The 72,089-nt window shown below is 39.5% G+C and overlaps 3 protein-coding genes across 11 annotated transcripts in view; 1 reads left to right on the forward strand and 2 right to left on the reverse strand.

Moving 5' to 3' along the window:
• The first annotated feature begins 318 nt into the window (after nt 1-318).
• Pex14 (peroxisomal biogenesis factor 14) lies at nt 319-18,240 on the forward strand. Of its 7 annotated transcripts, XM_076173650.1 has the most exons (10): nt 319-410; nt 1,201-1,228; nt 1,331-1,439; nt 6,567-6,635; nt 6,768-6,914; nt 8,825-8,989; nt 9,496-9,651; nt 10,331-10,428; nt 13,354-13,492; nt 15,223-18,240. In XM_076173650.1, exons 4-10 carry the CDS (start codon nt 6,576-6,578, stop codon nt 15,235-15,237), a joined length of 780 nt encoding a protein of 259 aa, XP_076029765.1. In that variant the 5' UTR covers nt 319-410; nt 1,201-1,228; nt 1,331-1,439; nt 6,567-6,575; the 3' UTR covers nt 15,238-18,240. The 7 variants fall into 7 exon arrangements, with proteins under 7 accessions (XP_076029765.1, XP_076029759.1, XP_076029761.1 ...); XM_076173646.1 differs by lacking the exons at nt 319-410; nt 1,331-1,439 and adding an exon at nt 767-984; XM_076173644.1 differs by lacking the exons at nt 1,201-1,228; nt 1,331-1,439 and having other exon boundaries at nt 364-410.
• Nucleotides 18,241-27,071: 8,831 nt separating this feature from the next.
• Nucleotides 27,072-41,156, reverse strand: LOC143018297 (27 kDa glycoprotein-like). 2 transcript variants are annotated; one of them, XM_076173643.1, is made up of 7 exons: nt 40,665-41,151; nt 38,409-38,471; nt 36,792-36,961; nt 30,219-30,340; nt 29,966-30,120; nt 29,590-29,743; nt 27,072-29,495 (listed from the first exon to the last, which is right to left on the reverse strand). In XM_076173643.1, the coding sequence occupies exons 3-7, from the start codon at nt 36,954-36,956 to the stop codon at nt 29,279-29,281; spliced, it is 813 nt and encodes a 270-aa protein (XP_076029758.1). In that variant the 5' UTR covers nt 36,957-36,961; nt 38,409-38,471; nt 40,665-41,151; the 3' UTR covers nt 27,072-29,278. The 2 variants fall into 2 exon arrangements, with proteins under 2 accessions (XP_076029758.1, XP_076029757.1); XM_076173642.1 differs by lacking the exon at nt 38,409-38,471 and having other exon boundaries at nt 40,665-41,156.
• A 20,451-nt stretch (nt 41,157-61,607) lies between these two features.
• The window catches only part of Sdc (Syndecan), a 388,092-nt gene continuing 377,610 nt past the window's right edge, over nt 61,608-72,089 (reverse strand). For both annotated transcript variants that reach the window (XM_076173651.1, XM_076173652.1), the window contains exons 2-4: nt 69,178-69,272; nt 67,815-67,983; nt 61,608-66,764 (exon numbers count right to left, since the gene is read on the reverse strand). In XM_076173651.1, coding sequence (XP_076029766.1) covers nt 66,598-66,764; nt 67,815-67,947 — 300 coding nt within the window. In that variant the 5' untranslated portion in view covers nt 67,948-67,983; nt 69,178-69,272 and the 3' untranslated portion in view covers nt 61,608-66,597. The remainder of the gene's footprint in view (nt 66,765-67,814; nt 67,984-69,177; nt 69,273-72,089) is intronic.

The raw sequence follows: 72,089 nt of genomic DNA on the forward strand, positions 1-72,089 counted from the left end.
CTTGGCTTTGGGGCAATAGGTCTCTTACTGAGGGACATTCGAGGCAGTACTGGTGGAGACTGTTGGCGTTGGGGCTGTGGCATAGCTTGCAGGTGGAGTAGTGTGATACGTCCCCCGCCTCAGACTTACCCAGGCGAAGCCGTGCAGTCACAAAGTTGTGTCTGTGAACGAGAGTCCGTGCTTGCGATACCTTGGGAGGGAAAGATGGAAGTGGTCGTAGTGTTGTATTGATACACTTTGTGCGCGCTCTGGATTCATGCGGTGGAGAGTGGTTAGAAGATCGGCAGTGTGTATGATCTTCTTGTAGCAGAGGGTGTGGGGGTGGCATCGTCGGGCAGTGGCAGTTTACAGGTATCTTCTGCCGAGGAGATCTGCCTTTTCATTGGCAGCGAATCCACAGAAAGCTCATGGTGAGAGTGTGTTCAGATGGACCAAGATTTGGTCCGATTACAGGGTTGTTTTGGTGTAGGGCATGGTTAGGTGGTCGTTAGCGAAGAGGAGGATTTGTCAGTGTCGTCTTTTCCTAATATTTCCTATTCTACTAGATGAAATGGAGTGATCAAGAGGTGGCGGTTTGGGTGTGAAAGTATCGGGGGAGTGTCTTGAATTTATTTGATGTGTAAAGTGAGGGTAGTATATGTAGGGAAATGGAGAAGCTATAATTGGAAGCATCACAGTCCCACCAGACCCACGTAAGGCTTACCAAGTATTTTTTTTTAATCCATCGTACCGTGAAGCACCGAACACAATTGATATGATACCAGACACGGTGCACGGAAACTTCACAACAGCGATCAGCGATCAGACTGGATGACCTTCTGGCCTCACTTCACTGCACGTTTGCAAAATTGACTTGGGTTCCATGGAACTCCGGGGTTAATCAAAGATCCGGTGTCACCACACATCATGAACTGCGTAAATAGAAAAAAAAATAGTTCAAGGTCCCGGGACTCCAACTAGGTTCCCCAGGAAGAAGGTGTACCTGTATGTATTTTTCAAGCATTAGTGATTGTGACGCGATGTGTTTAGTCATTGTGTAGTGTATACAAATGACATCAACATATGTAATGTTGTGTACAAATGACATTATCAACAAATGCAGTGTAGCTTACAAATGTCATTATTTCACATGTAGTGTATAAATGACGTTATCTGCACGTTGTGTGGTGTACAAATGATAACAATTGTAATGTTTTCCAGAATTTGAAACGGCACAGTGCACAGTGAGGTGAGTGTCATTTCAGTATTACCTTAGAGTCAAGTAATGCTATTGCAATTGGTTTGTGGTGATTTCCCTACAAAATCAAATCCCAAGCAAATATGAAATTAGTTTGATAGAAGTCAAGACACCGCATCGCTACTGCAATGTAAACAAAACGCCACGATCGGCTATTGTTGTGGCCGTTTCTGGCGGAGAATCCGCCACAACCTCAAATAAGGTACGGTTCATTCCACTAAATTATATCTCTTGACATGCTCTCCCGGTGGAATATAATTGCATTGATAGTGTAAGAAATAATTTTCTGATGTATTATGATGTGCTGGTTACTTTTTAAGCCTTGAATTTGGTTGATGAAATGCCACCAAATCGGGAAATTGTTATCTTCATGATTTACTAAATCGAGTATGTGGAATAGTAAATGTTTACATCAGGCAAATATTTGTTTGCCCCTCCTTTATTGAAATATACTAAAAGTATATTACAGAAAAAGTATTGTATGCTGGAAAGTTATATGATAACGCTAATTTACTCAGGTAATGCAGTATAATTAATATTGCCTTCCTTAATTCCCAGTTCTGAGCTTACCTTAGGCTTAGTGAATGCTTATCTTAGTGAAAGTAAAAGTGGCAAGAGAGCTTAAAGTTGATAAGGGGTGCCTCTTCTCAACTGCCTTACAGTTTCAAATGGGTCATATTTGATTTTAGATATATTTACACTTGTGCTAGTAATCACATTTTCAATTAGGCTATTCCACTTATTCACTGCCCTTGAATTAAAAAAGTATTTCTATTTACTGTTTGGTGGTGAAATATCATTAAGTGGATCACGTGAAGAATCAACACTCCAGACTTTGACAGGATGACAATTCTTCCGGTCTCACTAAACGCCGACCAAAACCACACAATGACGGGTTTTGCTCAAATGCATAATTTATATATATAAAATAGCATATGGTTGCATTATTTGACCTATTTTCTTTAAAATGTGTGATTTCCATGTAAAATGATCAAAGAGAATTTACGTTTTTATCCTCTGCAAAATTACCAACTGGCAACCAATGCCGACCAAACCCAAACAATGACGGCTTTTGCTCAAATGTATAATTTTGAATAAAAATTAGCATATGGTTGCATTATTTGACCTATTTTCTTTAAAATGTGTGATTTCCATGTAAAATCATGAAAGAGAAGTTACGTTTTTATCCTCTGGATAATTACCCCCGTGGACCAAATCCGAACAAAACCACACAATGACGGTTTTTGCCCAAATGCATAATTTATATATAAAAAATAGCATATGGTTGCATTATTTGACCTATTTTCTTTAAAATGTGTGACTTCCATGTAAAATCATCAAAGAGAAGTTACGTTTTTGTCATTTGAGCAAAAGCCGTCATTGGGTTTGGTCGGCGTTGGTTGCCGGTTGGTAATTTTGCAGAGGATAAAAACGTAACTTCTCTGATGATTTTACATGGAAATCACACATTTTAAAGAAAATAGGTCAAATAATGCAACCATATGCTACTTTTTATATATAAATTATGCATTTGATCAAAAACCATCATTGTGTGGCTTTGGTCGGCATTGGTCGACTTTGGTCAGCGTTTAGTGAGACCCCAATTCTTCATGTGGGCTATCCTAGGGTGACAATTCTTCATGTTGGCCATCCCCAATTTACGATTCTTCGGTAGTATAAGTTGATGACTAACCCTCATTCAACCTAACCTAACCTAACCTAATCTTTATTCCACTGTTGATATTCAGCATACTGGGGTAACAGTTTTTCAGGTGGGATCTCATGGGATGACGATTCTTCATGTGGGTGTTCCGGGGTGACAATTCTTCATGTGATCCCAATAACTCGCGGCTATGACCTCTTGTTTCTGAGAAGAAGTCTCTGGTAACCATACATACATACATATACCAAGGCTTTTTCCCCCTTACTAGGGAGGTAGCAAAAAAGGAAAAGGCATAAAATCATTCCCACCCATTCCATCCCTGAAAACACTCCACACCCCTCCACCCTCCCTCCCATCTTAGCACCTCTGGTAACCAAATGTAAATATTCCTCACCCTTAACCTTGTCCATACCTTTCAACATTTTGAAAGTCTGTCATATCTTCTCGAGTCTTTCAATCTTCAAGTATGGTGAATCTCAGTCTAGCTACTCTCTCCTCGTATGAACAGTTTTTCAGTTCCGGGACTAGTTTAGTAGCCCTTCGTTGTACTTGTTCCAGCTTGAAGTGTGTAAGACAGAATGAGTGGAAGGGTGGTGAGGGAAACACCAGGAACCGTTGGGGTTTTATTGCTAAAGTTTTGTTCTGAAAGGACTTCCTCAGGAAGTCCTTCTTCCAGGATGAAACATTAGCAATAAAACTCCAGCGGTTCCTGGTGTTTACCTCACCACCCTTCCACTTGTTCCAGATTCTTTATCACTTCTCAGTACTCAAGACACAACCTTACCATTCCCTTATATAAGGATATCATCATGTGCACATCAAGACATGTTATAGTCTTTTTCAGGACAAAATTTTAGCAATAAAACTCCAGCGGTTCCTGGTGTTTACCTCACCACCCTTCCACTTGTTCCAGCTTCTTTATCACTTCTCAGTACTCAAGACACAACCTTACCATTCCCTTATATAAGGATATCATCATGTGCACATCAAGACATGTTATAGTCTTTTTTTTATAAGCCCCAGTATTGAATTAGCCTTTGCTGCAGCCCTAGCTACCTGTCCCAAGGGCTTGAGGTCACTAGTAATGATGACTCCAAGATCTTTTTCCTCTTGCATTTCCTTTAGTACTTTCTGTCCCAAATAGTACTCACAACCTGGGTTCTTTCTTCCAATATGCATAACTTTACATTTCTCTTCATTAAACTGGAGCAACCACTTTTGGCTCCATTCCTTCAATACATTCAGATCTTGGTGTAGGGTCATGTCATCTTCTGGAGTTCTTATCCAAAAATAAATTTTTGCATCATCAGCAAAGAGTTTTCCATTTGACTGGACATTATCTAACATGTCATTTAAGAATACTAGAAACAGTACAGGACCCAATACACTCCCCTCTGGAATGCCACTCCATACCTGCAGCCATTCTGAGGAGGTTCCCCTGACACAAGTCCTCTGCTGTGTATTTCTAAGAAAACCCTGTATCCACCTATATATTTCTCCTCTCACTCATAAAGCTTCCAATTTAGCTAAAAGTATGCTGTGAGGGAACAATATCAAATACCTTTTGGCAGTCAAGATAAATAACATCTGCTGTATCCCCATCATCCACCATATTTTCTAACTCTTCTAGATATTGTAACAGCTGAGTCAGGCAAGATCTCCTTGCTCTAAACCCATGTTGGTAATTCTTTAGCAGATGATTTTTTTTCCAGATGCTCCTCTTAACATTTTTCCCATTACTTTACATGGAACAGAGGTGAGACTCGCAGGTCAATTTAGGGAGCTAGTCCTATCCCCTTTCTTGAAAATAGGGCATGCATTGGCTTTGGTCCAGTCTTCTGGCAAATTCCTTGAACACACCTGGATGTACAGGCCTGATAAAGGCCTTTTCCAGGACATCTACTGTGAGTTAATCTATGATGCTGACTTCACCTTGCTTCAGGATGCTACACGAAATAAATCTATACCTTATTAATGGTGAATATTTTTATGAAATTGAGGTGGCATCGGCATAGGGAAGGGATAGGTGACATATTAGGCGAAATGTTATTAGTAAAACCTTTTTTGTTTTAGCATGAAATATGGTAGAATCAAGGTTTTTGGTAGGGAGGGTGTAAAAAAAAAAAAAAGTACTTTTTTTTTTGTAATTTTTCTTAGTGCAAATATTAATTATTTTCTAGGCACAAAATATCAGGTTTATTTATCGTGTCATCCTTGACTTCCAACCTGGACAATAGTAAATTATCCACAATAGCAGAAGCCACTTTTAATTTCCTTGCACTACCTCCTGTGCCATCTTGCCCCATCTTTCTTTTAGTACCATTTCCGTGGTCTCTAATTTAGAACTCTAGAAAAAAGAATTGCCTTTGTTGTTCCATCCTCTTTTCATTCTTATCCTTGGCTCATTTACAAGGTCTTTCTTTGCCTGTCAACATCCAAAATCTTGATTACTTCAGTCGTGGGAGCTCATGAATATAACATGATTTTCTATCCTATATTGATATAACCCAAACACATCCTCAATTTGGTCAGTTACATTCATGTAATTTCCAATTATTTTCCACCTCTTGTTCCCATTGTTCTATACATGAAATAATATGGGCCTGTTTCTAGCCAGCAGCGATACATTTGTTCAAATCCACTATTTCTGATAAGAGGTTCCTCTCCCACTTTTTATGTTTACAATAACATTTCTGTTTTCCTCCTGCCCTTCTTCACATAGTTTAGAAAGACTACTTTATGTTATAGAATAACTCCAGTACTTAACTACTCCTTTCCCTACAAAAACATTAAGAAATTGCATTTCATGAAAGCAAATAATCTGATTTGTTCCACTACATGCATAGGGTACATTGGAGATTAGGATATTGACAGATTTCAGAGCAGGGAGGCGATTTTCTCATATGTCCATTTTGCAGGTACAATTGTTGATTCCTTTTATTTTAAATAGAAGAATGAATTTATTCTGTCATATTGGCTGAGTACAAAAACCAAAGGAAAGACCTTTTAAAAAAAAATCAAATGAAGCCTAATGGTTATGTAGTCACATTTCTATTGTGATTTGATTTACAGGTAATTCTCAGATTGCACAAGGGATATGGTCCTGAAATAATTGTACATTTCAAAGTCATGCAAAGTAAGATATAGGTCACCAGGTCAGGTGTGAGCAGCCAGGTGTAAATTTTGAATGGTACTTAGTTGTGCTATTTTGAATAAAATGTGGCAGCTAAGATGAGAGGGTAACAAGGGTGGTGGATGGGAGTGGATATGTGCCTTAACTGGCAACCTCCGATATAAGAAAGAAAAAGCCCTTGGTATATAGATAGAATATAGATGAATAGAATATGGAAATTAGAAAAAGATACTGGATTTTCTTAATCATGCCATTTCAGAAATGCACTTCAAACTTGTGCAATTTAAGAAATAGTATTTATTTATTAATTCATATTGATTGGTTGATTTCTTTATTCATAGTAGCCAAATAAGCATAGATTGGAAATACAATATGCACTGAATAAACAGGTTCAGTATTTAGGAGTCTATTTATATACACAAGAGCTTTTTTCCTGTTATAAAGGAAGTAGCCATATTTGTGAGTGACAACAGTTAATCTTTTATGAGGAGAAATATATGAAACAGTTTTTTTTATATCAAATTTATTTTCAGAAATTCACAATGAGTGAGACAATGAGTGAGAGTGATACCTCAGAGCCTCCTGCAGTTAGGCAAGAATTGGTGAGCCAGATTTCTTTTCCTTACATTAAGCTATTCTGTCTGTTTTTCTCTGAAAGGCTTTCTTGCTGTTGTATCATCACATGTGATGAAAAGCAGTTATTACGAGATTTTACTTATTTTTTCAACTAACAGGTTGAAACTGCAGTGAAGTTCCTGATAAACCCCAAAGTAGTTAATAGCTCTTCAGAACAGAAGGAGTCATTTCTCAGAAAGAAAGGCCTTAACGATTCTGAAGTTAAAATGGCGCTTTCACAAGCTAGTTCCCTTATATCAACAAAGGTAAGGTCTGAGCATTTGATTGGAAAACATGAAAGAATTGATAGTCTTAATTACCTCTTGTTTACATATAGTATCTTTCTGCATTCGTTTTAATCCAGGTAGTGGGTGGGGGGCAGGGATGACCTTTCATACACAAGGAACTAAGATAAAAAGGGAAAACAAATAGGTGAAGATTGGGTACATGCCTTGGCTGACTACCTCCCTTATAAAGGAGGGAAGAGGCATTTTTTTATATTTGGTTTGGTTTTATTGGCAAATATGTATACACAGATATAAAAATACAATGTATAAAATTTGTGAGGATAACAAAATAGCAAATATAACTTATTTTCATTGTGGTCCTCTTAAAAAAAATTGAATTAATTGAAATAAATGAATAAGTAAAAAATAAGTAAATAAATCCTGGTATATTTGAAGACATAGTAATATAGCTAAAAAACAGAACATGTTGATCAAAACAAGTGTGTGAAATAAAAATCATTGACATAACTCGTTATGTAAAGAAAGAAAAAACTAATGGCACTTGAAGTATTAAGCAAATAGTATATAGTAATAATAGCTATAATAGAATGATAACAATGATAATATAATGCAATAATAATACTGATCTTGAAGATGTAATGTAAGAAAAAAGTTAGTACAAAAAAATTGACGATCTATAATAACTGCATTCACATAGAATTTTTACTTTAAGTAATTGAAAGAAAAAGCAAAAAACAAAATTAAGCATTGGAAGTAGCACCATAAGTAAGAAACCTAATATGAAATAAACGACTCCTGACTTCTGGCTATCAATATATTCATAGATATATATATAGTGGTCAAGTTTGATTAACTATCTTGGAAATGTCATGTGTTATTTGTACAATATATTAATAGTTAAGCTCAAATAAGATGCCATAATGCTTAGATAGTTATACATGCATACATACATATACCAAGGGTTTTTTCCCCTTTCAGGGGAGGTAGCTAAAGTCAAGAGGCATAATTCCACTCCCACCCACTTCATCCCCAGCCACTCCGTTCCCATTCACCATCCCTTCCTCCCACTTTTCTTGGCTCCTCTTGAATGACAGGTCCTCCCTGCATCTTGCCCATTGCCCTGGCTCACAAGCAGTGCAGCAAGACAAAGCACATCCATAGCAAGGCCACTTCATTTAATCACCGACCCCCCCACTTCTCTGTCCCCTCATGCAGAAAAAGAGAAGACAGGGAGAAATTCCTTGTGGCTGCATCAAAATATCATTCACACAAAACCACTCCCTAACCCCCATCCCTCCAACCACTCACAGCATCATCCATATACAACCATTCTCCACTCACCTCTATCTTTTGTCTTCTCCCTTCCTTCCTCTGTCTTAGTGCCCCTTTTACCCCATCCATCCATCTCATCCATGGTAACCTCCTCATGTTCACTCCATTTACCTCTGCCTTCTACACTTCTTTTACTAATCTTTCTTTAGTCATTCTTTCCATATGTCCAAACCATCCCTATCTCCCAACTCCATTTCCACCCCCACTCTCCTCTTCACCTCCTCATTTCTCACTCTATCCAGCCTCTATCATACTTCTCAGACATTTCATCTCAAACATATTTAATCTCTTCCTCTCTTATGTTCCATGTTTCTGCATCATACAGTGCTGTTGGCACAATCACCCCTTCATACAATCATCTAAGCATCCATTCCCAAATGTGTATTTCTCATTACACTTTTTAATCCCCCAAGGCATTTACTTGCTTTTCTCAATCTACATTCCACCTCCAACCTCTCTCCTTTAATACTCACTTCCAATTTTGCTGCCATCCTCTCCCTTTGTACATCTCATCACCTTACTTTTACCCACATTTACCTTCAATTTCCTCATAGATAGTTATAACTACAAAATTATCTTTATTATTATTCTTGCAGGTTAAAGAAACGAGTGAAACATCACATTACGCTGCTACAGGGCCATCTTATCTTCATCACACCTATATTCCTCCTGAACCATCCATGTGGATTAAAGTGCGAGATATCTGCAATGCTCTTCTTTTGATTACTGGTGCTTCATATGGATTATACCATCTGTACAAGGTGTTTAAAATGTTATTATTCTTTATGAGATTGGAGAGTATATTTCCTGTACTTTATAGTGGGGCCAGAAGAAAATAAGATATAGAAGGGACGAGGAAAAGAAAGAATAAAAAAGATGAAAAACTATGCTAGAATTTATTTACTAATTTATGTTTTATTGTTTATTGATTTATTCATTATTCCATTAATTAGATTATGGCTATGAAACTTGAGTTGATTAAATTCAGCGTCATGTGTGGTGTTGGACAGGGATGACCCTTCAGATGGGAGGGACGTAAAATGAGTTTGGGTGTGCATGTTGTGAATGTGTACTTTGACTGGGCTGTCTCAGTAAAAAAGGAAAGGGCCTTTGGTATATATGCAAATGTATTTGTATCCATTGCTTTTCTTTTTATTCAGTTGATCTGGTTATGGAACAGATACTTGTGCGGTAGATTGCTGTATTTTTTTTTCTTTCTTTCTTTCTTCTTATTTAAAAAGTGAAATATATTTTCTCCCTTTAACAGAATTACATTTGCAAATGGTTGACAGGGAAAAAACCTCGCACGTTGGAAGATAGTATAGTAGAACTACAGCAATCTGTGGTAGAAGTTCTGAAGGATGTCCAAAAAACTCTACAATCTGTAGAACAATCTCTCAATGCACATAATCATCATATACAGGTAAAGTAGGCAGAACATACCCATAAAATTTTCTTAACATTTTATTTTATAATAGGAATAAGAGAAGAATTTATGCTTCAGGTATGTTGTTACACTAAAACTAGAACAAAAAGAAAAAGTCAGATAGGTGTGCTAAAGAAGCATTGTATTTTCAGTTGTCTGGTATATAAACATAATATAACCGTTCCTTCTCTTTTCAAAGACATCTATTACCATGGACCAAATTTGTGTGAGTTTAATTGGCTCAACAAAATTAAGAGTGCAAATATAGGGTTATTTTACTTGCCTTCAAAAGTTTGTGTATTTGTATAATGGGTCCATTGTTCTTCTTTCACGTATCTTTCTTTTCCTACTTTCAAAATAACTTGACCATTCCAAAACATTTTTTTTCTTTTCTTTTATCAGTAAATGCCTTGGCTCCAAATGGTGTTTATTTGGGTATGTACAAGTTTGGTATTATGCGGAAATACTAGGTCTCACTGCATTGCTCTGAACTTGAGTAGTGTGGCAGGGGACATGAATGACTCCTTATCCAGAAAATACCGATATGGAAGGGATATTAAATAAATTTAATGTTTATGTAGTGGTTGTGTTATTTGACTCAGCCATCCTCCTTCAAAGGAGAGAGGGGTTGTGGTATGTATTATACATTAATCTGTACATTTTCATCACCTTTCAGAGTATTGTTAATGACAGTAACAAGATGTCAAATAGTGCTCAAAACATAATTGAATTGAAGAGTGAGATTTCATCATTAAAAGGACTGCTTCTAAATAGGTAAGACATTGTATAATCAATTACTGTTGTTGTTGTTGTTGTTGTCGTTCCCTAGACTGTCTGTCCGAGCAGTCCCGTCTCCCCAAGGAAGGCCACAGCCGAAACTGGGTTTTCCCACAAATCCTTTATAGAGTGTATGTTGTGTTGTTTGTGTGCATGATTGTGTATAATGCAGTCTTCCATTATGTGTTGTATGGTATGGGGTGAAGTGTTACATCCTGGACAGCTGTTCACAACACGGTCGTCCAGCCTCTTCTGGTAGCTTAGAAGTGCTGGGTGGTGACCGCATCGCAGTCTGGCCAAGTGGACTCTGTCCTTTCGTGGGAGAATTGTGTACTCAACTGAACCCTTTTGGACCAGAGAGAAGCTGGATTCAGATTCCCCCACCCCCCCTCCCATGATTTGCGGGTCAAGTACCCACTGTGTCTTGCTGCATTGCTTCTGACCAGGGCAATGGGCAAAGTGCAGGGATGACCCATCATCCAGGAGGAGCCAAGAAAAGAGGGAGGGAGGGGGTGGTGGTGAATGGGAGTGGAGTGGGTGGGGATGAAACAGGTGGGTGTGGATTTATGCCTTTGACCTTGGCTACCTCCCTTATAAGGGGGAAAAAGCCATTGGTATATGTATGTACGTAGTACCCGCTTGGACCTCAACATTGTAGGTGGTCCAGAACAGTTCTTGTACATGGTCCGTTGTCCATGCAATACCATTCTAATTGGTGGCACCCTTATCTCAGGGGAAGGGGACAATGTGTAGTAGGAGTGTTACTACCACATGATGTGTGAAATCATCCATGAGTTATGGATCAGAGAAATTCAGATTCTCTTAAGAATTGTAATTTAGTTAGAGGGCAGGATAGATAAGATGGGTGAGAGGGAGGGAGGGGGGGATTTGGGGATTTAGTGGAAGGAAAGAATGGGATGGAAGGAAGGTAGAGTTATGATAGGTGTGGGGCAGACCCACTTGCTCAATTATTTTCATAGTCTCGTAAGGTGCCCGTCCACCGTGACATATATAATACACGATGAATATATTAACGCTTTGTAAAGCGTATGCAAATAAAACTACATATAAATACATTTAACAAAATGATGGTCAACCATGTACGTGATGCAATATTTACAACATACTGTATTGATTATAATAGATATATAACAATGATTTTACAATGATTAACAATTTTATTTACAATAAAGCTATGTGCAATAAGGGGACACTGCAGAAGTGGCGGCGTGTTGCCACAAGTACCCCTCAGTCGGTGCTGGCACCAGGGGGTTGGGGTTATCCCTCAGTCTGGGTCAGAAGAAATATAGAGAGACAGCACATCCACAGTAAGGCTGCTTCATTTAACCACTTCACTCTGGGACTTAAATCTCGCGGGCAGCAGCCAATGCCAGCTGTACGACGTGTAATAATACTCGCATCATAAAATATAGTCACGGCTTATATCGATCGTTCTTTCTTTCACCCGTGAATTTTGAAAACCACAGAGAATGGGATTAAGGGCATATTAGGGAGAATGTAAAAACGCAGGGGCGACTACAATGAATATAATCAAGACGCCGATATGGCAGCGTCGCGAATCCACTTGCTCCTCATGACGCCTACGTGTGCGGCACCGTATGGTAGGGGTTAATCGGGGAACCTCCTCTCTGTCCCCTTAGCAGAATTATTGAAGATGGGGAGAAATCCCTTCAGGCTGCATCAAAACATCATTCGCACACAACCACTCCCTAACACCCTCCCCCCCCAGCCCATCACCCACCCACTTCCATCCATTCATCGAAGTATCATCCATGTACAGCTATTCTCCATTCACCCCTATCTTCTGCCTTCTCCCTTCCTTCCTCAACAGACATCCCCGTCTTACTCAGCACCCCTTTCACCCCATCCATCCATCCATTCATCTGTCTCATCCTCAGTCACCCCCTCATGTTCACTCCACCCACCTCTGCCTTCCACACCTCTTTTACTAATCTTTCTTCACTCATTCTTTCCATGTGTCCAAACCATCCCAATACTCTTTCATCAACCCTATCTCCCATCTCCTTTTCCATCCCCACTCTCCTCCTCACCTCATTTCTCACTCTATCCAACCTTGTAACCCTTACCATACTTTTTAGACATTTCATCTCAAACATATTTAAACTCTTCCTCTCTTTCTAGTTTAAGTTCCATGTATCTGCCCCATACAGTGCTGTCGACACAATCACTCCTTCATACAATCTCCTCTTAGTGTCCATTCCCAAATATCTATTACTCATTACATAGTGTCATTATTCTACCATAATGTAAGTGGTTATTTATATTAGATAAAGGGTCATCCCTGTCCTCTGCCCATTGTCTGAATTGGAAGCAATGCAGCAAGGCACAGCACTTCCACAGCATGACTCCACCACTTCATTTATAGGTAAGAGGGGAAACAAACAGGAGTGGGATGGGCGGAGATGGATACCTTGGCTGGCCACCTTCCTTAGAAAGGAGAAGAGTCCTTATGGTATATAAATAGGAAGATTTATGTTAGAGGTGGAATGGGTGAGGGATGGGGGATGAGGGAGTATGTGTGAGAAATAATTTGACGCAGCGCAAAGGGATTTCTCCCCATGTTCTCCTTTTCTGCATGAGGGGACGGAGAGGGGGGTCGCCCATTTAATGAAGCGGCCTTGCTGTGGATATGCTGTCTTGCGACACTGCCTCTGACCCAGGGCAGTGGACAAGATGCAGGGATGACCAGTCATCCAGAAAGTCCCAAGATAAGAGGGAGGGTAGAGGGTGGAGAGGAATGGAGTGTATTAGGGATGGAATGGGTAGGAATGGTTTTTATGTCTTTCTTTTTGGCTACCTCCCTTGTAAGGGGGAAAAAGCCTTTGGTATATGTATGTGTGTATGTATGTGTATATATGTTAGACTTTTGATTCTTTTCAGAAAATCATTTCCTACTGCCCCTGTTATGTTGCCATCCATCCCAAAGTGGCAGATGACTGGCAGTGGAGGAACCTCTCCCACAGCTGCAGCTGACACACCAACCACAACCGAAGAAGATTCGAAAGATGTTAATGGGCAGGTATGAATCTTTTGTGTAAACAAGTTAAGGTGAAAACAGAGCATAATTAGAAAGATTTCCATGTGGTCCATGAAATAAGTATATCAATAGATAGTTCCAGGTCATTGAGGCAAAATTGAGGGTGTTCGGTTATTGTTTTGTAGTTGTAATGTTGGGCTCAGAAGCTCGCTGCCTGAGCGGGTTAGGGCGTCGTTACTTGTGGCAAAGGTCAAGGTGAGGGTGGTTCAAATCCTGCCACCAGCAAAGTTGAACCAAGGGCATGGTTCATTAAATTGCACGCTACAAAGCCCTCTGTGAGGGGCACCATCCTAGCCTCCCGAAAGGGAGGAGTGTGTGACGTTAAACCATATCATCAATGTCGGGCTGTTATAGTTAGGTCATCTGCACACATTATGAGAAATAGGTGTTTGGGGTCGAGATTCAAAGCATAATTGTGAATTCATCACTTTGGATTTATTGCAAAATTTAGGACCAATAATAGGTCCTGCATGTGGTGGTCTTGCAAGATGGATGTCAGAATAATTTTCTTGCTACTTGTCTTCAAAATCAATCAATATTCTCACTTAGTCTCCATACAAAGCCCAAGATCTCTGTTATCATCTTTGACCATTGATTATTTATAATTTATATACTTATTTATTTGTTATTATTTTTATTTCTTTATATAAATAGAACATGCAGCTGTCTCCCACCCACCTACTACCTAAGCCAATGACATACAAACAGTCCTACACTAATACAATGTAAACAGCAGTCTAATATTTCTTCATAGAGGTCAATGGCCTAAGGTTTCTAGTCACTGAAACTCAAGTTGTTATTCCTGTTGCAATATGTCAGAGATCATAGTATATTTATCTAAGATTGAACTACAGTGAGACCTCTCATTAACGGACGTTAATTAGCGGCGTTTGTGGTGTTTTCAGTGTTTTTGGTGCTGTTGTTTAGTATGTACAATCACTATGCCACCCAAAAACCACTCCAAAACACCGAAAACACAGCGAAAACATCGCGAATACAGCTAATTAATGTCCGTTGATGAGAGGCCTCACTGTATCTCATCTGAAGGAGACAAAAAGCTAAATAAGTGGTTATGTACTCTACTGATTTTATTCTGGCTAATATAATACAATTTTATTTAGTATAGAGGACATTGTCATAGCACTGTGCTTAAGGTTGTCTTGAACCCATTGTTATGGTGATGTACTTTGTGAATTTTAGTGTGGCTTTAGCGAGATGAATTTATTTAGCCCAAGTTCATGTAAAGTACATTTATCATAGTACCTCAGTTAATGAAATATGACCATCATCCTCAACAGCTTGATAAATTTCTATCTATATGCCAAGGGCCACATTCCCCCTGCAAGGGAGGTAGCCAAATCATCCGTACCATAATGGGCTTGATTTACCATTTGTTTATTCCTTTTTAGACAAGAATAATGATGAAAAAATAGCCATTTAACCCATTCAACTCTGATGACAAGATGTCTTGTCATTTGGACAAATAAAACAAAAAATCATAAAACACCAAAATGTTTGATCAAACACCAGAAAAATATGACGTCAGTCCTCGCTGCGAGCGAAGCGAGGACTGACGTCATATTTTTCTGGTGTTTGATCAAACATTTTGGTGTTTTATGATTTTTTGTTTTATTTGACCAAATGACAAGACATCTTGTCATCGGAGTTGAATGGGTTAAGAAATAATGACTTTATTTTATTTGACTCTCCAGCAGGAACAGGTGTGAATGCTGAACAGGAAGTATTAGCAAGAAAAAGAAAGCCCTCTTCCAAGTTTCCTGATTAAGCATCCATCTGAGCAACATTGTACGAAATTAGTATTTCATCAGCAATAACCAACACTTCTGTCGTGGAAAACAATATTACACCAAAGATTGTGGTAAAGGTGAGATTTAAGGAGGGTTGCAGAACAGGATAGGCTGTCTCTCTATGTATATACCAAAGGCAGCACCCACTCCCATCCTCACCCTTATTTCCTTCGTATCTTAGCTCCTCATGGATGAAGAGTCATCCCTGTTTCTTGCCACTGCCTAGATTAAAGGCAATACAGCAAGACACAGTACATTCACAGCAGCACATGCTTTCAGTTCCCTCATGCAGAAACTAGAGAGGACAGGGAGAAATTCTGTGGACTGCATCAAAATATCACCTATACACAACCATCTTCCACTCACACCTATCCCCTACCTTCTCCCTTCCTTGCTCAACAGACACTCCCTTCTTACTCAAAGCTCCTTTCACCCCATCCATCCATCTCATCCTTGGTCATCCCCATAAGTTCACTCCATCCACCTCTGCCTTCCACACCTCTTTTGCTAATCTATTTTAATTCATTCTTTCCATGTATCCAAACCATCCCAATAATCTTTCATTAGCCCTGTCTGCCAGCTCCCTTTCCATCCCCACTCCTCTTCAACTTGTTTCTCACTCTATCCAACCTTGTAACCCTCTACCACACTTCTCAGGAACTTTGTCTCAAGTATATTTAAACTTCTTCTTTCTGCTTCTCGTACAACCCAAGTCTGTGTCCCATGGCGTTGTCACTTCCTCCTTGAAACACACCCATTCATCCTCCACTCCCACCTCCGTCCTTCACCACCACACTTATCACAGCTTCTTCTGGTACTCATGCCCCTTTTCCTTCTCATTCAAAATGTTTACTCTAAGTGCCCCTTTACTTTTTGCGCTTTTCATCTACCCATCCTCCACTTTCAACATCCCTCCCACCAAAAAGTTATCTGACATTCCCCCATATTCTCCCTAAAAAACATGATGATAATATGGTTTAACGTCACACATTCCCCCCTATCGGGAGACTAGGACGGTGCCCCTCACAGAGGGCTTTGTAGCGTGGAATTTAATGAACCATGCCCTTGGTTCAACTTCATTGGTGGCAGGATTCGAACCGCCCTCACCTCGACCTTCGCAGCAAGTAACGACGCCCTAACCTGCTCAGCCAGCAAGCTTCCCGATAAACATTCATAAGTCTTCTTATCCTTCCTTTGCATACCACTACATAGTCCATTAATGCCTTATCTACCACCTTTCTATCCACCACCCTTATCCATGTGTACTTATGCTTGACTTTTTCCTTAAACACTGTGTTGACTATCATCAACTCTCTAAACACATGTCCACCATCAATTGTCCACTATGGTTTTTATGTGGCACTCCGAACTTCCCAACCACAACATCTGTTGGTTTGTCCCCTACTCTAGCATTGAGATTTCCCAACTTTACACTGACAATCCTCCCAAAACTCTAAGCACTTATTTAGATCTATCCAAAAAAAAAACTTTCCTCTACACTCTTCTCACTACCAGGTCACTATGCACTTACTAAAATCCATGTCTCTCATTACAGTTTCACCTTAAAGATATTTCCTTCCACTCATGTACTTTTCTATCTCATCACTTACCAGCTGTCACCCCTTCCTCCCCATGCCCCCCCCCCCTCACTCCCAACACCCTCCCCACCAAGTTCCCAGGAGGAGTGTGGTGGGGATAGAGAACAAAATACTAGAATTTAGAATTTATCTGAATTCCCTTTTTGAGTGGAGATTAGTAATTGTAAAAGAATGCTTCATGATACTACAAAAGGATGAGAAACAATGCATGAATCACCTAAGTATATTAAAATATGAGAACAAAATTTGTATAAGAAATTAGTCCATATATTGTTATTCTGTATGAAGAAAGAAGTACAGTACACAATATAAATGTATGTTACAACTTTAGCATAACCAAAGTGGAGCAAGAAGGAAACTTAGAAAAGAAATTTTCATAGTTATTGTAACTATGTACAAAACAGAAAGACAGAAAGAAATATCAAATGTTAATTTATGTGGGTGGTTTGGACACATGGAAAGAATGAGTGAAGAAAGATTAGTAAAAGAAGAGTGGAAGGCCTCTGTGGATGGAGTGAAGAGGAGGGGATGACCAAGGATAAGATGGATGGATAGGGTAAAATGGGTGTTGAGAAAGAAGGAGACGTCTAGAGGAAGGAAAGGAAAAGACAGGATAAGTGGAGAATGGATGTGTATGGGTGATCCTGTGGTGCATGGAAGTGAGTGTGTGGGGGATAGGGGGTTAGGGAATGGCTATGTGTGAATGATATTTTGATGCAGCCTGAAGGGATTTCTCCCTGTCTTCTCTTTTTCTAATTGAAGGGACAGAGAGAGGGGGTCATCAATTAAATGAAGCAGCCTTGCTGTGGATGTGCTGTGTTTTGCTATATTGCTTCTGACCCAGGGCAGTGGGCAAGATGCAGGGATGATTCATCATCCAAGAGTAGTCAAGAAAAGAGGGAGGGAGGGGTGGTGAATGAGAGTAGAGTATGTGGGGATGAAATGGGTGGGAGTGGATTTATGCCTTTGACTTTGGCTACCTCCCTTGTAAGGGGGAAAAAGCACTTGGTATATATATATATATATATCGGGAGTTGGATGGGACTTGACGCTGGTATTGACGATGGTTAGAAAGGCCAGGAAGGGTCACTGCCTTAGGTCAATTCAGGTCAGTCCTGCGTGTATATATTTATATATATATATACATATATATCAAATACCGTGGACCTTGTAGGTCAAAGATCAGTACTTCTCTGTACTCGACTGTAATTGTGTCTAGGCCCCAGGTCAACTCGGCGCAGTCAGTGCCCGCCTTTGGGGACCACGCACATACGTCCTTAGGCCAACACCCATACTTTCACTAGAATAAAGAATACAAATGAAACTGCACATCATTCTCTCCCTATGTCACCTAGTCCAAGTAACACACTCATATGTTGCATATGTAACTTGTGTATAGTATAAAGTTATCAATATACCTATATAGTAATAATAAATAATAAGTTTATTTGGCATTGTATCAATGTACATGAAGTGCAGATAATGAAAAGAACACATAGTTTGAGATAACAATTACAGTTGCTGAGGATAACACAAAAAAGCATGTAAGCTTATTTCGATTGTGGTCCTAAAGGGTTCTTCCCCTTCACAAAGTAGGTAGCCAGCTAAGGAATACATCACCCCCCACTCGCTTGTTTCTCCATTAAAGTCCCTTTGCTCCATGTGGGTGAAGGGCCATCCTTGTCTCCCAGGAGCAATGCAGCAAAAGAGCACCTCCATCTACAGAATTATAAAAGGAAAAGAATGCCTTGATAGTGTGGACTTATTAAAGTGGGGCAGAGGAAAAACAAGAGGACATGCAATGAAACTCAAAAAGGATATATAGAGAAGAGACCTGAAAAATAACAGCTTCCCACACAGAGTGATAGATATATGGAACAAATTGGATGAAGAAATAGTGTGTGCAAACACAATACAAGAATTTAAGAACAAACTTGAGCTTGGAAGATACAAAAATGGGTCACCACGAGCATACCTCCCCCTCCCGTATAATACAACTAGGTAAATACAGTAGGCTCTAACAGCTGAAGCTGGTTCATCCCCACCACTTCATTTATATGGCAACCCTCCCTCCTTATCTGCTCATACAGTTATTAGAGAAGACAAGGAGAAATAACTTTGGCTGCATCAGTTTTTCATCCATTTACAACCATTATCCACTCAAGCCTATCTCTTGCCCACTTCCACAGGCTTTAATTTCATTAATTTAATAATGATTTTTTACTCCACATTATCTGCAGTGGAGAATGGGTAATCAGAACTCAAGTAAAAGTTTTGGTGCTAAAGTAATTTATATATACTGTACATGTATACCAAAAGCCTACAGAGGATGGCTTGCTTCTTGAGAAGTGTTTGTGATTAGTTTCCTTCTGGTGACCAAAACCCATGCATGCTATTGATCATAGTATGTTTATTTTCCTGGTGATTTTCACTGTTAGGAGCAGCGAAAAAAATACACGGGAGCAATGAGCGATTTTGCTCGGGAAAGTTGCAAAGTTGCTCTCGCAAATCCAATAGCAGGAGCGATTCCCCACAAAAAAATCACTCCCATGGCAAGATTCAACATTTTTCATGCATTATCCATCATTTGGCAATCCCTGAATCCCATCACCATTGATGGAAGGATCAGAGCAAACACAACTTACCCGTTATCAATCATTGCATTATCAATCGATATCATAAACACAACACATCAATCAACTTTAATTTGTTGATGTACGTACATATGTGTACGCGGTATAGCTGCTAGAGTTCAATGGCTTACCTAGCCTAGCTTCGTATCAGCTGCATGTGCGCGTATACTAGTACATGTTGACTTGACTCTACACGACTATCATGCTACATAATGTCGCTAGTTGCGAATTGCATGGTACCTGTATGCAGGGAAGTTCATTGGTTGCATGCAGCTAGCTGCCCAATCAACGCGCTGACTACATGTACAATGCACCATACCCAATACCACATCACCGCATGCATACGTACACTGTACATATGCAAACTCGCTCCGACATGAGTAATGAGTTAGCCTTTCAATAATTTGAAGGAAATCGAACCTGCAAAAACATGGCTCTGGAAGTATCAAATATGGCTCTGGTGAAAAAAAAAAAAAAATGAAAAATGGCTCTGAAAAAAAAGTATTTTTTTTCCCTGGTTAGGAGGATTTGAGTATGAAAAGTGAGGCCTAGGAGTTTAAAGCTCCTTTTCGATGAAGGATTTGGGATTGTGCTGAATAAATGTAGTAGTTCAGTTTCCCTTTTTCTTTTTTATCATTATTATTATTAATGCAGGAGTTTATTTCAACAACTTAAAGTAAGAAGGCATCAGAAGTTGTCTGTTCTTGTGCTTAACCACTTCAGTATGAGTCAAATTCTCGCACACAGCATTGGCTGCCATATGTACAATGCATCACACTACTCACATTATAGAATATAAAGTCACTGCTGTATTACTCATTCTCTTTTACTCTGAGTAATAATAAACACAGAAAACGTGATCAAACCAGGTCACAGAATCCAGGGGTAACTCGTGTACAACTACAAAATAGAAAATATATAATCAAGACGCCAACGCTGGCATCCTCGTGTGAGAGTGAGGCAATCTAGCAGAATGGATGTGTGCCATCTTATTGCCAATGTGGGTACAAGTATGACTTAAGTGTGTTATTTACCCGATTGTAATAAACAAGGAATGATGCTTCTAGGATCCTGTCTCCTGTGTTCTTATCTCTCAAATTTTGCTTTAAATTACCGGTAGTCATGTTTTTGATTGGAGTATTCACTGGGCTAGGCTAGGCAAGATACCCAACATCAAAGTTGTCTAGTCACCTACACAGATGACCTGACATTAATAACCCAGCACAGTAACTAAAATTGTTGTCAAAAACACCTAAGCCTACTTACACTAGAACAATGGATTAGGATTAGAAATAGCAGAATAGAGGCCTTCCCTGCAAAAATCATGTGTAACTTTACTCACCCCAGACAACCATAAAAAAAAAAAGTAGAATCGAATGGCCAAATTCCTCCACAAGAGAATCCAAAAATTTTAGGCCTGCCTTTTGAATTTCACATAACCTCCAGCACTTTCAAACTTGTCATATGAAGAGAGATTGGCTAAATTGGAGTTACCAACTTTGGAGCAAAGAAGAGAGGCGACCTACTGACCATCTATAGAATCATGAAGGGTACAGAAATAATCGATAGAGAGGACTTGTTAAATTGGGACAAGAGAAACACAAGAGGACATGGAAAGAAACTCAAAAAAGATAGTTATAGAAGAGATCTGAAGAAGAACAATTTTCCACACAGAGTGGTGAACACTTGGAACAAACTGGACGAAACAGTAGTGTGTGCAAAAACCATTCACAAATTTAAGAGCAAACTAGACACTGTGAGATACAAAGGCGGGACACCACGAGCATAGCTCCCCTTCCCATAGAATACAACTTGGTAAATACAACCAGGTAAATACACATCAAAGATCTAATAGTGAAAACCATAAATAACAATACTAAAGTCAGCCACAAGTAAGAATTTTAGACAGCATCAGGAAACTCTAATAACAGTTCTTAACCTCCTCAGTACGAGTCAAATATTTGCACACACATCAGGTTGCCTGATGTACGATGATGCATCACAATATGTGCATTACAAAATATAAAGTTACTGTTGTCATACTTATTCTCTTTCACCCTGAACAAATGTAATGTCACAAAAAACATGGATCAAGACTGTTCACAGAACATGGGGTTCATTCAGCTACAACTACAAAATAAATATAATCAGGAAGTCGATCCTGGCATCCTCATATTCACTCGTGGCTCATGACACATACATAGGTATCATTGTATTGAAGAGGTTAAGATTCAAACTCAACTACACTTCGACAACATGGTTCCCTACAATAAGGAAAACATAATTCACCATACAACATATACAAAATAAAGCATTGATAATAGTAATAGGGTGCACCAAAACCACTCCAGTGGAACACCTACACATAGAAACTCAAATCACTCCTTTTCTTTCTTTCAGTGATGCCAAGTCCAATGCTTTTAATATCTTTGTACATTTTATCTGCAAACCTGGGAACAAATTTGGTCACGGCTTTCTGTATTCTTTCAGTCTTGTTTATATTCTTTACTCCATGTGGAGACCACACCACTGCTGTGTATCCTAGTCAAGGGTACATCAAGCATTCTGTGACAGTTTAACAGTCTATGACAAGTTATCCATGATTAGTACCCACAAATTGTTATTCCTGCACCTTTGAGAGAAGGAACAATCTACTGTAACTGTATTCAGCAACATGTTGCACTAATACATTGTAGTCTTGTTTTGAGCATCATCAGGCCCAGCACAAGGCTGTATCTTCATTTGATACACTATGTATGAGATACATTGAAAGTGAATTCAAATAAAAGATATTTTCAGTTTTTTGTGTCATTTCTTTCCATAACCATGCACTGGCTATCTTAACGGGATTCAAAGTGCCATCCATCTAGCTTCTTGTCTCCAGACGGTGACATGACAGGCAAATAGAGTAGTGACTGATCTGTGCTGGAGGCAAAAAGTGGTGGTGGGAGAGGGACAAGATCAAACAGACTGAAAGAGATATGTATTACCAAATTTGTTTTGATTTCTCCCCGTCTTCTCCTTTTATGCATGGGAGGGATGGAGAGGGGGGGGGTCGCCAATTTAATGAAGCAGCCTTGCTGTGGATGTGCTGTGCCTTGCAACGCTGCATCTGACCCAGGGCAGTGGACAAGGTGCAGGGATGACCCGTCATCCAGGAGGTGCTAAGATGAGAGGGAGGGTGGAGGGGGAGTGGAGTGTATTTAAGGATGGAATGGGTGGGAATGATTTTATGCCTTATTCTTTTTGGCTACCTCCCTTGTAAGAGGAAAAAGCCTTGGTATATGTATGTTTTCATTGCAGTCAAAGGTGAATCAATGATATCAGGTACACAAGTGGAGTGGAGTATGTGGGGATGGAATGGGTGGGAGTGGTTTTTATGCCTTTGTGTTTTTGGCTACCTCCCTTGTAAGGGAAAAGCCTTTGGTATATACATGCCAGTGACACTGTTCTGTTATCAGATTTGGAAGAAAAACTAGATGTGGATAAATTGGATGAAGAGTACTCAATTATTGGGCTGAAGATCAATATATCCAAAACAGAATTCACAATGATTATGAAGAAGAAAGGTGTAACCATTACTAACCATCACCTACCACGCGAGTAATCCACATGCATACGACAGAGCACTCACATTCAGCGAGACTCCCCTCTTGCTTACCTTGCTTTCCCTGAACAACCACCTTACCACATACATCTAACACAGCAGAAATCAGACAAACAGGATATCACCATGAACATTCCAAATGTCACCAGACTAACCCATTAAACCCCCTTTTATTATACCTATCCCTATTATATTACCCATAAGCTAACATATATATAACAATACCTAACTATACTTATTAATTATACGATTAACCCCCATATATAGAAACTACCACAATGCATAGAATAACAAGACTGACACCTTTACTTATGACAACCCACTAACCCCCTATATTAACCGACGATAATGTAACCACCGGGAGAGTTGGGCAGGTCAAGAGCCTACCAGCAGGAGTGCTGAGCAGGTTGAGAGCCTGCCAGCCGCAGGGGTGCCCGAGGTCAAGGCCCGACACTTTACTGTATTTTGCCCACAGGGCCCATATGTAGTTTGTTATATTTCAAACCAGATTACTTTGTAATAAATAGAAGAAACTCCAGTTTTGGAGTTTATCTCGCCCGCATTAATTAAGTCCACCTTACGTAACCAACAACAATCACCAACCAAAAAGGGGTTACTGCCCATGTCACCAATCAACAAAAAGCAGTCATACAGGTGACAAGTTCCAGTTGTCTGCAAAATCTAGTTCATGAAAATGTTAGGTGTGATATAGAGATTAGGCCTTGTATTGGTATGAGTAAAAACAGCTTCCAAAGAATGAAAAGTGTATAAACCAATAAAGGAATGATTATGAAAATGAAGATCAGTACTGAAATGTTTTGAAAGGTCTCTTAAATAGTTGTTGTTGTTGTTGTTGTCGTTCCCTAGACTGTCTGTCCGAGCAGTCCCGTCTCCCCAAGGAAGGCCACAGCCGAGACTGGGTTTTCCCACAAATCCTTTATAGAGTGTATGTTGTGTTGTTTGCGTGCATGATTGTGTATAATGCAGTCTTCCATTATGTGTTGTATGGTATGGGGTGAAGTGTTACATCCTGGGCAGCTGTTCACAACACGGTCGTCCAGCCTCCTCTGGTAGCTTAGAAGTGCTGGGTGGTGACCGCATCGCAGTCTGGCCAAGTGGACTCTGTCCTTACGTGGGAGAGAGGATTCAGAAGGGTGGATATCAGGGGGTCTGGCATGCAGCAGTGTGTTGTCTTTCAGTGTGTTAATGGAGCGGTGAGTGATATGATTATGAATATGTTTCCGGAGGCTGGTATTTGGTGGTTGTGGAGGAAGAGAAGAGAGTATCTTTGTGTAATAAAGGTCTTTGGGTGTTGTTTTAATGTTTCTTGGTGTGTGTGGGTGTTCTGCTATGTAGTGTAACGGGTGTGATGTGTTTGTGGTGGCTGCAGCAAGTGTTTGTGTGCCTCTCATGTCGAGGTGTTCCTTGACTTTGAGGACTTTTGTTTCATGGTGTAAATGGTCTGTAGGTGATGTATTTGTGCAGCCTGTAATTGTTTTTAGGGCTTTGTTTTGTATGATTTGAAGGGTGTTGTGGTGTGTCTCACTGAGATTAGGAGCCCATGCAGGACTCGCATAATTCATCACTGAGCGTATACATTGTTTGTATATTGTTATATTAGTTTCTTTGTTTTGTCCAAATGTTGTTCCAGTGATTGACTTAAGTGCGTTAAGTCTAGGTGTGCATTTGTTTTTTATGTTTGTGAGGTGTTGTTTGAAAGACATGGATGTATCGTATGTTACACCAAGAATTTTCGGTGTGTTTGTGTGTGGTATTAGAGTGTTGTTGATGTAGAGATGAGGTATGTATTTGTGTTCTTTTGTCCAGTTGGTGAGAAGTGTTGCTGTAGATTTGGTTGGAGCTATTTTGAGTCTGTTTGTGATGAACCATGTGTTGAGTGTGTCAAGGTAAGGCTGGATTATTTCTGCAGCTTTGTCTGTGTTACGATGTGTGCATGTGATTGTTATGTCGTCTGCGTAAGAAGAGATTTGTATTTCTGAGGTGTCTGGCGTGGGTAAGTCATGCATGTATAGATTAAATAATGTGGGGGATAGAACTGAGCCCTGCGGTACTCCGTTCTTAATGTTTCTGATGTGCGATGATTGGCCATTATATGACACATGAGCATTCCTGCCTGCCAGATAATTGGCCAGCCATCTTTTGGTGTTATTGTGCATGTCTGTGTTATATATTTTATTTGTTAGGTTGTGGCGGGGGATAGCATCAAAAGCTTTACTAATGTCCAATGTTATAAGAAGTGTTCTGTGGTGGGGCCTATCTGAATTGATGCCATCAAAAATTCTTTGTGTGAGGTTTGTCAGAAGAGTGTTTGTGGAGTGTAGTGGCCTAAAACCGTGTTGTGAGTCAGGAAGGGGAATATATGGTGTGACAAGTTTAAGTATTAGGCGTTCAATGACTTTAGAGGGGGTGCAGAGAAGTGTGATTGGGCGGTGCGATGATGGGATTGTTGGGTCTTTGTTCGGTTTTGGGATGGTGATTATTTTACCATGCTTCCAGATGTCGGGTATAGTGTTGTGTGAATAGCTGTAGTTTGCAATGTTTGTGAGTGCGTGTATACCTTGTGGTCCAATGTGTTTTAGGTGGATGTTGCTTATGTTATCAGGGCCACAGGCAGATGAGTGCTTGAGACTATGCATTATGAGTTTTGTCTGACTGTCTATGAAGGGTGTATAGTCTGAGTCTGTGGGAAAGTCTTTCTTACGTCGAATGGTGCGTCGGTCGTCAGGGTGAGATGTAAGATGGCTCGTCCTGGAGCTGCAACGTCTACGTCGTGGGACCACCCCCCAACCCCAAGAGTTGGGGGCCAAACAGCAGCATCTACCCCTGGCCATCAGCTCTACGCAGATGGCACCGATCCCCAAGGAGGAGCTACGCCTACCTGGGGGAGTACCACAATCTCTTAAATAGTTGTGAAACCTAGATGATTAGCAAAAACATGAGGAGGATAGAAGCGGCAGAGATGTAGTTCTGGAGGAAGATGAGGCGGACAACAAAAATAAGAAATGTGTTGTAAATGGTCAGAGGGATGACAATGGAAGGGAACCAAGGGACTGGAAGAGCCTTAAGTGAGGAATACCTTTTAACCTTCAAAGGTTAGTGCTATGTATAGCATCAATTCTCGAGAAAAACATGTCAAAACCATACGAGTGGTGCATCACCCTTCTAATAAAGGCTCTTCCAGAACTAATGGCATCAATAAAGAGGAGGTAGTTAAGGAGGTGCCAAGATAAGAGGGAGGGTAGAGGGGAGTGGAGTATGTAGGGGATGGAATGGGTGGGAGTGGTTTCTATGCCTTTGTTTTTTGGCTACCTCTTGTGTAAGGGGGAAGAAAGCCTTTGGTATATGTATGTAGTTACGATATGTGAGCGATGTGACGCAGGAGAATGGAGTGAAGAAATGTTCGGAAGAGGGAGTCATAGACTGAAGTACAGAGAGTACCATGAAGGGAATAGAAAGCACACTGAAGATGGTGGAGAAATGAGAAGAGTGGCATTCACTTAATGCCAATACCTAGCTACACTCAGCACTTTGGTAAGGCAAAGTAAGTACATTTACAAAATTATTGTGTATCGAAAGGCAAAGAAATGTCACAAGCAAGATATGGAATTTTTTTTATAAATAGGTAAATAAGAACGTCTTTGGGTTTCTCATGGGAAAAGTTTACACAAACCCCAAGACACTTGTTTTCACAAATTTTTATGGCTTTGTCATGAAAATTCTCTTTGCTATTTGCATACCAAGGTTGATTGATTCTGCAAATAAAATGTATTTTTCCTAGAAATTCAAATATTTTTTTAGGCATATTACATAAAAATAATATAGCCTCATATTCATTCTATGCATGACAATAAAATCATTAATTCTATTTTCAGCATAGGTAGGAATAAAATATCATTATTAAGCAAATAAATTCACAACTTTATTGAAGATGTAAATACAAATTGGTGCAATCTGCAGTGCTGTATATCGAGGTATTGCTGTATATGCTTTAAAAGAAACTTACATCTGCTATACAACATGGTCACTGGTAAAAAGTCTTACAGCAGCTATAAGTACATGGAATATGCAAGTATACCCAATCTTGGCTGCCATGATATATGACAAAATGGTGAACTTCTACAATGAAGAGATTAAAAGCACTTTAATGGTTTCTTTGGCCCTTCTAAAACATCCTAAAATAGAAAGACCAACGACTAGCCAATAATCAATTTCTTGCAAAGAAGACCTGCATTCTTATGGAAATCTGTCAGCCACCACTTTGGCCCATAAGTTACCTAATGAAGTCTGTGGAGTTCTCAATGACTATAAAGAAATGTTAAATTCTAGAAACAACAATGACAATATTTGTCACTTTTCCATTTCATGGCTGAATAACTTAAGGCATGAAAGTATTGGGTGTGTGCTTTGACTTGGCCAGTCCCCTTACACGGGTGGAAAGCTTACTTTATTATACAATCTCCATGACCGTCGCACAGAGGATTCGAACCACTGCTTATGGACCCAAGAGAGGCTCCACAACACCCGCCTTTGACCACTCGACCACAGACGATCTAGATCATCTGTGGTCGAGTGGTCAAAGGCGGGTGTTGTGGAGCCTCTCTTGGGTCCATAAGCAGTGGTTCGAATCCTCTGCGCGATGGTCATGGAGATTGTATGATTGATGTCGCTGTCCACTAGCGAATTATTCTCACACTTACTTTATTATGTATACAAAAGTCTTTGTTTGCTGTTAAGAAAAAATTAAGTGACTCAATGTTTAGCAATGATGAACAATTTCAACAGCAACAAATTATTCCAGATAAATTTGGTGCCAGTATATCTCTCAAGAACCAGTGTGTCTTTCCGCATCTCATACACAATGAACCTTCCCTTCATCAGGGTCACATTGAACCATGACTCTCCTGACGGACTACCCTTTGAGTATTTATGATGAACTGAGACAGGCAAACCTTGAATGTGGTGACGATGGACCGCAAACCTACCTTCCAGACCCCTCCCACCATCAATGGGATAAGACTGACTCGCAGCCTCTTGTACGGCAGCATATTTAGACCAAGACCCCATTGGCGACTACTCTTGAATAGGATAATGTTAGACCATAACCTAACCTTTTTCTAGAGGGGTGCGAGGGGGAAGTCACAATAAAAAGCTACCCCCCTATTCAAAGGGATCTTGGGGTGGGAGTATATTAGATGGGTTGCAGTTCATCACGACCTTATTCAATGTGTATGTGTGTGTGTGCGTAATTTACCAATGAAATTTGATGAAAAAATGTGCCCCAAATTTAAAATTTGCTGCCACAACATTAACTCGGTCTTTCTCGAGCTGAAGCTTACAGAAATTACCCATAGTTACCAGACCTGGGGTCACTGCTCATGAAAAATCCCAAGCTCAGTAAATCTATGAGAAAGAAGTGCTCCTCTTCAATAATGATGCCAAGAAATGAGCAGTTTAAATTAAGGATGTTCTCTGCATCTGCTCTACTCATGAGTGGACACGGTGAGCGTGAGTATTGAGTATGATGAAGTGGTAGAGGCAAACCAGCTTCAACTGTTGGGCCCTGCTGTGGACGAGTCGTGCCTTGCTGCACTGCAATTGACCTACATAGCGTAGTGGAATGGGGGGGGGTTCAACCCTTCATCCCTGAGGTGCTGAGACAGAAGAGGTGGGTGTGTACTGTCACTCAACCACCCCTTTTACAAGGGGTAGAGGGTCATAGGTATATATATATATATATATATATATATATATATATATATAAACGAGGAGCAATAAAATATCACAAATGACATAAATATCAATAAAGGATTCTATTTAAAATGCAAAATATAATACAATATATATATATATTAAAAATAATTTGAGTCAATGCTTCACTGAAATTTCATTGTCAGTTAAAAGGACTATGAAATCATGACCCGATGCTAAACGGTATCACTAAACAGATACGCAGTGCCTTCATGTTCTATGCTACTCATGGAAATGATCTGAAGTTGTCTAATTAAACCAATCACACCATGTTCAATAAAATTTCTGTTTAAGTCAACATGAGCATGGTACAAATGTATATATCACATAATATGATACAAATTTTGACCATATTACAAAATAATATTAAAAGCTGTCAATACTGCTGCCAAAAGAGTAAGAATGATAGGAAGGAGAGAAAGGGCACTGATATTGGTAGCACTGTTACTCTGCCAACAAGGGGTTGCCTTTAGCATCTGCATTATAAGAGAGTCCAGAATATTCTGGGGAGTAGAGTTCTTGCACTTGCTTGTCTGTTGCACAATGCAGTCACGCATTATGTTCACCTTCCTGAAGAAAAATAGAAAATGTGTAATGATAAACAGGAAGTTAAAAAAAAAAAAGGAATTTTTGCAGAAACTTAATCCATCTTCTCAGAACTTACTTGCAATTTTGTTCATTAATGGTGAAATCGTTGAGGTTAATCGAATCTAAATCTTTTGTAGAGTCCTTCAGTTCTGGAATATTTTCTTCAATACATTTTTTGATTGGCTCCATTTGGCTTTCAACACATTTTTGTCCTTCTTCTGCCATAAACACTTGAAGAGTACAATTTTTATTTTATTTTAATTAATTAGTTTATAACATTATAACAAATAAAAGAATAAATAAGAAAAAAAAAAGGGGATGCAGTCATTTAAAACTATACTACATCTATGGTACTGGTATAAAACAATAAAATACCTATTCTTGGTTCAAGAAAAAGAAGAAAAAAAAAATTATTCCATATCTCAAACATGCAATGATTCTTTAGCACTTACATGCAATTCTGTCTCCCCCCTCATGGCAAATAAAGTCCAATCCAGCTTCCAAAGCTTCACGAGTAATATTGAGGTCTTCTTTTTCCCTCTCATTTAGACAGACATCTAATTTATCCGCCACATCATCAATACAATTCTCTAAATGCCCTCTCTTGCTGAAAATGGTGTGGTACATGAAATAATTATACTGACAATATCCAATATCTTCAGTATTTTAGATTTGCTGAAATAGACAATTAGCACATATACTCACTTGCAATATTTCTTAAAGACGAGATCAAGATTTCCTCTGGGAATACTATGGTTGAGTTCGTGTTCCAGTTTGTCTACTTTGACTAGCTTCTGCACGCATGGAGGAAACTGACGTATTGAGTCCTGAAAATATAAAAAATTGCAGTTTACATAATGCAGGGCACCATATTAGTTGTCCATCAACTGTACATATTTTTCACACTTGTGTGTTAATTATATAAAAAAATACTAGCATAATTTTTTTTTTACCAATTCTAATAACCAAACTTTATGCCTTCATTTTTCTCATCTATATATATTTTTAATTTTGATACCCCAGGGGTCAAATCTTGACCTCAAAATTTGCTAAAGTGGGATTTTTTATTTTTCAACCTAGTTCTAAATGAATTTTTTCATGTAGACATTTCAGCTATTGGCTTGCAAAATAACTTAACATATTTTGATATTTGTATTTAATGTCCCTACTGCAGAAACAATATGGGAAACTCTTTCATATTTTGTTGATTCTAATGCAAAAATGGTTGGTTAGAGTAAAACATTCTGAGCTTCATATATATATATGTATATATATATATATATCTATATATATATATATATATATATATATATATATATATATATATATATATTTTTTTTTTTTTTTTATTATCATTATTTTGTCAGTCTTGTGGGCGGCAAGCCCAGGTTTGAATTGACGCCCCCTAAAAGTGCCAACCCTAGGCATATGCTGCCCCCTCCCCCCATGTGAGGGCCCTGGCTGTGGATGTTTTGTGTCTTGATGTACTGCTTCTGACCCAGGGTGATGGGCAAGATGCAGGGATGACCCGTCATCCATAAAGAGCCAAGATGACAGGGAGGGAGTGGCGGTGGGTGGGAATGGAATGGGCAGGGATAAAGTGAATGGGTGTACAATTATAAGAATATAAGAATGAAGGAGGTGCTAAGATGGGAGGGAGGGTGGAGGGGTGTGGAGTGTTTTCGGGGATGAAATGGGTGGGAATGTTTTTGTGCCTTTTCCTTTTTGGCTACTCCCCTGGTAAGGGGGAAAAAGGCCTTGGTATATGTATGTATGTATGTATGTAAGAATGAAGGAGGCTGCAAGAGACCATAAGGCCTACACTAGGCACCTCCGTATCCATCACCACCTGTCATCCCCCTGGTAAGAGGGAGAGAAACCCTTAGTGTATGTATTTACCTAGTTGTATTTTATGGAACAAGAGCTATGCTCATAGTGACCTGTTCTCGTATCTCTCCGCATCCAGTTTATTCTTAAAATCGTGTATAGTTTTGGCACTCACTGTTTCTCCATTTAGTTTGTTCCGGGCATCAATCACTCTATGTGGGAAGCTATTCTTTTTAAGGTCTCTTCTGTAACTGTCCTCCTTTAGCTTCTTTTCGTGTCCTCTTGTATGTATTTATTTACCTAGTTGTATTTTGCAGGAAGGGGAGCTATGCTCGTGGTGTCCCGCCATCATACCTTGCAGTGTCTAGTTTGCTTTTAAACTCATGAATGGTTTTTGCGCATACTATTTCATTGTTCAGTTTGTTCCAATTGTCCAAAACTCAATGTGGGACTGTTTTTCTTCATTTCTCTTCTATAGCTATGTTTTTTTCTTTCTTTCCATGTCCTCTTGTGTTCCTCTTGTCCCAGTTAAGTAAGTCCTCTCTATCAAGTATCTATGTGCCTTTCATGATTCTGTAGATGGTCAGTATGTGTGTATATATGAATATGTATATATATATATATAATATATATATATATGTATATATATATATATATATATATATATATATATATATATATATATATATAATATATATATATATATATATATATATATACACACACACACACACACACATACACATACACATATGCACAAATTTCACAAGTCACACTTGAATCACAAATATGCAGAGTCCACTAGGAAAAGGAAAAACACACGGAGTCCGAGCGCTTTCGTGATATATTCACATTATCAAGGAGTACAGAAAGATGAAAGAAAAGGAAAGGCATAAGGGGTGCTGGAGGGCCTCGGGCCAGCACCCTAAGGTTTGGGTCTTTTAATGTGCGTGGATGTGGTACAGATGAGAGTAAAAGGGAAGAGATAGGTAGTATGTTTGTGAGAAGAAAGATGGATGTGTTGGCTTTGAGTGAAACTAAGTTGAAAGGGAAGGGTGAGTGTAAGTTTGGGAGTGTAAGTGGGAGGTTATCAGGAGTGAAGAGAGGGCGAGGGAGGGAAGGGGTGGCTATTCTAGTAAGTGAGGAGATAGGTAAACGTGTAGTGGAGTGGAAGGAGGTTTCCTCAAGGATAATGTGGATGAAGGTGAAACTGGGAAAGGAGATGTGGGTCTTTGTAAGTGCATATGGGCCTGGCAGTGAGAAGAGCATGGAAGAAAGGGAGGCCTTTTGGATAGATTTAAATGAGTGCATAGAGGGTTTAGGAAGAAATGTTAATGTAATAGTACTGGGAGACCTTAATGCTAGGGTGGGAAATGGTCCAATCGATGGAGTGGTTGGGAAGTGTGGAGTTCCAGGAAAGAATCGTAGTGGAGAGTTGATGGTGGAAATGTGTCTAGAAAGAGAGTTGATGATAGCAAATACAGTGTTTCGGAAGAAAGTCAAGCATAAGTACACATGGGAGAGGGTGGTGGAGGGAAGGGTGGTAGATAGAGCGCTAATGGATTATGTAGTGGTAAATAGGATTATGATAGGAAGAGTTAAGGATGTACATGTGCTAAGGGGAGAGGGTGGGGGAATATCAGATCATTTTTTGGTGGAAGGTAAGCTGAGAGTGGAGGATAGATGGAGAAGGAGGAAAGGGACAAAAGGTAGGGAGGTTCTTAGAGTGAACTCCTTGAATGAAAAGGAAAAGGAGAAGGAGTACGAAAAGAAGCTGAAGGAGGAGTGGGAGGGAGTAAAGGATAGAGCAGAGATGGGTGTGGAGGAGGAATGGGGATGGTTCAAGGAGGGAGTCCTAAAGTGTGCAAGGATGGTGTGTGGAACAAGAAGGACAGGGGGAAATAGAAGAAAGGGTAGTGAATGGTGGGATGAGGAAACAAAGGAGGTTGTAGAAGAGAAGAAGCGAGCATTCACAGATTGGTTACAAAAGAGGACAGGGGAGTCATATGAGACGTACAAAGAAAAGAAAAGTAAAGCAAAAGGTAAAGGAGGCAAAGAGGAGAGCAGATGTGAAATGGGGTAGGAGTATGACAGAAAATTTTGAAAGTAATAAAAAGATGTTTTGGAAAGAAATTAAGAGAGGAAGAGGAGGCGAATCAAGTAGGGAAGAAAAGGTAAAAGGTACAGATGGAGAGATGATAATGGAAGAGATGGCAGTGAGGGGAAGATGGGCAGAATATTTTAGGGAGTTGCTGAATGTGAAGGAGGATAGGGAAGGAAAGATAGCTGAAGTGGGAAATGCGAAGAAAATGAGAGTGATGAGTGAGGAGAATGGAGGAGAAATAAGGAAGGATGAGGTGAAGGCAGTTGTAAAGATGATGAAAGCAGGTAAGGCACCTGGTCTGGATGGATGCCATGTAGAATGTCTGAAAAAGGGAGGTTCAGTGATGGTGGACTGGTTGGTGAGGTTATTTAATGTTTGTTGGAGAGAGGGTAGAGTACTGGAGGACTGGAGTAGTGCCTGTATAGTTCCTCTTTACAAGGGGAAAGGGGACAAGTGTGAATGTAGTAATTTCAGAGGGATTAGCCTGTTGAGTGTAGTAGGGAAGGCTTATGGGAGGATCTTAATTGAGAGGATTAGGAGAGGAACAGAAGGAGTAATTGGTGAGGAACAGTGTGGATTTAGGACGGGTAGAGGTTGTGTAGATCAGATCTTTGTGGTAAGACAGATATGTGAGAAAGCTATAGGAAAGGGGAAGGATGTTTTTTGGGCTTTTATGGATCTGGAAAAGGCTTATGATAGGGTAGACAGAAAGGCACTGTGGGAGGTATTGCAGATATATGGGATAGGAGGAAAGCTTTTGGGAGCTGTCAAGAGTTTTTATGAGAGTAGTAGAGCATGTGTTAGGATTAGAAATGGAGAGAGTGAGTGGTTTGAAGTAAAGGTGGGACTTCGTCAAGGATGCGTTATGTTGCCCTGGCTGTTCAACTTATACATGGATGGGGTGGTGCGAGAGGTGAATGCTAGGGTAGTGAGTCAGGGATTGGAGATGGTTAAAGAAAATGGAGAAAAGTGGGAGGTGAGCCAGCTGTTGTTTGCGGACGACAGTGCGCTTGTGGCAGGGTCAGGGGAGGGATTGAGGAAGCTGGTGGCAGAGTTTGGGAGAGTATGTGATAGAAGAAAGCTAAAGATAAATGTGGGTAAAAGTAAGGTGATGAGATGTACAAGGGGTGAAAGTGGCAGTAGACTGGAAGTGAACATTAAGGGAGAGCGACTGGAGGAAGTGGATAGTTTTAGATACTTGGGTGCAAGTGTAGCAGGAAAAGGTGGAGTGAAGGTGGAGGTAGAATGTAGATTGAGAGAAGCGAGTAAATGCCTTGGTGGTTTAAAGAGTGTAATGAGAAATAGACATTTGGGAATGGATGCGAAGAGGAGACTGTATGAAGGAGTGATTGTGCCAACAGCACTGTATGGGGCAGAAACGTGGAACATAAGAGAAGAAGAGAGAAGGAGTTTGAATGTGTTTGAGATGAGGTGTCTGAGAAGTATGGTGGGGGTTACTAGGCTGGATAGAGTGAGAAATGAGGAGAACAGGGGTGAAAAAGGATTTGGGAGATAGGGTTGATGAAAGAATATTAGGATGGTTTGGACACATGGAAAGAATGAGTGAAGAAAGACTAGTAAAAGAGGTATGGAAGGCAGATGTGGAGGGAGTGAACATGAGGGGACGTCCTAGGATGAGGTGGATGGATGGGGTGAAGGGGGCTTTGGGGAAGAGGGTAATGTCTGTTGAGGAAGGAAGGGAGAGGACGGAAGACAGAGGTGAGTGGAGAATGGTTGTATATGGATGATGTTGTGACTGCATGAGGAGGAATGGGCGGGGTGGGGGGGTGGGGGGTGAGGTAGTATGTGTGAGTAAATTTTGACGCAGCCCGAAGGGATTTCTCCCCGTCCTCGCCTTATATCAAAGGGGACGGAGAGGGGGGTCGCCGATTATTAAATGAAGCGGCCTTGCTGTGGATGTACTGACCCCAGGAGGTGCTCAGATGAGGTGGGCAGGGGTGTTGGAGGGGATGGGATGAGAAATGGGTGAGTTTTTATGCCCTTTTTGGCTACCTCCCTTGGAAGGGGGAAAAAGCCTTGGTATATGTATGTATGTACAGAAAGATGAGAACAAAAAATGGAGATACATAGTATAAATAGGACAAGAGCTGTTCTGAGCAACATCTACATGGAATTTTTTGAGACCAAGCTTTTAGCAAACATACTTCCCAAGAAGGTCAAATGGTTTCGGTATGTCGACGACATTCTCTGTATTTGGCCTAACAATGAAAATGTTGATACCTTTGTTACTAAATTAAATCAATTGGTCCCTTCAATAAAATTCACTATAGAAATTGAGAAAGACTCATGCATTTCTTTCTTAGATTGTAACATTCACAGATGCAATAAGAAATTTAAATATAGTATTCACCGAAAACCAACCAATGTCAACGCGTATATACATTACTATTCAGCCCACCATAATAGAATTAAACAGTCAGCATTTTCTTCCATGTTCCTTCGTGGCCTGCGCATCTGCAGCCCAGAATTTGTGGATGACGAAATGAACAAAATTTATGACATCGGATCACAGTTGAGATATCCCAAATTCTTTTTGAACAAATGTTTCAAAAAAGCAAAAAGGACATTCTATAAAGGGGAACAAAACAAAAGTTTGAGAAAAAGAATTTACTTGTACTTCGTTTTAATGAAAATCTTATAGAGATTCCTAATATTCTTAAAAATTTCAATGTAAATGTAGCCTTCAAGAACAACACAACTCTAAAAAATCTTCTCATAAAGAATTCCCCTGACAATTCTACAGGCTGTGTATATAAAATACCTTGTAGTAAATGTGACAAATATTATGTAGGTCAAACAGGAAAAGAATTAGAGGTTAGGATTAAACAGCATAAAAAAGGGCCAAGAATCTAGTGCACTTTTTAAACATGTTTGTGAATCTGACCATCCTATTGACTGGAAAAATGCTTCAAAAATTATACAATGTAAGAATATAACAGAAAGAAATATCACAGAATCAGGAATTATCAAATGCAATTATGACCAACTCATTAATAATATGATAGGATTATATAAATTAGATCCATATATTGTCAGTAATATAAATAGTACATATTTTAAAAGTTAATGAAATAATGATATGTTTCCATGACCTCACTGAGTGACCCAACCTGAGCTTTCAGGCTTCGGAGAGGAGGGTAAATGTCTCTCTTGTCCTATTTATACTCTGTATCTCCATTTTTTGTTCTCATCTTTCTGTACTCCTTGATAATGTGAATATATCATGAAAGCGCTCGGACTCCGTGTGTTTTTCCTTTTCCTAGTGGACTCTGCATACATACACATATGTATAGGTCTATGCTATTCAAGATATATTTAAATCATACCTCAATCTCTGCCATTGCCTTTGCTCCAGCTGTGTTCCTACACCGATCTTTCCATTCCCTGATCTGCATTTCTGGTTCCTTAAGGTTTACTTTAATACCGTCAAGTCCTTTCTTAATATCTGTTACAGATGCTGAATCAAAGGTCATATCCATCTGCTGCCCCATTACACCTGCAAGTCATTAAATAAGAATCAACTATTGGAAGCCTGGAAGAATTAAATCGATGTATATATGAAGAATGAAAAAATGTCAGAGTATTAAGTTAACATACATTCAAATACACCCACATACAATCCTAATTTGCTGATGCATAAGCTTTTTTTTCTATCACCTTGTATCTAATGCAGCCATATTACTGAACAAGTGGTTGGTTACAGAATGCAAAAAAGGTCAATAGTCCACAGATAAGGGGGTCTTGGGTGACCTGCATTTTTAAGGAGTCCACTGAACAATGACAATATTATGTTAGCAGTGGTACCTTCACCTTCATTCACCAAGAAGCTAAGGTGTCAGCACTTGTGTTTCTTTGTAAACAAAATGTGCTCAATCGGTACCACCAAGGCTTTGTAAATAAAATATGTTTTGATTAATATCACTTGGTATTAATGCTAACATGACAATATACACATCATTAACACAGCAATGCACAAAATAATTTTTTTCCTTACAAAACCCTTTTTCAACAAGTGTATGAATTATGAAATAACATACAGTTCAACCTTGAATAACAAACACCCCATTCAATGAATAGATCAGTTAACAAACAAGTTTTGAGAAGAATTTTTGTCTCCATTACTGAATGACACTTTGGGGTACAAGCAATTCCACCAGCTTAACAGTACTTTGGTGTGTTTTCCATAATTATTCAATTTAGTAAATGTTTCAGTTTAAGAATGGAGTCACAGAATGGAATAAGTTCATTATCTGAGGTTCCACTGTATTTTCTTCAAAATCTCATTGTAAAATACAGGTGTATCTTAATCAGAAGCATGTCTTAAATGCCAGCAAATACCATATACACAAAATTCCCTTTCCCAACACAGAATAAGCCAAGCCACCAAATCAAACTGCCTTAGATGCAACTACCACACAGAGGACACGGAGTCTCATCTTACAAAGACCCACACAAACAATTCCACAACAACAACACTTCTTTCCTGAGTGACTTATGGGCCTATCAAATGGCCATAGCTGGTACCTGGGAGCTGTGGGTCTACTGCAAGAGAGACCTGTGATGACAGATAGATTGACCCCTTTCCCCCTTATAAGGTGGGTGGCCAGGTCAAAGCATACACCCACTTTATACATAATTAATTTAAAAGCCCTTCCTTCTCAGCGTCTTGTGGGTGACGGGTCGTACCCGTTTCCCATCCCACTGCTCTTGTTAAGGACAATGCAGTAAGATACATTTCCACAGCAGTGTGTACAAACTTATAATATGAACCATACTTGACGGGAGACGGGACTGCTCGGACAGACAGTCTAGGGAACGACAACAACAACAACAACCAAACTTGACTACATCCATAGTATGGTAACCATAAATCACGAAGACAAGACATCCTACAAAGAACCCAAAATAAATCATTATGAATAACAACTGACTGCATAACTCACCATAGGCAAAAGTGTCAAAGTAGAGATGACCCACCAGACACAGCTTTGTCAAGAGTCATGACACTAGGATTCATAAGTATAGGAGAATGAACAGATTAGGTTAAGAAAGCTGATGGCTAACATGTTAATAGCAATGCTAAATGTTATCTTCTGTGCATGTGTGATTAATTTTTCTTTATTACTTTCTTTATGCCAATGTATTCATAGAAACAGTCCTACACTAATACAATAGAGTATCTTTCCATGGAGATTTGTGGGAGGGCCCAATTACCACTGCTGTCCACTATAAGACTGGGTTTCCATTTAGCAAAATTCAAGGTAGCAATTATTCATTCTTATTAATCCCACTGGACTTGTTTGTGCTACACCAGTGTAAGACCTTTTTGTCACCAGCTTACAGTAGTGGGAGGAGGAAAGCACTGGTAGTCAGGTCTTCTTATGTATAACGGTGGTGGAAATACAAAATCAACAGAGACCGTGTGCCTTGTCCAGACCCCAAATGTCAGCCTCTTGAGGCTGCACCTCCATGTGAAAGTAAGGATGCTGACAGATTTTGCAAGTGGGTTGCACGGGCAGACCTTTCTCTGCCATCCATGATACAGGATCACCACTTGCAGTTACCTTTTGTTGGTCCCAAACCAATGGTATAATTTCATATATAACTAACCAAAGACCTCCCCGCAGTTCTTACAAACATGCCTGATTGAGCAACAAAAACCCCAACAATGACTTTGACATCTTATGTACAAAATAAACTATGTTTCCTTAATTACAGTATATAGGGAAGGAGATATGCTCAAGGATCTTACTTGGTTAATCTCACATGCTTTGACCACTGCCAGCCTCTTTGCACATACTAACACAAACCTACCGTAAATGGCTGTTATAATGTACCATTGTTATTCAAATTGTGGCCTGTTAACTGTTACTTAGCAAATGTCCTATCATGTTTAGACTTAAATTCATTTATGGGGGCCTTGTAGCTACTTTCTGGCAAAAAGGCAAGGTAGGGGGTAATAAATAATGGTCACTGAGTTACATGGCACTTGTTCACCTCTTCCCAAAGAGTCAATTCTGAACAATTTGTGAAGATATCAATTTCATGATAATATATAACAAATTACCAATCTGGTTTATACCCTAACCTAACCCTCTGTTCCAGAAGAACATGACATCCTTCTTCATGTCATACGCATTTTTGTTTTGAATCCAACTTTCCCAGATGTGGCAGTGATACTGATCCGGGGGCACAGACAAATAAAAGCCAGTTTCACTAACTGGAAATCAACAGCAGCTGCTAACAGTTCCACGATCCTCCCACAAGTTTCTCTTGAAAGAAATGTTGGACTGTGGTCTATGTATCACATTTATCACTAGCTTATAGCAGCAGTCGTAGGAAGGGTGCAGTCACCAACTGCAAGCTTTTCTAATGATGCAAGAGGATCTTGGGCCAAGTCCAGAGACCAAGTGTCAGCCCCACAGGGCTGCACCTCCAAATAGAGGTGAGTGTTGATGGGTTTTCAAGACAGGTGGCGGGGAGATGATTAGGTAAATGTTCAGGGTGACAAGTTATTTTCCAAAATATTTGCATTTTCCAAATTTGATGACAAAATAAGGGGAAGGGGGATCTTTTTCATAAAAATTTTGTTGTCAATTAATTGATTTTGCTATATTTAGTACTGCAGGGATGGAGGAGACCTCCAGGATTCTTGTATTCATCTGAACAAATACCAATGCTTCCCTCTGAAATCCATTTCGTAAGACCACCACTTGTAGGCGCCTGTCCTAGGTCTTAGGGTAGGGGAGGGGGTGGGGGATCTGGCTGCAAAACTGAGGTTGGGGGAGAGGGGGCTAGTTAGAGGTGGTGTGCCAGCAAGGTTAGCAAGAAGACCCAAGGATACAAACCCCAGCTTGGGGGTCATGGGAATAAGCTAAGAAAGGTTAGGTTATGCTTGATAAAGTCAGATTACCATTGGGTTACTGGGTTGGGTAGAATGAACATTGGTTGGATATTTATAAGAGTTTAACAAATTAAATATCTCCATTAGTATATATAATATAGTTGGGAAATGGTTTGAATATTTTCTATACTTCAAATGCACTCTCACTGCAATGCATATATGAAACTACTATATAATCCTAGCAAATGTAACTCACATAATCACAGAGAAATACACATGAAAATGGCCGAATTTAAAGCCTAACATCAAACAACACAATTTATCATCATGCTTAAAGTTGCAGAGCTGGACTTACTCAGAGCAAAACATACACAAACGATGGCAGCAGATATTCTTTCAATTCTTCGGAAAATCACAGCGTGTGTCATTGTACTGGCCTGGAATTAAGGCTGATTATTTTTTTTTTACGCTATAGTACTTCCACTCTCGACCCAGTTTTTCTCTTCTTTTCAATACGCAACTCACACTCTGGTTTCAACCCGGTACTACAGCTCCCGTTACCGCTCCGCCTCCTACTACGTCGCCTACATCAGTGCAACCGAGACACGACGAGAATAAATATAATAGCCTGACGGCACCTAGATTTAAGGAAACATGTCATCTAATATGGATGTGGTTACTAGGGAAAGTAGGGATGAAATGAATGAAAAGTCTAACAGCAGCCAGAATTAACGGAAGGTTTCCTCCCGGCTTCTCTCAGGTGAATAAAATCGCTTCGCGATAGCCATTGGAATGTTAACCAGTAGAACAAAGCAGAATGGCTCTAACTTCGACAGGGCTCCGCTCGGATGCATGAAATCGCTTGGCAGTAGCCAAAAATGCTGGACAAATTCCTTCGGGTTCGTGGATTCACTTGGCATCATTTCCTAGATTACCTCTATTACTCTATTGAGGTAAAACCTTCGCGAGGCGAGCCATGTGACCCAAGTGTCTCAATTGGCTCTTGGCGACGAGACCAGATTTGTCTCATATTGTCACGGAGGAGTACATCCTGGTTTCACATTCCATCGTGTCCCAACTACTCAGACTATGCGGCATCGAACACATTAATTAAGAGATTTCAGACTTGGTGAGAGGTACTCCATTTAAAATATCTTTCTTGATTATTTCCCACCTTCTTACAGGGATAGGAATCAGTCTTTTAGAAGGTTATTTGCATTTTACTTTACTTAAGTTCATTGTTCAGCGCTACCAATCTCAGAGGAATTGATCATTTTGGGAGGTGTCGTACAAAACTACGTCATGTCGTTTACGTGCAGTTGCACTACCCTTGCCACCACCCGTTCTGAGTTACCCTTTCAACTCGGCTCCACTTATTTCACAACGTTATTTTCTATCTTATTTAAGTACCTATATACGTATATTAATAGGCTACACTAATATATATATATATATATATATATATATATATATATATATATATATATATATAACAGTCAATATGTATATATATATATATATATATATATATATATATATTTATATATATTCTATATATATATATAACAATATATATATATATATATATATATATATATATATATATATATATATATACATTTTTATCAACCACAGTGCATTTTAATTCTAAGCCATCAACATCGGAAATACCGTGGAGGCGCAAGTAGAAATTGAAACGTAGAACGCCCAAGGACTCGAACCAAGGCCAGTACGTGACAAGTGCTAGCAGTGACTTGACCACTAAATATTTCAGCTTAACCGCGAAGCTATGAGTGTTGTTAATTCTTCGTAAAATCTAAGTACGGACGGCAGTTAGCAGTCGACTTAATTCCTCGGGAGTAGATTGATTCATTTCCAGATTGAAGAATTTTAGTCAACCGATAGCCTAGTGGTCATACCGTCGGCTTAATAATTACGCGAGCCTTGGTTCGAATCCTGGGACAACTGTCAGAAATATATATATATATATATATATATATATATATATATATATATATATATATATATATATATATATATAATATATATATATATGAAGACGTGGGTAGAGGATAAGTCGGCAGAGATGCACAGGAACAATTCATTGCTTAATATTCGACCAATGAGGTAATCTTCAGAAACCTATAAAAACATACACATACACACGCGCGCGCGTGAGTATAATTTATACATATTGTGGGGTCTTCGGGGGAGGTATCCCGGGGCCTCGCTGGGCGGCTCACTGTGTGGGCAATTGGATCACCCTTTTTCATCAAGTAAAGCATTAAGGGGTTGGTTACTGTTAGGAAGAGTCTCCTCACACGTCCTTCCCTCCTCACCTCCTCCCTTCCTCGCCTCTTCTCTGCCCGTCCCCTGACCTTACTGTTCCGCAACACACGCGTGTGGTGTCTCTAACTCCCCCACATGTGCGTCTACGCGACATTTTGATTTATAGTATCGTCGCTGCAGAAATGGGGTGGACAAGGAGTTTATATGTTGCGTAGAAACAGCTGGCCCTCGGTCTTATATTACTGTTGTGTAGATCAAGTCTGTATTACGCCTGAACTACAGGCATTTGTATCCTCATGAAAGCGCAACCTTGGCCCTGCCGAGCCATGTTCCCGCGAGGCTGGGTCCTTCGCTACTTTTGAATACGTCGGCTGTGTATATAAGGAGCCATTTTTTTTCTTTCAAGGACAGTTCTCTTCAGCACTTGTAACTCAGCGGTGCGAGTTCCAAGGCCCACGCGGTCAACCTTGCGGTCGGGTTTCATCGGAGCCTGACCGCCCGACCTAGCCTAGGTCGACATTCGCACTAACCAGATTAAAACCAACAAACCCACTTGAGCTTCATTTACTCCCTTGGCACCATAGTCCAAGTAACGTTCACGTAATGTTACATACACACGCTTGAGCCACCCGGCTGCGTGACTCAACAAAGCCTCCTTGAGGAACACAGGTGCAGTACCAGCATCGGCCAGCGATGACTAACCTGCACTTCGGCCAGCCACGTGGTGATAAATACTGAATTCGTTGAGGAATACATATCCTCTGTCATCGTGAGTCCGGTATGAGAAAGTTTTGCGTCCGACTTCCCAGGCATCGAAATTGATGTGACGCCAATTAGGAGTACGGGTCACGACCTGCCCGTTTATATAAAGGCTGGACGAATGCTGAAAACTCAGATCACTCGTAGCATCATACTGTGAGCCTGGATCGCTGCCCCGTTGCTTTCTCATCTCCTCCCCCTTCCCCCGTAAGCAGATCAAGTTGGAACATGATACATACACACAATCGTCACCTCCCTTGCCGTCTCTTCCTCCCTCCCCTTTCTCGCACTTAAAGCGAACTATCATTATTTGACACCCATAATTAATTTCTAAATAAACAAACAAATTCTCTGCATCAGAGTTTGCCTTCAACTAGCCTCACATTTGGGGCCCCGGGGCTGAATTTATGAAAAATCTTGACCCCTAAGTCTGGACATAAATCTTCAAAATGGCGCATATTTCACCTAAATCTCTATGTCGATGACCTAAATGCTTATGTCTAGACTTAAGGGTTAGGATCTTTTATAAATTCGGGCCTCCGATCCATAGCTCTGCCACCGCTGCCTGTCGCTCGATTGCCGCCACTTGATCTGCCAGATCGTCTGCCACGGCTGCCTGCCACCCGACTACCACCAGATCGACTGCCGCCACTTGTCTGCCACTCGCCTACCACAGGTGTCTGCCAGTGGTGGATCCAGAATATATATATATATATATATATATATATATATATATATATATATATATATATATCAGACAATTTCCTTGACAGTAGCGCACAGGATTCGAACCTGCTGAATCTGGACGTCAACTTCCAAGACACACTCGCCTTACACCGCTCGACCACTTGACGGTATAAAACCACGAGAACTCATAGTCAAACTGACTATCGAGATTGGGGAGGGCGCTCACTGCACCCCATTAACACCCATTCATATATACATACATACATATATATATATATATATATATATATATATATATATATATATCACAAGACGAAAATGTAGTAGCACATTAAGTAAAAAAAAAAAAATAACCCACTGTCGGAGAAACAAAGCAAAAGAAACAGACGAACTGTATATTTCGACCACTACTGTGGTCCTCTTCAGCAGATAGGTACAAGGTAAGATGTACAAGAATATATACAGTGAGAGAGATACAAAGTGGGAACAAGGGGAGGTGGCTCAAGTCACATGTCCGAGGTGGGGTGGACTTGGTAATGGTAACCATTTATTCACAGCATAAGTTGTAATATGTCAATACAGATGAAGTATTAAATTTCTTGGAAACCAAACTTCATCCATACCAAAACCAATTTCCTTTGCCTATTCCTAAAATCTTAAAATTAATCAAACTATGTATCACAACTAATGTTTTTTCCTTCAAAGATAATTTTTTCAGGCAAAAGTTTGGATGTAGTATGGGCTCCAATCTCTCCCCAGTACTATCTAATCTTTATATGGAATATTTCGAAACCGTGTTGCTACCGGACATAAAGCCACCCGACATGATCTGGTTTAGATACGTTGATGACATTTTTAGGTTTTGGGACGATAGTTGGGGACCATTTAATGACTTTCACTTCAAACTAAATAATTTTTCACTTAGTATGAAATTTAAAGTTGAATGGGAAGAAGATAACAGCATTCCCTTTCTGGATATATTAGTGATCAAAAGTCATGGACATTTGGATTTCACAGTATATAGAAAGCCCACGCATGCTGGTAGCTATTTACATTTCTTTAGTTACCATCCAGAAAGGGTCAAACTAAGTGTTGCATCGGGCCTCTATTTAAGAGCATTAAGAATTTGTAGCGTTCAATTTTTAAATAAAGAATTAGAAGCAATAGACTTACAACTGAGCAAATTAGGTTATCCAAATTGGTTGTTGACAAAAGCTCTTAGCAAGGCAAAAATCAGCCATTATAAGAATTCTTCCCAAACAAAGAACCAGCACAATTGGGACAATAAATATATAAAGACCCCATACAACCAATTATTGGATGAAGCTTCTAAAATGTTACCACAAGATAAAATTAGATTGGTCTTCAACTATCCTAATAAAAAGAATTCATAAAGTAGTAAACATACATCATAGACCCAAATCAGATAACAACCCTGGAGTATATAAACTACCTTGTAAAGATTGTAATGAGGTTTACTGGGGTCAAACTGGCAGGGACATTAATACCAGAGTAAAAGAGCACAAAAACTAATAGGTATGCACAAAACAACTCCGCGATCTTCCTCCATACATCAACAAAGGATCACCGCATAAATTGGAACAAACCAGAATAATTTATAAATTCAATTGTAGGTTTAGGAGAAAGATAGTCGAATCTTTCCTCATCAAATACTTGCCAAATTTCAACACTTCAAAAGGGCAATGGTCACCTGATTGTATTACAACTTATGCTGTGAATAAATTGTTACCATTACCAAGTCCACCCCACCTCGGACATGTGACTTGAGCCACCTCCCCTTGTTCCCACTTTGTACCTCCCTCACTGTATATATTCTTGTACATCTTACCTTGTACCTATCTGCTGAAGAGGACCACAGTAGTGGTCGAAATATACAGTTCGTCTGTTTCTTTTGCTTTGTTTCTCCGACAGTGGGTTATTTAAAACACACACACACACACACACACACACACACACATATATATATATATTGTGGGGGGGCTGAACTATATGAGTGAGTGGGAAGCGACCCGAATCAGCTGGGGGATTTGAAATGTGAACTATTTTAGAAGCATTTTGAAGCTATTTGCAAAGGTATATTGAGGAAATGGTCAATGTATTAGATTGCAATGGTAAAAAACTTTTTAAACACGTACATACATGGCTCTTCCTGAAAAGTAGAATACAAGTATGGCAAAAAATAAAACTGCCACTTCAAGTTTTTCCATCCCTCTTTCCCAGCGTTGCGCTACAGCATCGTACGAGATCACCTCGACCAATCAGCATTCATTGCCATCGTGACGCCATCGTACGATGCTCTATCTAACTGAAACCGACGAAAGCCAATTGCGCTCCAACACCACCATGACGCTGTCATATGAATACTTACAGGTCCGGTTCGGCCTTCGGACAGTGTCAATTAAATCCGAAATACGTTAGATATATATTGAAAGGAGGGTCCGCCGCCACTCAACTGCCAGATAGGTGGAGAGACGAGGTAGAGAAGTTTACAGAAGTGACGTGGCAGTGGTTGGCACAGTCGTGTGTGTCATGGAATGCTATGAAAGAGGCTTTTGTTCAGCAGTGAACTCAGGATGGCTGAATGATATATATATATATATATATATATATATATATATATATATGTGTGTGTGTGTGTGTGTGTGTGTGTGTGTGTGTGTGTGTGTGTGTGTGTTTGTGAGTGTGTATACATATATATACCTAGACTTTTTCCCCCTTACAAGGGAGGTAGCCAAAAAGAAAAAGGCATAAAATCATTCCCACCCATTCCATCCCTGAATACACTCCACACCCCTCCACCCTCCCTCTTATCTTAGCACCTCCTGGATGACGGGTCATCCCTGCACCTTGTCCACTGCCCTGGGTCACAAGCAGTGTCGCAAGACACAGCACATCCACAGCAAGGCCGCTTCATTAAATCGGCGACCTCCCCTCTCCGTCCCCCCATGCATAAAAGGAGAATACGGGGAGAAATCCCTTCGGGCTGCGTCAAATTTTGCTCACACATACTACCTCACCCCCATCCCCCCGCCCATTCCACCTCATGCATCACAACATCATCTATATACAACCATTCTCCACTCACCCCTATCTTCTGTCCTCTCCCGTCCTTCCTCAACAGACATTCCCCTCTTCTCCAAAGCCCCCTTCACCCCATCCATCCATCTCATCCTAGGACGTCCCCTCATGTTCACTCCCTCCACATCTGCCTTCCACACCTATTTTACTAGTCTTTCTTCACTCATTCTTTCCATGTGTCCAAACCATCCTAATACTATTTCATCAACCCTATCTCCCAATTCTCTTTCCACCCCTGTTCTCCTCCTCATTTCTCACTCTATCTAGCCTAGTAACCCCCATCATACATCTCAAACACATTCAAACTCCTTCTCTCTTCCTCCCTTATGTTCCATGTTTCTGCCCCATACAGTGCTGTTGGCACAATCACTCCTTCATACAGTCTCCTCTTAGCATCCATTCCTAAATGTCTATTCCACATTACACTCTTTAATCCACCAAGGCATTAACTCGCTTCTCTCAATCTACATTCTACCTCCACCTTCACTCCACCCTTTCCTGCCACATTTGCACCCAAGTATCTAAAACTATCCACTTCCTCCAGTCGCTCTCCTTTAATGCTCACTTCCAGTCTACTGCCACTTTCACCCCTTGTACATCTCATCACCTTACTTTTACCCACATTTATCTTTAGCTTTCTTCTATCACATACTCTCCCAAACTCTGTCACCAACTTCCGTATCCTGCCACAAGCGCAGTGTCATCCGCAAACAACAGCTGGCTCACCTCCCACTTTTCTCCATTTTCTTTAACCATCTCCAATCCCTGACCCACTACCCTTGCATTTACCTCTCACACTACCCCCATCCATGTATAAGTTGAACAGCCAGGGCGACATAACGCATCCTTGACGAAGTCCCACCTTTACCTCAAACCACTCACTCTCTCCATTTCTAATCCTGACACAAGCTCTACTACTCTCATAAAAACTCTTGACAGCTCCTAGAAGCTTTCCTCCTATCCCATATATTTGCATAACATCCCACAGTGCCTTTCTGTCTACCCTATCGTGTATATATATACACACACACATATATATATATATATATATATATATATATATATATATGTGTATATATATATATGTATATATATATATATATATAGATATACACAGACATACAGATTGTGCAATCGGTTAAGTCACTATCACTTGTCACGTGCTAACACTAGGTTCGAGTCCTTGCATGGCTGTAACACGTTTCAATTTCTGCATGTTGGCCTCGAGTCTCTCGATGTTGATGGCTTAGAATTAAAGTGTATTATGGTTGATAAATATATATATATATATATATATATATATATATATATATATATATATATGTGTGTGTGTGTGTGTGTGTGTGTGTGTGTGTGTGTGTGTGTGTGTGTGTGTGTGTGTGTGTGTGTGTGTGTACACATCATATCTGCATGTTACTGAGGAATTCATGCACGGGAGGTTGGAGGGAAATACAGGGGACAGAAACAAGACAGGTCAGTGCTGGGGACGAGAGCCGTTTGAACCTTCAGCTTAATAAGGTAATTGTTTCTTTGTGTGGCGATATGCAACCTTTATGCATGACACACACACACGCACAGACGTACGCACACACAAACGTACACACTAAATTATAGGTCAGTATCACTGACCAGCACAAGAATGAAATTATGTGAAATAATTGTGAGGTCGATAGACCAAATTAATGTCTTGAAGATGAACATAGACACACACGCACACATATACACTCATACGTACACACTAAATTATATCACTGACCAGCACAATAGTGAAATTATGTGAAATAATTGTGAGAGTTCGATAAACCAAATGTCTTGAAGATGAACATTCTGACATACAGTTTGGCTTCAGATCTGGAAGGTCGTGCGGTTCGAACCTTTATTCGAAACGATGATTCGATTCACCCGATTCAGTGAAAGGATTCGCTCAATTTGTGTGGGGCAGCTTTTCGAACGTTCTGCTATCAAGGTAAATAACATTGTAAATATCATTGTTATCTGATGCCTTGTATACATTAGTGTAAAAAGATGGAAGATTAGTCACACAGGTAACATGACTTACCTTTGGAAAGCCCACACTTTGAGTCACGAATCAAAGTTTAATCGTAGATGAAGTTCCAGGCCACGCTCCACTGATTCTATTAGACTTAGTTATTATTGATTCAAGTATTTTACGTATGACTGGTGTCAAACTGATTGGCCTGTAGTTTCATAAACACGATTTATCTCCCTTTTTGAAAACTGGAACATTGCCTGTCCCCAAGCAATAGGCACAAAACCAGTGTCAACCGACATCAAATATTTCCGTTAACTGGTCGCAGATTTCAAATTTACTCATTAAGCACACTTGGAAAATTTTAGTCTGTACCCGGGGATTTTGTAGCTTTGAGTCTATCTGTTTGACTACTTCTACCTTACTAATGTTGATGTTAGATAGTTTTTCTTCATCCCCACTGAAAATAAATATGATCGTAGTCGGGTACCATATCTCTTGTAAACACGGATAAAATATTTGACATTCGTCAATGCGAATGTCAATGTAAGTGGCAGGCAAGGAATTGTTTTAGTGTAGTGGATTATTGTTTTTAAAGTTTAATTTAGCAGTATTTGTACGTTGTCACTTTCTGATTGTTAAATACCATCCTGACTTCTGTGGAAGTGTGGTACTTGTCAGTTGTTTAAACAAAAAATTTTTTTCTTACAAAATCCGATGTCTGCAACTGTTCTGTGTATACTTAGTTTCTTGTATATCTTCACTGTTAAGATATTTTGGGTTGGGACGAAAGTCATACATGCATCAAGTGCAAGATCCAGTATTTATATTGTCCAGTAAAATATGGTGGTGGTGATGAGCATGCATTGGGTTGACTAATTTGACCACTGGGTACTACTTTTTTATTCATAATATACAGGGGAAAGTGGCCTCACTGTGAACTTCTGAGGGAATATACACATTTTGTCACTCATAATCTTAATTCCTTGAGTTAAGTTTTTTTTTGGCTGCTTATTTGTAAATGCAGTGTTGAATTGTTATCTTGAATGTTTTATAACACAGCTGTGATTTCAATACAATTCTGGGAATAGTATTTAGGACTGATGTTTCATAAACTCTATCATTCATAATCATCAAAACCAAAATGGGGAAAATAAACCCATTATCACCAAAACCTTTGTTAAAAAAAAGTAACAAGGCAATAATTACATACTAATGGCTTTTTCCTCTGTACAAGGAAGGTAGCCAAAAAACAAAGGCATAAAATCCACTCTCATCCATTCCATCCCCACATACTCCACTCCCATACACCCCCTCCCTCCCTCTTATCTTGGCTCCTCTTGGATGATGGGTCATCCCTACATTTTGCCCACTGCCATTGGTCAGAAGCAATGTAACAAGACATACAACATCCACAGCAAGGCCACTTCATGTAATTGGTAACCTCTCCTCTCCAACCCCTTGTGCAGAAAAAGTGAAGACTGGGAGAAATCCCTTCAGGCTGCATCAAAATATTGTTCACACACTCACCCCTTTCCCACCCACTCCCTTCCATGCATCACAGCATCATCCATACACAACCATTCTCCACTCACCCCTGTCTTCTTCCTTCCTTCCACAGCAGACATTCCCCTCTTTCACAGTGCCCCTTTTACCCCATCCATCAATCTCATCCTTGTCACCCCCTCATGTTCACTCCTTCCACCTCTGCTTTCCACACATCTTTTACTAATCTTTACTCATTCTCTCCATGTTTCCAAACCATCCTAATACTTTCATCAATCCTATCTCCCAACTCCCTTTCCAACCCTGCTCTCCTCCTAACCTCCTCATTTCTTGCTCTATCCAGCCTAGTGACCCCTACCACACTTCTGAGGCATTTCATCTCGAACACATTTATACTCTTCCTCTCTTATGTTCTATGTTTCTGTCCCATACAGTGCTGTTGGGACAATCACTCCTTCATACGATCTCCTCTTAGCATCCATTCCCAAATGTCTATTTCTCGTAACACTTTTTAATCCCCAAAGGTTTTTATTCACTTCTCTCGATCTACATTCTACCTCCACCCCTCCCTCTGCACCCAAGTATCTAAAACTATCCACTTCCTCCAGTCTCTTCCTCAATACTCATCCAATTTGCTGGCATATCCTTTGTATATCTCATCACCTTACTTTTATCCACATTTATCTTCAACTTCCTTCTTTTGCACACCTTTCCAAACTGTCACTAAGTTCCTTAATCACTTCTCTGAACCTGCTACAAGTACAGTGTTGTCAGAAAAACAAAAACTGGCTTATCTCCCATTTTTCTCCATTTTCTTTAACCATCTCCAGTCTCCTGCCCATTACCCCACTCCATCCATGTATAAATTGAACAGCTATTGCAGCACAACACATCCCTGATAGTCCCACCTTTTCCTCAAACAATAATTGAATAAGTAAATGAATAAATACATAGATAATTGTATAGAATTTATTACAAGGATTAGTTGATATTACATAAATATTAAGTTTAGTTATTTATTTCTATTTTTCATTAGAAATAACTAAATAAACCAAGTTAAATAACTAAATAAACACAAATAATAATGATAAATGTTGCCTTGAATTTCACTGAGTGGAAAACCCATAGCCTCTCAATGGGTGGCAAGTCATGAGGTCCTCCCACAGATTTCTCTAGAAATTTTTGACTGCTGTTTGTTGTATTAGTGTGGGACTATTTTTCTGTCACCAGCTGGAAGTGGTAGGAGAAGGGAAGCAAATGACTTGCATGCCCCAATCACTCTCACTATTGGTACAAGATTGTGTAATTTTCTTGTGTTTACTTCTCATGTCAGTCGTGGATGAACAAATCCTTTCTGTTTAAATCTGTACCACATCATCCAAGGTAATGGCTCCACACGAACCCATTGTAGACTCCCATTTAAACTCCCTTGACTTCCCTTATGCACAAGATGAACCAATTTCAATAGGCAAACAATTTATGCATGTTATTGCATTAGAGGGTGAATTCCTTGGTGCTACAAACATCGTTCATCACCACATTGTGCTTGGAGAAAATTCAAAATCATGCGACATACTTGTACCTGCTTATAGACTACTTCATAGTAAGAGACAAGTAGTTTATAAACTCATTGCAGACATGATTGAACAAGATATCATAGAACCCTTTATCTCAGAATGGAACTTCCCACTTTTTATAGTTCCCAAACATGATGGTTCCTTCTGCCCTGTGGTAGACTTTTGGGAACTTGATAAAATAACTGTCCAAGATAGATATCCTATACCTGTATTGCACAACATTCTACATTCCATAGGTGAAAACAATGTAATCTTTAGTATATTAGACCTCGTGTCAGGATACTTTCAGATTCCCCTTGACATAGAAAGTAGACCCATTACAGCATTTAGTACTCCAATGGGTCATTATCAGTTCAAAAGACTGGCAATGGGACTTGTTTCTGCACTGTCTTTACACAACTTATGTACAAAGTCTGATGGATTGATATGGCACAGTATCTTCATACAACTTGATGACATTATTGCATCTAAGTATATGGTGAAACATTACAAACTCTTCAACTAGTTTTTTCACATCTTTCATAAGCAGGTCTTAAATTGAAACTATCCAAATGTTCTTAAAGAAATAAGCTTTCCAGGACATGTCTTAAATTCCCAAGGCATTGTTACATCACAAGACAAAGTAAAAGCTGTAGTAGACTTTCCATACCCTACATCTGTAGATGAAGTACATTCATTTCTGGTCCTATCAGGTTTTTATAGGAGATTATTAAAGGACTCGAAAGTAGCAGAACTTAAATTTCTTTGGACTTCTGAACAAGAGCAAGCTTTCCTTGATCTAAAACATGCATTAATTACTACCTTGATTCTTGCCTTTCTGGACTTTAAGCTCCATTTGTTTCTGTAAAGTGATGCATCCTCAAAAGGGTTAGGTGCTGTACTTGTGCAGCAACATGGTAAACTACAAAGGCCTATTGCTTATGCTAGCCTCCTACTGAACAAAGCAGAAAAGAATTATTCAATAACTGAATCGGAGGCATTAGCAATTATCTATGCACTTAGACATTTTAAAGAAATCATTCTAAGAAATGAGATTACAATCCATACTGACCATCAAGCACTTTTACAACTGTTCAAAGGCAAAAATCCAGTGAAACTTGCTCATTGGTTTCTCACAATTAAGAGTTTGGACCCAGTTTCGCTTATGTTCCAGGCAAAACAAACATTGCAGTTGCATTGTCACAATGTAGCAACTATACATAACATTACCCAGTCAGTTAATCTTACTTGCAAGTGCCTTTATACAGCTCAACACTCCAATCCTCAATAGAAATGTGTGATATACTTCCTTGAATCTGGTGACACCACAGATAGTGAGACCTTACTGCCACATTTGGGAAATTACAGACTTCTCAATGACATCTCGTATCATCAGACAACACTCGATAACAAACAAGCCAAACAGATTGGTAAATCAAATTGTAGTACCAGATGAACTTAAAGTACTCCATCCTCCTTCGTGATTCCATTGTAGCAGCTCGTCCAGTATTTTTGGATCACTATGAAGAAAGATATTCAAACTTACATAGACAAATGTCATTCTTGTGCATCTTTCAAAGGTAACATTAGCAGTCATGTTCCTATGTTAAAGTCTCTGCCCCCAAGTAAACCTTTTGGCACTATAGTGATTGACCATCTCAAATTGCCCCTTACCCCCAGTGGTAACCAATACCTGTTTGTTTGCATGGATCATTTCTCTAGATTTTGTATTCTTGCCCCTCTGACAGACAAATCAACCAAGAATGTGGCTCAGGCACTTCTTGACAAAGTAATTTGTCCTTTCATAACCCCCAAAGTGCTACTGTCCAACAATGGAACAGAATTTAATAATGAAATTCTATCTCACCTTTGTAAACATTTCAATATTGTTAAAACAAATATTGTTGCTTTCCACCAGAGTTCAAATGGACTTGTGGAACATCAGAATAATAAGATTCTCAGTGTTCTAAGTCATCTTGCTTCAGACATTCATAGCTCTTGGAATGAGTGAAGAAAGATTAGTTAAAGAGGTGTGGAAGGCAGAGGTGGATGGAGTGAACTAGAGGGGACAATGAAGGATGAGATGGATGGATGGAATGAAAGGGATGTTGAACAAGAGGGGAGTCTGTAGAAGAAATGGAGAAGGTAAGAGATAGGGGTGAGTTGAGAATGTTTTGTGTATAGATGATACTGTGATGCAAGGAAGAGAGGGGTAGGGGTTGGGAGTAGTTGTGTGAATATTTTGATGGAGCCAGAAGTGATTTCTCCCCATCTCTCTCTCTCTATCTCTCTTTTTTTTTCAAGGGGGACAGGTGGGAGGAGGGGGTCACCAGCTAAGTGAAACGGCCTTGCTGTGGATGTACTGTGCCTTGCAGCTGCAAGGCTTTTGATCCAGGGCATTGGGCAGGATACAGGGATGACCTGTCATCCATGAAGAGCTAAGATGAGAGGGAGTAAAGCATGGTGGAAAGGGTGTGAGTGGGTATATGCCTTTTGGCTTGGTTACCTCCTTGGTAAAGAGAAAAAAAAAAAAAAACTTGGTATATACATATAGTTTTATCTGTTCCCTTTAATATCCTAAACACTAACATCAACTTACATCTTACTTTTCTCTCAGTGATGGCTGGTCCAGCAATTTCAATCTCTGTACTTTTTTGTCTGCAAAGCTAGGAACCAATTAATCACTGCCATTTGTATTCTCTCAGGTCTTGTTTATATCTTTCACCTTGTGCGGAAATCACACCACTGCTATGTAGAATATTCCAGTATATGGTGATCAGGCATGTTTTTTATCATCTTGTCCACACAGTGAAAAACCACTTATATTTGTCATTAGTCCAATTACAGTTGTGTAACATTTTTGTGCATAATTTTTCACATTTCGTTGTTTATGTATACATACTGTATATGTACACATACATATGCCAATGGCTTTTACCCCCTTACAAGGGAGATAGCCAAAGTCAAAGACATAAATCTACTCCCACACATTTCATCCCCACATACTCCACTCCCATTCACCATACTCCCTTCCTCTTTTCTTGGCTCCTCCTGGATGATGGGTCATCCCTGCATCTCACTCGCTATCCTGGGTCAGAAGCAATGTAGTAACACACAGTACATTTACAGCAAGGCCACTTCATTTAATCAGTGACAACCCCCCCCCCCCATCTCATGCAGAAACAGAGAAAACGGAGAAATCCCTTTGTGTTGTGTTAAAATATCATTCACACAATTCCTCACCCCCCATCCCCCACCCACTCCCTTCCATGCATCACAGCATCATCCATACACAACATTTCTCCACTCACCCCTATCTTCTCCCTTCCCTCCTCAACAGACATTTCCTTCTTTCCCAATGCCCCTTTTACCTCATCCATCCATCTCATCCTTGGTTGCCCCCTTATGTTCACTCCTCCCACCTTTGCCTATCACTTTTTTTTTTATACTAATCTTTCTTCACTTGTTCTTTTCATGTGTCCAAACCACCCCAATACTCATTCATCAACCCTTTTCCACCCCTGGTCTCCTCCTCATCTCCTTGTTTCTCACTCTATTGAGCTTAATAACATCTACCATACTTCTCGGGCAGTTAATCTTGAACACCTTTAAATTCTTCCTCTCTTATGTTCCATGGTTCTGCCCCACACGGTGCTGTCAGCACAATTGCTCCTTCATACAATCTCCTCTTGCATCCATTCCAAATGCCTATTTTTCATTACATTTTTTTTAATTCTCCAAAGCTTCTCTCAATCTACATTCTACCTCCACCTCCACTCCTCCCTTTCCTGCCACATTTGCAACCAAGTATCTAAAGCTATACACTTTCTCCAGTCTCTCTTGTAATACTCACTTCCGGTTTGCTGCCATCTCCCCTTGTACATCTTATCACCTTAATATTATATATGCCCACACAGTGCTACCTTGCATTCTGCATTGACTTCCCTTATGAGAGTCTGATCCGGGGACCACCATGAGGAAGTGGTGAAGCAGCAGTTACTTTCCCTTACAAAAAGGGTGAAGACCCCAACACACACACTAGCTTTTAGTATATTCACCACTTTCTCGTTTTTTTCCTTAATGTACTTACCTTTGTATTTACCTAGTTGTACCTAGTTGTAATATACGGGAGGGGAGCTATGCTCGTGGTGACCTGTCTTTGTATCTCTCCGCATCAAGTTTTATCTTAAAATCTTGTACAGGTACTCCTCGGTTAATGACAACTCGGAGTAACGACGGGCTTTATGACGTCGTTTTAACGTAAATCTCCTGAAGTTATGACGTCGTGTACGATAATTAAGTTGGCTGAGGCAAATTTGTATGATGTTATAAATGAACTTGTACGGTGGATATTAGCTGTGAGGTAAAGTGTTCTGAAGCTTAGGTCTACATTACCATCCTGCAAGCTGCAAAAACTACTTGGGGTACAGTGTATACCGGTAGTGGTAAATTTTTAGTTTCGACCATGGGCGCAATATAACAATAGAAAATTAATTATTAATTTTGTAAATTATAATGTATCAACGTAATATGCAATTTTGTGAGCGGAAATGAAAAAAAAAATGCTAAAACAGATTTCGTAAGTAACGAAGTCATGTCGGACGAATGGTACACCATGTTTGTTATGATAGATGCCGATGTCGAAGAAATGAAAGGATGATAAATTAATTCGTCTAACCTAAACTAAACTAACCTAACCTGTGTTTAATAAATCATTACCTGCAAATTAAATGTCATCTGGCTCATCGTCGTGAGAGACGTTGGCAGACGACAAGATGGCGTCCCGAGCCTATGCTACCGACTTCGTTCATTAGCATATTTTCTTGTAGCAAGGTATTTTTTACTTTCATTTCCGCCCACAAAATTGCATATTACGTTGATACATTTTAATTTACAAAATTAATAATTAATTTTCTATTGCTATATTGCGCCCATGGTCGAAACTAAAAAAAAAATACCCCGGTATTCAATATGGAATGTCAGCATACGCGGATTTGGTCATATACGGTAATTTTAGGAACCTAACCACCGTAAATAAACAGTAAATAAAGCTTTAATGTACTGTATAAAAGAGGGAAAATACACGAAAATAAAGATACATGTATTGCTGGACATTGTACATACAGTACATGCGCGCTGGTCCCAATTGTCATCGTTAAACGAGGAGTACCTGTATAGTGTTAGCACATACTGTTTTGTTGTCTAATTTGTTCCATGTATTTATCGCTCTGTGTTGGAAACTGTTCCTTTTCAAGTTTTTTCTATAACTATCCTTTTTCAATTTTTTTCTGTATCCTCTTGTTTTAACGTTTTCCCATACTAATAGGTCGTTCCTGTCTAAAACTTCCATTCCTTTCATTATTCTGTAGATAGTTAGCAAATCTCCTCTTTCTTTTCTTTGTTCCAGAAGTGGTAGGTTCAATTTGGATAGTCTTTGCTCATATGTTAGTTTGGCGAGTGTCGGTGCTAGTTTGGTTGTCGCTCTTTGTAATCTTTCTAGTTTCTTAATATTCTTTTTGGTACTGGGTGTCCAAAGTGATGCTGCGTACTCAAGTTTTGGTCTTATTAGTGTAGTTAGTATTTTCCTTATCATTTCTTCGTCCATATAAGTAAATGCCACTTTGATTGCTCTCAATAAGTTGTAGGTTTCTCCGAACATCTTATTTATATGCTTATCTGGTTTCATGTCCTTTCCAATCATCACTCCAAGATCTTTTTCATAGTTTTTTCTTTTCTTCCCCAATTCTGAAATCTTTTGATATTCTGTTTCTACTCTGTATGGGGCAGAAACATGGAACATAAAGCAGGAAGAGAAAGAGCTTAAATGAGTTTAAGATGAAATGTCTGAGAAGTATGGTAGGGGTTACTAGGCTGAATAGAGTGAGAAACGAGGAGACTGGGAGATAGGGTTGATGAAATAATATTGGGATGGTTTGGACACATGGAAAGAATAAGTGAAGAAAGATTAGTAAAAAAGTGTGGAAGGCAAAGGTGGATTGAGTGAACAGGAGGGGGTGAGATGGATGGATTGGGTGAAAGGGGCATTGGGAAAGAGGGCGTGTTTGTTGGAGGAGAAGACAGAAGATAGGAGCGAATGGAAAATGGTTGTGTATGGATGATGCTGTGATGCATGGAAGGGAGTGGGTGAGGGATGGGGTAGGGGGATTAGGGAGTATGTGTGAATGATATTTTCACAGCCTGAAGGGATTTTTCTCAGTCTTTTTTTTTACTGCACGAGGGGATAGAGAAGGGGGGTTGCCAATTAAATATAGCAGCGTTGCTGTGGATGCATATAAATTGCTTCTGGCCTGGGACAGTGGGTGAGATGCAGGCCTGAACCATCATCCTGGAGGAGCAAAGAAAAGAGGGAGGGAGGGAGGGAGGGATGATGAATGGGAGTGGAGTATATGGGTATGAAATGGGTGGGAGCGGATTATGCCTTTGACTTTGGCTACCTCCCTTGAAAGGGGGAAAAAGCCCTTGGTGGATATATATGAACTTACCTAAGTATAATATACAGGATGGGGACTTTGTATTCTGATTCAATTACCAACTAGGAGGAAGGGGGTCATTACCTTTTGCATAAATAAGGGAGTAGTGGGGATAGGGAGGGGACTGTGCTAATTGAAGTTGATGTAGGTTTTGCAAAGATGAAAGAGGTGGTTTACTTTTTATTATTATTTTATTTATTTATTATTATCATTATGTGCCTAACAGGAAAAACAGAAGGAAAGAGGGCAAGAGGAAGACCACGCATAAAATATGTAGACGGATTAAGGACATCTGTAGAAGAAATAACAAATGCCATCTTGTTAAGAAGAGCCATGTGCAGACAGGAATGGAGCTCCATGGTGGCCAATGTTCAAGTCGATACGGCATGTAAGGTAAGGTAAATTATTATTAGTATTATATATATATATATATATTTTTTTTCATTTGCCTATTCATTTTAATTTATTTTATTTGTATATTTTTTGTGTGTCATTATCCAGTCTTGGATCATATATTGGACTCATGGTCAACACCTATTACCCTCCCAGATGAGAATTCTTGAGCTCATATATGGCTCGATCTATGGGTAAAGCTGTGGGAGGTGTGTGGAGTGTATTTAGGGATGAAATGGGTGGGAGTGTTTTTATGCCTTTCCCTTTTTGGCTACCTCCCTTGAAAGGGGGAAAAAGCCTTGGTATATGTATGTATGTATTTGTATATTTTTTGTGTGTAATTATCCAGTCTTGGATCATATATTGGACTCATGGTCAACACCTATTACCCTCCCAGATGAGTTCAGAGCTTGTATATGGCTTGGTCTATGGGTAATACTGTGATGTTCCACACATTCCCAATTCCTTGCCTACCAGAGTTGGCATACTGGCTTGCAGTGCAGCGATGCTGAAAATTTTCAGTCCTGGGCAGGACTTGAACACAGCTGAATTAGCGGTTGACCAGTACCACTGTGCTGTTGAGAAGTGTGTGTGTGTGTGTGTTTGTTTATAAAAAGCTTTTACACAAGTAGTAGAGCTTGTGTTAGGGCTGGAAATGGTGAGGGTGAGCTGCCTAAGGTGAAGATGGAGTTGTATAATGTCACCATGGTTGTTCAACATGTACAGTAAACTTCCACTTATTCGAACTCCAAGGGGCATTAGAAATGTCCGATTAACCGAAATGTTTGGTTAATCCGACTTTGTATGTTTCATTCCCGTAGATTTTTATCGGTAATGTCAGCTGCAATATTCGTACCTGTAAACTTAACATACACATGGAAATGCTTATAATAGTTCATAAACATATTCTATAGAGTATAAAGAGAAAATGTTTAAGGAGAGCTTGTGATACTGTATCGTCACCGAGAGGACTCACGAATGTATGTACCGCCAAACAGCCGATCAGGTGTAAACATGGAGTGTGCTGCCACCGTGTGAGCACTTGGTGAAGCTTGCGGGTGGCGCGGGGGTGGCGGAAGAGGCGGCGGGGTGTTTGAATGTTCGGTTGAGATCCAAATACGTTCGGTTAAAGCGATGGCTACCGTATTGAGAAAATGTTCGGTTAATGCGATTATTCGGTTAAAACGCGTTTGGATAAGCACGAGTTTACTGTACAATGATGAGGTGGTATGGGAAGTAAATGCAATGAGATAGGAGATGGTTAGTGGGAAGTGAGCCAATTGTTGTTTGCAGATGACACTGCACCTGTTAGTGACAAAGTTCAGTAGGTTATGTGAGAGGAGAAAGTTGAGAGTTAATGTGGGTAAAAGTTAGGTGATGAAATGTACAAGGGATGAGGGTGGCAGTGAGTTGGAGGTAAGTCTTAAAGTAGATAGGGTAGAGGGAGTTGATGGGTATTAGTATTTAGGATTACATGTAACAAGGAATGGAGTGGGGGGTAGAAGTGAATTGTAGCAAGGGAAATGAGTAAACGTCTTAGAGGAATGGAAAGCATCTTGAGAAATAGATGTCTGAGGATAGACACACAAAGAAGACTGTATGAAGGGGTGATTGTGCCTACAACACTGTATGGGGCAGAGACTTGGTATGTAAAGGAGCCAGAAAGAGGAAATTTTGGTGTGTTTGAGATGAAGTGTTTAAGAAGTATGTTGGGGATTACAAGGATGGATAGAGTGAAACGAAGAAGTGAGGAAGAGAGCGGGGTTAGAAAGGGAGCTTGCAGATAGAGTTGATGAAAGAATGTTAGGATAGTTCGGGCATATAGGAAGAATTAGTGAGGAGAAACTAGCAGTCTTGCAGCAAAGTGCTTCTGACCCAGGTAATGGGTAGTGGGGAGGGATGGCCATTCATCCACAAGGAGCTAAGACAAAATGGGAAATAAGTGGGTGCTGGATGGGTGTGGGATGGATGGAGGGTTGGTGCATACTTTAGTTGGCTACCTCCCTTACAAGGGGGAGGAAATCTTTTGGTATATAGATACATGGATACATTGATAGTGTATTCACCTAGCTGTATGATACGGGAAGGGGAGCTATGCTCGTAATGGCCTGTCTTTGTATCTCAGCATCTAATTTATTCTTAAATTTTTGTATGGTTTTTGCACACACACGTCGTTTCATTCAATTAGTTCAGGACATCCATCTCTGTATGGAAAACTTTTTTTTTTTTTTTCCTCTTTGATTTTCTTTTCATGTCCTCTTGTTTTTCTTTTATTAGTCTTTAATAAGTCTTCTCTATCAAGGACTTTCATGCCTTTCATGTAAATGGCCAGTAGATCTGTGTGTATGTGTTTCTATTTTGCCTCGTCTCCCCCCCCCTTTCCCCCCTTATGAGGGGATGAAGATACTGGTGCTATTAAAGCTCATTTCAGGCTGTTTTCATAATGCTTCAGTATCAATAATAGCTAGCATGTACACTTGTCCTCCTCCTCTCTCTCCTTTTCTCTACAAAGGGATAAAATAGAAACCTTTTAAGTGTCCATTAATGATTTTACTTGTTACAACTAATCCATGAACACTTGTTACTCTATGGTTGTCAGTTGTTCAAATACAAAAGGAAATATTATTATTATTACTCTTATGGTGTACACAAAAAGGAAAGGATACAGATGAAGATGTAGTTGGTGGTGTTGCCATACAATGGACTCTTCCTAACTGATATTTTGAGGATTTTGTGGTTTAGTTTAATGGTGATGAAAATGTATAAAATATTCATGTTGACCTGTGTGTATGTGTGCAAGCATATGCATGTATTGGAAAGCAGGCATTTGTTAAAGCATATGTAAATTTATCAAAACAAAATATATAACTATGCCTGTGGGTATACATTACACTTAATATATGATAATGATCTTTTCAAAACAAAATGAAAGCTTCTATTTTCTTGTCATATAAGAAGAGTCCACCATGGTCGAGTGTGCGGCTGGGGCAGGTTCTTCATGCCTTCCAAACAACTTCTCCACTATAAAATACTATACACAAATTTCTGCATACCACAAGCAAGACTGTACTGCTCAATTTTTTCAAGTTATTGATCTATTTATTCATTTTGTGCAAAATATTCCCTTGAAATGAAATCCTAAAGACGTTTGGTTCTCTTTGTATTCAAATAACTTTTCTTCTTGTTAGGAGCACCAGTTGGCATTAATGTAAACAAGAACCAGTGACCTTTAATCTTTTGGACTCCACAAAGAAACCTAAGACCAAGAGCAATTGAAAAATCTGTAGTTATTATACTAATTTTTTAACAAAACAATCTTGCTTGTGTTACGACCAGAAGACCCAACCCCAGTTGTTTGACGTGATTTGTACACAAATACAAAAGGAGTTGATGTTGTGTTCCCTTGCATTTTATAATTATCAGTATTTTTTTTTTTTACAAATTTGTGACGGAGTCTTAGAATGGCAATAGACAAATACAAGCACAAAAGGCTTCAGTTTCTTTTAACAATTGTTTTGCACTTAACCAAGATGGGGTAAAAGAATAGAAGCCAATGAAGTTCCAAGGATTATCTTCCTCTTTATCGAGAAAACTTTTAAGTATTTACAAGAAAAAAAATACAATTCATCTTTGATATAAAAAAGAAAAGAAAAAATAATAAATAAATAAATAAGGCAAAAATTTCCTTGGATTCTATTCAGGAGCAAAATTACAAACCACTTAATGAAGTACTTAATATGACTGAAGTGAATAAACTTGTGCCATCTACACACCACACCTACCAAGAAAGTTGAAGCAATATTTATGCAAATCAAAAATCAAGTGGAAATGATTTACTAGTTTCTTGGCACGTGTATAAAGTAATCAATAGTATTAGCAATAATAATAATGATAACTAAAACCATAATCATAATCACAGTAATGATAATTATATGATCATACTAATGACAATTATCATAATGACATTAATATAATAATAATTAACCCATTATAGTTCCCTACACCTATGGAGCTAAATTGTGAGGTGACAAGGATGGGGCAGGTTTAAGTGGGAATAAAGTAAAGGAGAGGGAAAAGGGATGTGGACAGGAAAAGGGCAGAGAGTGGGTCATGGGGGCAGTTTCTAGAAAATCCTTGTGCTGGTTAAAAAAGGGCTGATTGTTATTAGTTGGGTTAGTGAAAATATATTACACGGGTGAATATAAGAGTCCAGTACATACAGTTATCAGGTGCAGTTGGATCAAGTCACCTTAGTGCAAAACAAGCAACAATTAAACATGTAGCTCCTGTGTGTATCGTTCTAGCTTGTTTTATTATGTATTGTCATTACTAGTCTCATCAACCACCTGGACTAATGTGACCTGACCCAATCTACTGAAGCCTGATTTGTGATTACCTTGTTCCAATTCATTCTGGCTTCTATATGGTAATTGGGAGGTGGAAATGTAAATGCATTTGCCCCCATCGGGTCACTGTTCACAAAGCAAGTGAGGATGATAACGTAACTGGTGCCCATAGCAGAAATTGACGAAGTAATATAAAGTTTTCTTTGACAAGTAATCAAGAGAATACAAAAATACATTCAGTCTTATTCTTCAAATGATACAAACATATTAAAACAAAATACAACCAATCTTTGATATTTTTCCTTCTTCCTGAGTATGGTTTTCCATTGAAATCTTTATAACGGAGAAAAAAAAAAAAAAATCAATGGAACAGAAGCTTGGGTCATCATTTAGTTACCATCACACCATCTTTGACAGTGGGGGACACAAAGATACAGATGACAAAGGGTTGGAAAAAAAAAAAAATCAGTCATCATCACAATATCCAGTATAGTGATGATTTGTAATGGAAAAAGCAATAACCATCATCAGCATTACAATTACAATGACTGGTAATGAAAATCATCATTACTACTACCATAACATCATCATCACAATTTCCAATATGGTGATAACTGGTAATAAAAAAAAATATATATATATATATTATTACTATCATCACCATCACCATTTCCATTGTGTCGGCTGGTGGCAGGAAAAAACGTGCCACCTGAAACCGTCAGCAGCTCTGATATTGCCCTTGGGGTGAAAGGCAGTCCTCGTGTGGTCAGTTTGCTATGTTTGGTTCCTATGTGGCTGGTTCCTGCACTTGGTTCCTAAGAAAGACGTTACTGAAGAAAATGTGACCGTCATACTAAGCTTTCTTGTGGTCCCCTCTTGTTCAATTTACTGTGATTCATAATTATTAAACACATGATTTTTGAGCTATTAAAGCTATTTATTACACAAAGCTATTAAGCTATATGGTTAGAACATATTCAAATGGGAGTACTGAAATAAGATACTGATATTGTAGGATGACATTTTTTATGTCTATTATACCAAATTCTGGACCCCTCCCTTTATTTTCAGATGAGCAAGATCAATTTCAGAAGACTCTTTTTGTATGACATTTGTTTACAAATTACAATGACTAAAAAAAAAAAAAACTATTGCACCTTGGGGACACAAGTGGCAGGTGTAAAAAGATAAAATATCACAATACCCTTGAGTATTTATTTCCAAATCTGCCTGAGCTAACTTCTCACAGGGAGCACCAATGATTATAAATAGCACATTTCTTTGATAGAGTTCTTTTTCTTATTTGTTAATGTCTTTGAGGACTCCTATATCAACCCCATCATGATGTGCTCCTCTCCACCACAAGTGCATTGTGCAGTAAGGCGCACCAGTGCTGAAACGCATCTGCTTGCGTTGAAACGATCACGCCACAAGTGTTGGGTTCAATTCCCAAAGCCTTCTTTCTGCATGAAGCACATGATGTTAAGCAGCTTCTCAAGTCAAAATGGCTGTTAAAACCTCAGCACTGGTAAATGACTGTAGTTGCAAACAAATGTTTTAGCACAGTTGTTCCTTACTTGTAACTCACACAAACTGAGGACTCCTTTGCTAGTAACTACATTATGTAAGGTGAGCCAGTCACTGTTAGTTGTAATATATGACAAGGCCTCAATCATAAAAAAGTAAATTCCCACACAATTATGTAATATCTAAATGTGTGAGAATATAATTTCTATACAGAAAAAGATTAGCAACCCAAGCTTTGTCATACTTAGAAGATTATTTCTTTGTGTGCCAAAGCTTTCACACCCCTAACCTAACATGGCAAAACTCTTTGTAGGAGTTCTTTCACTTCATCCAGACACTAGAATACAAAATAGTGGGGAAAAAAATGCTCTTACACACTTAGATTTTACTCTTGATCAAAAGGTTCTCACACACTTAAATGTTACATTCAGTTTTTATTAGTAATATTCCTCATCCTGCATACAATCAAACGACAGTACAAATTGGCATACAAGTTCCTGGCATGTGTGGGTAAGCCAAGGCCCCACACTTCCATGGCAATACAAAAATGGAACCTCTCGTGCAGCAGCATACATAATTTGATTTTATGAGTTATTCTATGATACAGCTGACACACACACGCACACAAACACACACACAGGATGAGGACACGGCAACTACACGAGACTTATGAGTACTTATATGATACAAGTATGAGTACTTATTGGATGGTCAAAAGGCAGACACACTACAATGGCTGAATGGCTAAGAATCATGAAAAGGTGTATCACACAAAGGTTAATGGGTCTCACAAGATGGTAGTTATTTCCAAATGTCAAAGAAAAGATGAACAGGAAAATAAATTCTGCCAAATGTGAAGAGATTGAAATGTGTAATTTATCTGCCATAACTTGAAGACTGCCTGTTTAAAATGCAAACCCAACCTTAGAACCCATACTATACTTCACAAATATATCAAAACAAAGATCAAAGGACCAGTACATAAATGATATATTTGCAATGATGACGACACTATCCTGGTGATCAGCTTTCCTCACCATATTAAATGGAAAATAAAATAAAAATCTTAATTACGAAATTTGTTGGACTTCACCAGTTTGGATGTTACAGTTCCTTAGCTGTTCCTATGAGATGCACCTCGAGTTAATCATTGATATGGTTGTTCACAGCATCAGATATTCAGATGGAACATAGTTTTATGAAGCCCAAGTGTAGGAATTATAAATCTGCTCAAGCGTTCAGCAATTGACATTTGAATCAATGTGAAATTATGAAGAGGCTCCATATATACATATTTACCCCTCTCCCAATTTCATTTTAACATAGACTAAACCCCATTTTCTTCTCTTGCTAGCTTTCATTCCTATCACTTGGTTACGTTACACTGTAGTACATCTTCCATTCTCTGTGGCTATGATCAGCAGTGCTAGTTCCATAGCCTCTGTGATCAGTTGCTGGTGGATGGATTACAAATGTTAAAAAAAAATAAAAATAATAGTAATAATAAAATAAATTGTCTAGTCTATCACTAATACATGGGAAAATACAAATTCAGGACTTTTGCTCTACAATTTTGCTGGTGGAAATGCCATTCTTGAAGGTGATTTCTCTACAAAAAAAAAAAAAAAAAGAATAATGAACTTTCTTATGCATAGATTTCTTTGTCGTTGGGAGAATACGAGGAGGTTAGAGGCATCCTCTTCTGTTCATCCAATGGGTAAGATCCTTCATCCTTCTTCCTCATGCGATAAACGATGAACATGACGAGGAGGATGGCACAGAGTAGGCCAACCACAGCACCACCAATGAAGGCTGCAAAAGAGGAGTAGTGTTAGCATAGGGTTGCACAAAATGCAATAATATTAAGTGGGTGAAATTGATTGAAGTATTTAAGAAAGATGATAGGTATTACAAGAGAAGAATGGGTAGAAAAATGTGGGGGGACAGGCAGAGAATGGATGTGGAATGAGAGCTGACAGATAAGGTAGATCAGTGTGGTCTAGAGGTATGGAAAGAATGAATGAGTAAAGACGTGCATAAAGAGTATGAAGGGTAGGTAAGAAAAGCAACTGAAATAAGTTCAAAGACTAGCTGTTAAAGCATCAAATGGAGCTGCCAAAGGAAGCTGTGACATGATGCTTGTTTTCAGAATCATGAAAGGAGCAGTCATAGAAAAAAAAGTATTAGTGTGGAGTCGAAGAAAGAAAGAAAGAAAAAAAAAGCATGGGATAAAGTGAAAAAAAGAAAAAGAAAAAAGTGTTTGAGTGGTACTACAGTTTTTCAAATAGAAGCACTAATCCATGGAATAACATGGGAAAAGAAATAGTAGTCAGATATTATCAGCAATTTCTAAAGTCAAATCTGACGAGTGAACACACAGGAACAGGATCCCCACAAGTATAGCTTATCTTGTATACTTCATTTAGACAAATACATAAATATCAGATTACTATACACTTGGTGATTGAAATTAGATATGGGAACTAGGTAAGAGCCAAAGCTGAAGTTATGACTTAAAATTGAAAATTCAAATACAGATTGAATATTAGTACAAATGGAATACAGTATACAAAAACACTGGAAATTGGCATGAGAGTACAATATCCATTGTAACTCCACATATCTTCCCTCTTCCTTCATTTCCATCACTGACTGTCTTATGCCTATGGACCACAACGGAAATAAGCTTACATGCTTTTTTGTATTATCCTCGGCAATTGTAATTGTTATTTTGAACTATGTGTTCTTTTCTTTATCTGCACTTCACGTATATTAATTCATCGCCAAATAAACTTGTTACTATTACAATCGCCACTTGCGTGTATACTATACCAGACCACTGGTAACTCGACCATCACTCACCTGCAAGAATGCCTGGCTGTGCAAAGATGGACACATGTCTGTCCTCATCCTTAGTCATCTGTATCTGGATGGTGTTATCCATGCCGTTCTCCTCGTCAATGAGCGTGGGTGGGGGTGTTGTGGTGTCGGGCATGCGCACGGGGGGCAATTCGTTCGATGGGACTGCACTCTGTCGACAAAAAGGGAATGATTAATCGTTGTTAACAAGCAGATCATCATCTCCATTAAGTCCCTGGCAGCTCTTACATGTTATTAGTTCCTCCCCAATTACACAGTTTACTTCCTAATCCTTTCAATCAAGAACCAAAGACAAGCAGCTGGGAGTGGTGTTCCTGCAAGATGGATGTAAGATAAAATCGTCTCTGCAGGTCATCTTCAAAACTTGTCAATACTCTCACCTCCAACTAGGGGTGCAGCCCAGAAGGGTTGGCACTCTGTTTCTATATTGTCATCAAGATCAATCCAACAACTTCAATTGTAATTCCTCCACCTTTTCACATACAGGAAGTTCACATCCAGCAACTGTTTCCCTCTTCCTACAACTATAAGCCAATGAGAGAGAAACTAGTCTATGCTAATACAACTCGAACCAGTCTAAAGTCTCTTCCCAGAGAAATCTATTGGATGGCCTGAGGACTACTGTTAGCCGCTGTAAAGCTGCGGGTTTCCAGTCGGTGAATCATGAGACAATAATCATAATTATCCTCTCAGTCAACACACACCCATACACTTCACCATCCATATCCAACAAACTAATCCCTCCAAAACTAGTTTTTCATATTGATCGTCCCTTTAATGTAATGGGACTATACATGCTCTCTTCAAATAAAATGGGACACTGTTTTCCTTGAAACACAAATAACCTCGCAAACCACTTCACTATTACTCCTTTGGTAGATGTTCTACACAACATCCAATCAAATTCTGGTAAAACTTTCTTGCATCTTACTGAGTTTTAACTATGGTGCCTACTACAGGCAGGGCCAATAGGTGATTACTTATTACCCTATCATCCCCTTCTCACTTCTCACCATACTCCAGGTAGGGTTGTTGCCCTGTCAGTCTTGCAAAGTTTCTCCATTGGGTTCGATCTCTGCACCTCTCCTCATCTTCTATCGTCTTCATTGTCTCTCCTCTCATTTCTATTGATTCCCTGATTACATCCTTCCATCTTTTCCTGGGTCTCCCTCTTGGCCTTGTCCCTCTTCTCAGTGCCCCAGAGGTAATAATACCTTAGAGGGTACCTTTCTATGTCCATCCTCATCACATGTCCATACCATCCCCAATAATATAATTTCCAGCTACCTTAATCTTCACCTTTCATTACCTAACCTCGTCACTGAACAGCAGGTCTCCTACTTACCTCCTTAACGATAGTTGTGTGCACAATCTCTTCTTCAGGGTAACTTGGAGGCAAGTGGTGTGGGATCAGCTCCTCCTCGTTGTCAATGACAATCGCTGAAACACAAAAACAAAATCACATCAACACAACTGGGGATTGTCTTTTGTAACTAGATTAGACAAATCTGCTGTGTGTGTGTAGGGGTGTTTAGTTAGCCCATGTTTAAGGGCCAAACACAGCAGTGGCTCTTAAATGTGTGGGAGTTCAGTAAATACAAACTAGTATACATACAGTATATATATATATGTGTGTGTGTGTGTATATGTACACAGTAGGTGTATGCATGTACTGTATTTATACAAATTACATTAGCTAACTCATGATTGTTCTTTCCTCTTGTATTTTTCTCTAATGGAACATCTATTTTGCATTTCCTTTTATTTATTTATTTATTTGTTTATTTATTTATTTCCTTATTTGTTTACTTGTTATATATATATATATATATTTTTTTTTTTAGGTGTGGTGGCCACACCATTACTGTATATTCTTATTTGGGGTGTACAAGTATACATATATATACTACATATACCAAAGGCTTTTTCCCCTTGCAAGGGAGGTAGCCAAAAAACAAAGGCATAAAATCCACTCTGTCACATTCCATCTCCACATACTTCACTCCCATTCACTCCCCTCCCTCCCCCTTATCTTGGCTCCTCCTGGATGATGGGTCATCCCTGCATCTCACTCACTGCCCTGGGTGAGAACCAGTGTTGCAAGACATAGCACATCCACAGCAAGGCCATTTCATTTAATGTGACCCCCCTCCCCCCTCTCCACCTCCTCATGCAGAGAAATCCCTTTGGGCTGCATCAAATTATTTTTCAAACATACTCCCTCATCCTCCTATCCCCCACCCACTCCCTTTCATGCATCACAGCATCATCCTATACACAACCATTCTTCATTCATCCCTATCTTCTGTCTTCTCTCGTTCTTCCCCAACAGACATTCCCTTCTTTCCCAATGCCACTGTTACTCCCATCCATCCATCTCATCCTTGGTTGCTCCCTCGTGTTCACTCCTACCACCTCTGCCTTCCACAAACCTGTCTGAGGTATTGACTGCATGTTATTGTGGGGTTAAAAGCTGCTCATTAGTATGCAGCTGATATTTTAGGGTCTATATGGGGTGCCCCTATGGACCAGAGCCACACATCATTTTGTCTGTGATAGAAGAAATATCTGTTCATAGAGAAACGAATATACTTTATAATACTGGCGACTGTCCCTCCGTTATGCTGTCCCCCCACTCTTGTTAATGTCCTGTACCACTTCTCTGAATATTCATTTTCTTGTTTTGCCAAACCCTGTGGTAGAGGAAAAGAATGCTGCCACCAAGTGTCACTCGAGTCGTAAATGGTGACAAAAACAGGACGGGGATTAGGACTAGGCATCCTTCTCCCTGTAGCCCTAAATGGGGCATTCCTAACAAAAGCAAAGGCATAAGAAGATCTGGGAGGAGTTTTCCAACCAGAGGTTTAGGTGTATAAGTAATTATATTTGCTTTTTTTTTTTCAACAGACCTTCACCAATATGTCATGTTTGTCAACAGCATATATGTCTCTCCTGTTAGTCATGTGTTAGTATATTTTATACACAGACACGTTTCTAAACTATTTCTGTGGCGTCCAATCATTTCCGAAAACTCTAAAAGTAAAGGCCCCCCAAAATCCGGTAAATCCATTCAGCTGCTTTCACGCTAAACTTGAAACTTTTCCAGTAATCACAAATAAGACTCCCACGCAGAAGAGGTGGAGGAGGATCAAATCCGTCATCACGCAGGAGGCTTCCCATTCCAAACTTGAGGTTCTCTGCTGACTTAGTCCACAACCCTTCCACCTCATGATGTGGGCATAAAGCAGTGATTAAAATTTGTTAATTTAATCTATGGGTATTCATTTTCATTTACTGTTCATTTATTCACTTGCATGAACCTCATGATGTGGGCATAAAGCAGTGATTAAAATTTGTTCATTTAATTTACGGGTATTAATTTTTATTTAGTGTTCCTTTATTCGCTTGGATGAACCTCATGACGTGGGCATAAAGCAGTGATTAGAATTGACTAATTTATGGACTCATGGGTATTCAGTTATTTACTGTTTGTTTATTCATTTATTTATTCATTTGGATGCATTTCATGGTATGGGCATATGGCCATGCATTTTATCTATTGACTTGTTCATTTTTGTAGGGTGGCTGGAGATTTCAGTGGGTTAGATTAGATTGGTCTTTGATACCTTTCCCATCTTCCCTCCTTCATCCTCCACTTTTACCTCCTCTCTCATCCTCCATTCCCGCCAGGATTCCAACTCTCGCCCTCCCATTCCCTCCTCTTCCTCCCCTTCTATCCTCTTCGCCTCCAGTTTACCCTCCTATCCACCCCACCTCTTCACTCGTCTTTTACCTCCTTTTCCATCCTTTCCTTCTTTCTTCCACGTCCCACTTTTTCTCACTCTGACTCCCTCCTCTCGTATCCAATATTACCTCCTCGACCAACTGTTACCTCCTCCTCCTCCTCCTCATCTTCCTCCTCGACCAACTGTTACCTCCTCCTCCTCCTCCTCATCTTCCTCTTCCTCTTCCCCATCTTCCTCTTCCTCTTCCTCCTCCCCCACCACCACCTCTTCTCGGCCAGTGCCAGTGCATCCGTCGCGCAATCATGACCCGTTTTCCAATACGTTTCCTTCCTGTGGTTGACGTCATCAGTGTTACACTGCTGACGTCATGTGCTCTCTTCGCTGCCGCCGTCGCCCGAGGCTCAGGAATAGAAGGTGATGCTTCTGTCATCTCTCTCTCCCTTTCTTTATATTTAATTTTATTTATTTATTATCATTATTACTTTATCATTATTATCATATATATATATAT

Source organism: Oratosquilla oratoria, chromosome 34, assembly GCF_046742065.1.
Source record: "Oratosquilla oratoria isolate Oo_2021 chromosome 34, ASM4674206v1, whole genome shotgun sequence".
NCBI lineage: Eukaryota > Metazoa > Arthropoda > Malacostraca > Stomatopoda > Squillidae > Oratosquilla > Oratosquilla oratoria.

What these genes read in the sequence shown, in the direction of transcription:
- Pex14 (XM_076173644.1), top strand. An exon ending in GATTATACCATCTGTACAAG is followed by an intron (nt 8,990 to 9,495) that starts GTGTTTAAAATG and finishes TCCCTTTAACAG; the next exon opens with AATTACATTTGCAAATGGTT. An exon ending in AAAGGACTGCTTCTAAATAG is followed by an intron (nt 10,429 to 13,353) that starts GTAAGACATTGT and finishes GATTCTTTTCAG; the next exon opens with AAAATCATTTCCTACTGCCC.
- LOC143018297 (XM_076173642.1), bottom strand. Translation starts at nt 40,737, where the DNA reads ATGACACACGCTGTGATTTTCCGAAGAATTGAAAGAATATCTGCTGCC. An exon ending in TTGTGTATGTTTTGCTCTGA is followed by an intron (nt 36,962 to 40,664) that starts GTAAGTCCAGCT and finishes AATGACTTGCAG; the next exon opens with GTGTAATGGGGCAGCAGATG. An exon ending in ATTAATGAACAAAATTGCAA is followed by an intron (nt 29,496 to 29,589) that starts GTAAGTTCTGAG and finishes ATTTTTCTTCAG; the next exon opens with GAAGGTGAACATAATGCGTG.